Source organism: Micropterus dolomieu, linkage group LG23 (assembly GCF_021292245.1).
Source record: "Micropterus dolomieu isolate WLL.071019.BEF.003 ecotype Adirondacks linkage group LG23, ASM2129224v1, whole genome shotgun sequence".
Lineage (NCBI taxonomy): Eukaryota > Metazoa > Chordata > Actinopteri > Centrarchiformes > Centrarchidae > Micropterus > Micropterus dolomieu.
Window position 1 is genome coordinate 17,624,113 of NC_060172.1, and position 70,366 is coordinate 17,694,478.

General features: G+C 41.5%; 6 protein-coding genes across 7 annotated transcripts in view; 2 read left to right on the forward strand and 4 right to left on the reverse strand.

The window, feature by feature from the left end:
• fam89b (family with sequence similarity 89 member B) overlaps window positions 1–2,034 on the reverse strand; it is a 3,671-nt gene extending 1,637 nt beyond the window's left edge. Inside the window, exons 1-3 of the mRNA XM_046040575.1 lie at window positions 1,718–2,034; window positions 1,281–1,608; window positions 1–1,139 (exon numbers count right to left, since the gene is read on the reverse strand). The exon at window positions 1–1,139 is cut by the window's left edge and continues 1,637 nt beyond it. Coding sequence (XP_045896531.1) covers window positions 885–1,139; window positions 1,281–1,535 — 510 coding nt within the window. The 5' untranslated portion in view covers window positions 1,536–1,608; window positions 1,718–2,034 and the 3' untranslated portion in view covers window positions 1–884. The remainder of the gene's footprint in view (window positions 1,140–1,280; window positions 1,609–1,717) is intronic.
• A 70-nt stretch (window positions 2,035–2,104) lies between these two features.
• On the reverse strand, window positions 2,105–5,117 carry znrd2 (zinc ribbon domain containing 2). 2 transcript variants are annotated; one of them, XM_046040573.1, is made up of 4 exons: window positions 5,007–5,117; window positions 4,077–4,228; window positions 3,871–3,955; window positions 2,105–3,673 (listed from the first exon to the last, which is right to left on the reverse strand). In XM_046040573.1, the coding sequence occupies exons 1-4, from the start codon at window positions 5,020–5,022 to the stop codon at window positions 3,243–3,245; spliced, it is 684 nt and encodes a 227-aa protein (XP_045896529.1). In that variant the 5' UTR covers window positions 5,023–5,117; the 3' UTR covers window positions 2,105–3,242. The 2 variants fall into 2 exon arrangements, with proteins under 2 accessions (XP_045896529.1, XP_045896530.1); XM_046040574.1 differs by having other exon boundaries at window positions 4,913–5,017.
• A 7,354-nt stretch (window positions 5,118–12,471) lies between these two features.
• Window positions 12,472–17,502, reverse strand: arr3a (arrestin 3a, retinal (X-arrestin)). The gene is made up of 16 exons (XM_046039609.1): window positions 17,498–17,502; window positions 16,754–16,784; window positions 16,562–16,622; window positions 16,414–16,458; window positions 15,761–15,951; window positions 15,175–15,234; window positions 14,989–15,065; window positions 14,752–14,887; window positions 14,525–14,609; window positions 14,344–14,416; window positions 14,103–14,240; window positions 13,730–13,810; window positions 13,595–13,618; window positions 13,444–13,493; window positions 13,261–13,280; window positions 12,472–12,876 (listed from the first exon to the last, which is right to left on the reverse strand). The coding sequence occupies exons 1-15, from the start codon at window positions 17,500–17,502 to the stop codon at window positions 13,276–13,278; spliced, it is 1,062 nt and encodes a 353-aa protein (XP_045895565.1). The 3' UTR covers window positions 12,472–12,876; window positions 13,261–13,275.
• A 6,206-nt stretch (window positions 17,503–23,708) lies between these two features.
• LOC123963868 (proto-oncogene DBL) lies at window positions 23,709–41,335 on the forward strand. The gene is made up of 26 exons (XM_046040949.1): window positions 23,709–24,276; window positions 25,979–26,113; window positions 26,382–26,498; window positions 26,809–26,958; window positions 27,053–27,177; window positions 27,368–27,482; window positions 27,603–27,722; window positions 28,429–28,620; window positions 29,028–29,219; window positions 29,301–29,481; window positions 29,692–29,780; window positions 30,573–30,673; window positions 30,854–30,920; window positions 31,157–31,272; window positions 31,385–31,454; window positions 31,576–31,668; window positions 31,821–31,913; window positions 32,994–33,119; window positions 33,322–33,537; window positions 33,828–33,920; window positions 34,088–34,166; window positions 34,453–34,498; window positions 36,610–36,782; window positions 37,854–37,969; window positions 38,360–38,472; window positions 38,617–41,335. The coding sequence occupies exons 1-26, from the start codon at window positions 23,974–23,976 to the stop codon at window positions 38,696–38,698; spliced, it is 3,303 nt and encodes a 1,100-aa protein (XP_045896905.1). The 5' UTR covers window positions 23,709–23,973; the 3' UTR covers window positions 38,699–41,335.
• A 352-nt stretch (window positions 41,336–41,687) lies between these two features.
• Window positions 41,688–50,657, reverse strand: f9b (coagulation factor IXb). Its single transcript, XM_046039610.1, has 8 exons — window positions 50,570–50,657; window positions 47,609–47,778; window positions 47,491–47,515; window positions 47,287–47,400; window positions 47,037–47,168; window positions 45,426–45,859; window positions 43,143–43,287; window positions 41,688–42,485 (listed from the first exon to the last, which is right to left on the reverse strand). Exons 1-8 carry the CDS (start codon window positions 50,655–50,657, stop codon window positions 41,926–41,928), a joined length of 1,668 nt encoding a protein of 555 aa, XP_045895566.1. The 3' UTR covers window positions 41,688–41,925.
• Window positions 50,658–60,542: 9,885 nt separating this feature from the next.
• Window positions 60,543–70,366, forward strand: part of fgf13b (fibroblast growth factor 13b) — a 22,177-nt gene continuing 12,353 nt past the window's right edge. Inside the window, exon 1 of the mRNA XM_046039834.1 lies at window positions 60,543–60,703. Within this exon, the coding sequence (XP_045895790.1) occupies window positions 60,655–60,703 (49 nt within the window). The 5' untranslated portion in view covers window positions 60,543–60,654. The remainder of the gene's footprint in view (window positions 60,704–70,366) is intronic.

Sequence of the window (70,366 nt, forward strand, 5' to 3'; positions counted from 1 at the left end):
TGTCAAGTAAATACTATGTAACAGGAAAGATTATCCCTCTCGATTTACACAACAGGGACTGTGAAGTCTGGGATTATCAGGAAACCACAATCAAACATTTCATCCCACAACTGCATTCGCAGACGTCACACTATTTCACCCAGCTCAATTTCACTGCCAAGCAAGCAGCATGTAGTAGCATGCAGATTATGCAATGAAGAGCAAAAAGATGATAACATCTGGTCTAGTCTCATCTTGATTTTTTCCTCTTTTAGTTGGCTTTATTTCCACTGCAACATACAACAGATGGCAAAGTCAACACCAAGGTAGTGCATGTTTAAATGCAAATAAGCGGCCAGTTAACAGAGCCACTGGTTTGCTTTCATTTGACTGGCCCACAGCCAGATTTTTTTTTAATGAACCCACCAGTGTTTGGACGCAGTTTAAAAATGTACATTACCCACCAATCCTGATATGCAGCGTACGTGCAAACAAGTGGAGGAACGAAAAGTAAAAAGTAGGTGCAGCTATGAATCCAAACACTATAGACTGTTAGGGCCACTATTGGCCCCTTAATGCTTCTTGAACTTGCAAGTGTAACCAAGACATGCTAAAGCTGACTAACAAACCTGATTTTTAAGATGCAGTGGAGTGTAAATGCATCTGCAAAGGCCACGTATGTCATGTGCTTCTCCCAAAACCCTTCCAACCACATCAATGGGATGTCTAATAAAGTCACTCCTGGTTGAAAAGGTGTCAGATAAATGCAAACAGATTTATCAAACAGGCACTGATTTCAGAAAGTGTAAAAGCACAAGACTACATACTGGACATATTCTCTGAACAAAAGCTAGTGTAAATGGGGCCTGAAGGTAGAGTAAGGAACTTGTGTGTCTGTATCTTCATTAGGGAATATGAAAGGAGTCCTTGATCCACTGGTCCCTGGTGTTGCTCCTGGGTGGGGGCAGAGACAAGGACAAAGAAGATGAAGGCTGTGAGAGAACTCCAGTCTCCTCCTCATCTTCATACTCCTCCGAGCATCCATTATCAGCACTGAACGAGGCCTCAGACATAAGCGAGGACGCCTTGTGCTCCTGGATAGCCTCGTGGAGGGACCACAGCTGGCACAGCAATGACACGTCGAGTTGACGCAGACCGACCTGTTGCACAAAAACACAAAACATCTGTTCTGGCCATCATCGATTAGGTTAAACAACGGATGAGGAAAGTAGTAAAGGGCAATCCACGGGGGTGCTATTTAGACACACAGATGCAGGCAGGATATTCGGAGAACACCTTACCATCTCTTTCCGCAGCAGAGCCAGAGCAGCGTCCAGTCCGCCCGGCTTGCTGTGACCGCGTGGCGCATCCCCGCCACCCCGGCTGATGTCGGCCTGGATGCGCGCTCTCCTGCTGTGCAACTTCTCGATGTCCCGCCAGGACCCGGCGCTGGAGTTCAGGATGCCGCTCAGGCCCCTGGGCAGCGGCGGCAACCCCTCCACAGAGGTGACACCGCCCACCGGACAGTCCGCCGCGCTGCCCCGACTCCCTTTCATCACGACGTTGCGCAAAGGGGACACAACGCCACAGTTTCTGCACGGATCTCTCAAGAAAGCAGGACAAGGATCACTGTCAAAGGCAAACACAGAATGCGTTATGATGTCTCGCCGTCACCCACGGGTAGCCTACTATTTCCCCCTCTCTCCCGCTGTTCAAAGACAAAAGTAGGTCAAAGCACCCCTGTTTTGTGGATGTGAGTGGGATACAGCAGTGAACTCCGGCTTCCTGTCTTTGTTTTGTTTCCTTTCCTTTGTGTCGGAGAGTTCGCTGACAGCTCCCGGCTCCGCCCGGCCGTGACCCCGTCCCGCCCCACTACAGTCTGTGTCTGGGGTTTGTTTGATTGAACGGGATTACTATTGAGATACACTTTAGACACGACATAAAGAAAGAAAGTCAGGCTTTTCCATCACTGGTCATCATTTGGTAGACTGATAAATTAACCACATTAAAGAAACTAGTAGGCCTAAATAAATAAATGCGTCAGTAGGCCCTAATTTAATGTGAATTGTGTTGACAAGTATGGCTGCAGTGGTAACTCATTCACATGACACATTTTAAACAGAAATACAATTTACTTGTTTATTGATGTTTAATAATGGTACTTATTTAAATACAGCGTTTTCTAATTAACAACCTTAATGGCACTGTGTTTTGCATTCGGCGCCCTCTTGTGGATAGAAACAAACTGCAGAACTCCTGAACAGGTAAAGCTTCAGTTACATAATTACAAAACTCATAACTGCCTTGAAAAATACTGAAGCTGGCTTTTATCTAAGGTGAAGTGCTGTCTATCGATGAACAGTGCAGTTTATTTGCTCCAGATGTCTTTAGTGAATAAAGAATCACGAGCCTGACTCCTGAATATTGCCCTGTCTCTTCTGAGCATCACTCAAATCACATGACCATCATCATGTATCAAATATATTTACAATAAAAACCTCAGAACTGCCAGCACACAATGACAATCTCTGAATCAGCAGAGGGTAAGATACAACAAATCTATCCGAGCATCAGACTCAACAGTAAATCGAAAAATGCACCGAGGGTCCCATCAGAGGACTGGTGTTTAACAATATACCAACAGATCATACATTTGAACCGCTTACATTGTAGTGCTTACAGCACTGGCATTTAAGCAATGGAGTTTTAGTTTTTGTTTGAATTTTGTGATTTGCAGCATGTTTTGGATACTATGTAACAACCAATCAGAAAACAGATGTCATTTCCCCAGATGTGAATTTGGTGATCATTTTAGATTAACCAAAGGCAATCATCTATGTAAATACATTACCAGTCCCTTACTGTATAATACAGATTAGGATTTGTTTAATGGTCAGATGGTTTTAATTGAATAGCAATAATGTATTTATGTGTATTTAGAAATGTTCAGTTCTTATCATTATAAGATAACTTACAAAAAAAGTCAACTGTTCAAACATTTGTAACATATTTTGAAACCATGTAACACGATATTTCTGCCAGCCATATAGGTATGTTAACTGAAGAGCAACTTATGCACTTTGACATTTTAATCCTTTAATCGTATTTGAAGTGCATTTCACAACCAATTTTGAATTCAGCTCTATGCATCGATTCAGTCATAGAGAGATACTGCAAAGCAGTGAACCAGAGTCAGTATTCCAGGAGAGGCAAGTAGAAAGAGCGTTCCCGTTAATCCATGGTTTCAACCTTTTCCATGGTGGTTACTGGCTGAGGTCTTTGAGGCTGCGCAGTGAGCTGGCACAGCTGGCGATGAGGCTGCAGAGCTGGATACTTGACTCCAGGGAGACTGAACTATCTAGCTGTGTAGTGGCCCAGCGAAGTTTGGTTAGAACAGCTTCCTCAGCTTCTTGCAACACAGGTCGGATGGCAGCGTCCTGTGGACAAACTGGGGGGCGAGGTGGGGCCACGGCTGGGGTGGAGGCAGGAGTTGAAGGAGAAGGGACAGCAGGTAGAGGCAGGGCAGCTCTTCCCCCTGCGGCAGCCCCCTCACAGTGCTCTGGTCTGGGAACTGACACACTTGCCTGACTGTTGCTGGCGCTTTCACTGAGTTCAGGGGCCTGGGACAGCGCAGGGGACTGGGCTGCAAGCTGTCTCTCCCTCACTTGGGACAATGCTGCCTGAGCATTCAGAGCTGAGAGGAGTAAAGAACAAAGAAGACAGGGAGACATGGGAACAAGCCCAAATACAATTTAGAAAAGGCTCAAACAAGAACAGAATTGATGGAGCAAATGAGACAGAAAATTTAATAACATATGTGATGGTGGATCAGAAAACACAAGGAACAACACGAGATATAACTCATGCGCATTAAATTTGAGTTGTGTATACCAGGGTTGTCCTTATCAACATCAGAGTCCAGCTCCTGACATGAGACACAGTAGTTTTTCTGCTGTTTGTCCTGCAAAAGAATTGTCTGAAAACAGAAAACACACTTATTTTAACACAAACATTACACCACTCCACCTTTTCTACATTATTAAATGTAACAGCACTATCATCATCAAAAATGGATCATAAAAATCAACTTCACTCACCCCGCACACATCACAGCACTCTCCCAGCATCCTGTATCCTTTGAGCAGGTAGTCTCCCATCAGCTTGCTGATTTTGTCTTGTCGCTCCCTGCGAGCCTGGATCACCTTCATTTCTGCCTCTGTTGGAGGCTCCCACTCAAAGTCATTGTCATCTGGGGTCAGTAACAAAGTGCTGATTTAATTTAATTGTATTGCACCTACACAGACAGTGTAAGTTAAGCTAAGTTTTTATATCTGGAGTTACGTCTTTCTGACTACTTAAAACTTAATTTAAGATATCAAATAAAGGACCATGTCGATATTTGAAACTGGAATTACAACTAATCATGAATCAATGTCTGCAACTGAACTGTAGATATCTGTAATTAGAAACCCCATACACGTGAATGCAAAAGTAGTTTGAATCTAACTAGTTGAAATTACAGATATATTGAATTAGAGCTTTCACAAGGCAAAATATTCAGTTATGAATATCCAGTTTAGCTAATAAATGTTAAAACGTCTTTTCATACTGCACTGCACCATTGTCCCCACAAAATGCAGAGCTGTTTCTGTGATAAACAGTCCCTAGCACTGTTGAAACGTGTGTTTTCTATCTCTGTTAGCACTTTGCCGATTTTAATAATTCGATTTTACAAGACTTGTGACCTACCTCGAACATTTACATACAACACTTTGATCTACGTTATGTTGTTTTTAAACGTGATTAGCATTGCCACACTGCTCTGCTAGGAAGTGATAAGCTAGCTAGCTAGCAAATCCACCGGGCTAACGGTTATCTGTATTTTGGGGACGACACATCTTAGAAACATTAAATTACACACGAGAATCATTACCTATACGTGCGTCAAAATGTTTCTTTATCAACAGTACAGGTGATTGGTAGAAATGTCAAAGTCAGCTTGCTTACAAGCTCTTAAGTTCACAAACCTCCATTCAGAGCCATGTTGCTTCTGTGCCACACGTTGTACGTGATGACGTCACAACAGTCAAGTGCAGTATTCTTCTTCGTTGAGGTTTTTACGGTAGTTGGTATCCTTGCTTCCCCTTTTGGATAATATCCTTCAATGTCAAAGGCTTTCATCAGTCTATTTTTATTTTATTTATTGAAAATGAAGAAAATATACGTACAAGTTAAGGAATGTGTACACATACATTAAGAAAATGAAATAATTTACAATGGTGGAAATTAAACTAGAGCACACTCAAACATAGCAGCAGGCACACTCACAATGAAAAACAAGAGAGATCAAGAAAAAATAAATGAGTAAATAAATAAAATAAGATACAATAAAACATAAATATAAATAAAATCAAAGAAATTAACAAATAATTGAATGCAAAAAGACAAGGAACACAAAAGAGCAAGACAGGACACATTAATAAATGTGTGCATTTAAATTATCCATATAATAAATTATATCATTGCCTGTAATCAGTCTAGTAACACTCATAAAACAAAGTAGCCATTTTCTTCCCTCCACACTCTAAAATACTTTTTACACTCGTGTAAAATTGTGTAATCATCACTTGTCTTCCCTTTGTATTTTTTTCTGCATGTTACTATAATGGGCTCTACTTTCTCTTTTTCATCATGACCTGCTGGATGTTTTCCTATAGTCAAGATGTGTATTGTTATTATTTCAGCAGAGTCGTTGACTCCTCAATCATTCATAAATGCCATGGCTTAAATTCCTTCTTAATCCATTACTATGTATTCACGGTATACTATTGACTGAAGGGAACACTTACATCCTTCCAAATGTATCAGGCTACATCATGAACATTTTCCCCGTGACTTAAAAAAAAGAAGATAATTCACTTCTTCCTTTTCCATCCAGAAATGGTAGTATTATTTTAAGTTACTACTCTACTTCTGCTAAGGATTAATATTATGATGGTAGTCAATGAAATTGATAATTATGCAGAAAATATATAACCAAAGCATTCTGAAATTGATTAAATAAAATATTTCAAATGAACAAATTATTATTATTATTGTTGTTGTTGTTGTTGTTGTTATTTCTGAATAACTCCTGGCTCATTTTTACAAATCAGCTGAAAACTCAGTCTGGGTTCATTAATGGAATATCAGTCATGACTGCATGTGTCTCAATATGGATATTCTTATTGATAAAGAATTGATAGAAGACATTTTTTGAATAAATATTCTTCCTTGACTTAAAGGTACATTGTGTAATACATGGCCAGAATTTTAGTTTAAAACATTAAAAAATCAACAAACATTATCAAAAGAATGTGAAGAAGCAACAGTTCGGACGTTATGTCAAAAAAGTCTATGTATTATGTTGCAGAGATATCTACTGAAGTTACAGTGCTAACAAGCTACCCTGTGCTAATCCTGTATTGTAATACAACTCTATACCTCTAAAGGCTTAACTTGAACAAAGTTAGAATTTAAAATTGTACAGTGAGTCATGATTTGCTCATGTAGAAACTCACATGAATTGATTTTGAATCAGACAAATCTGCAAGCTCATGTTTTTTTTGCTTTGGCATATCTGGTGGTGTCATCTGGCCCATTCCCCTTCAGGCAGATTTCAACCATACTAGATCCGGTTGGACCAATCCCAACCATTTGTGGAACCATTTCAGTTGAATAAACTATCACGTTAGTATTAAAGGACTTGTAGACTAGGCTATGTTTTCACTAAAAGAAGAACAAACAACTGCACTTAAAGATGTTATTGATAAGAACAATGTGTTTTCTGCATTTCCAACAGGATATGGTAAGTTTAATTGACCAACTATGTTGGTAAATTTTAGTTGTAGTTTTATCCAATTGTGTCCATAGGCATCTCTGTCTGCACCTGTTGATAACGCCCCTTGGAAATCTAAAATGAACTAGAACTGCAAGTAGTTATAAGCGGGCTCCAAGCCTCCCAGCACAAGCCCCCCCCCCCCCCCCCCCCCCCCCCCCCCCCCCCCGCGAGTCGGCCCGGGCGCCCCGCCGTCGTGCCGCATAAGGTCCCCACATTTGGTGTTGATGGGCCATTCCAAACAGAGGCAGAACGTCCTGCCTTTGAAAATGCCATAGGAATGAAAGGGATTTAGTGAGAGATTTCAGCTTCACTTTTAGTGCCACCTCTTGGCCAAATTGCACCAAAATTGTCATGTGTGATCAGGGCCCCATGGGAACAATTGCCCCAAATTTGGTATCAATCGGAGTTGTGGTTGTGGAGATCTAAAATGCATGTAAGTCAATGGGATTTTGCTTTGACGTCTTTAATCTGCAATAACAGTGCCACCTATGGGCATATTTGGGTGAAGATTGGTGCCTGTAGTAAGGGGACCATGCTGAACAATTCGGCACTGGTTTCATGTCAGTGTGACTTGTGGTTATAGATGTTATAAATTTGTTGGATGAAATAGTGCCCCCTAGTGGCGAGTTGCACCAAAGTTTGCACAGGCCCTCAGGGGGGCGTCCCACATTAACGCTCCAAACATGGTGTCGATTGACCATTCCAAAGTGAAGATATGACATCACTTCCTGTTAGTGGCGTTTTTCGCAAACGTTTTCTAGCACATATTTGCGACATTTTTTGTCGGATCAAAATTTCCTCTACAAAGTTTCATCAGCTTGGTCCAGAGATTATCCGTGCTAAGTTTTTTGTTGATCGAACTTGCGGCTTAATTAATAAAATAGGTTTTTCAGTTTTCGCAATGTAGTGAAAAAAGTTTAGGTAAAAATGGGCGTGGCCCATACCAAGAGATTCAGCTCGATCCCCCGAATGTGTGGATATAAGGTTTTTGATATACGCCTTCGTAGGCGGGAGTTCCAAGCCCAAATGCGTTGACCTTGCTTATAGCGCCCCATAGAGGTAGAAGTGTGCGGATTTTTGCGCCTGAGTTACATTCAGTGAACTGGACTTACCCTGTGAGTTCCCCTTCGAGGGAACTCGAACTGCGTCAGTGACAACACTATGGGAACGCCTCTAGGCGTGGCAGGGCTGAATTATGAATGTAACTACTTCAATCCTATTGGCGTTGCTCGAACGATAGCATGGGACGGCGTAACTGGAGGCGTATAAAGCACGCCGGCCCAGCTATGACGAACTCTTGGAGGTGGTGACGCGGGCGGTGGCCAAGCTCCATATCGATTGGCCGCAGGCTGTGCAGGACACACATGCTGGGAGTAAGCTGGATGAGCGTTTTCTGAAGCACCGCGCGCCGGTCTCTGCCATTCTTGTCACTGTATATTTACAGTATACAGTCTTTCTTCTCGGATTTACACAATGAGTTGTGAAAATCCTGGAGCAAGCCCTTCACAGCACGCCTGACTACTCCCCTGCTCCTGGATTACAGCAACGTTGCAGGGGTTAAGGGATTCAGCTATGGGATGATACCCTGGGTTGAAGATGCTTTGGCCAGCTATCTCTCACCCGACCTTGCGCCGGCGCTGCCCACCAAGCCATGTCGCATTACATCTGCTTTGGTGGGCAAGGCTTATATGGCGGCAGGCAGGGCTGGTGCGAGCCTGCACACGATGGCGGTTCTGCAGGCGTACCAGGCCGACCTGTTGAGGGACATGGACCAAGGAGGGGGCCCCTCTGAGGAGGATGTCACCGAGCTCCGCAGAGCTATGGATCTGTCGCTCCGGGTCACCAAGGAGACGGCCCGCGCCATTGGCCGCTCCATGTCAACGCTGGTGTCCACGGAGCGGCACCTGTGGCTCAACCTTTCGGGCATCCAGGAGAGGGAGAAGACCTTCCTGCTTGATGCACCGGTCGCGACCTCTGGCCTGTTCGGCGAGGCGGTGGACACCGTCGTCAGCAGGTTCCAGCATGCCAGGACGCAAGGAGAGGCGTTCCGGGAGTATCTCCAGGACGGCGACGGCTGCAGAGAGACCGTCCCAGCCATCGTCCAGCTCCTACCAACAGAGCCGGATGCAGAGTGTCGCTTCTCTTGGTCCCCCTCAGCACACCCGGGACTCGAGGCGGCACTCTCGCCCACAGCCCCCCGAGAAAATGGATCTGAGGACTGTTCTTCAGTCTCGCCGGCGTCGGGGGACGAGGTCCTGAGGCTTCTAGCGGGGGGGGGGCCCCCAAGAAGTTTGCTCGCTGCTGGAGAAGGGGGCCGTGGAGCTTGTTCCCCCGCCAGCCAGGGAGTCCGGGTTTTACAGCCGGTACTTCTTAGTTCCCAAGAAGGACGGAGGGTTGCGTCCGATTTTGGATCTTGCCTGAACCAGGCTCTGAGGAGGTTCAGGTTCAAGATGCTCACCATCCCCGCCATCGTGTGTCACATCCAATCCGAGGATTAGTTTGTCACGATAGATCTTCGAGACGCATATTTCCATATCTCCATCCGTCCCTCTCACAGGAGGTTCCTGAGGTTCGCCTTTGGGGGCATGGTGTACCAGTATCGGGTTCTTCCGTTCGGCCTAGCACTCTCCCCTCGCACGTTCACCTAGTGTATGGAAAGCTGCATCCAGCGTCATACCTTCTGGCCTGCTACATATGAGAGCCCTGCAGTGGTGGTTGAAGACCAAGGGGTTCTCCCCGAGGGGGAACCCGTTCCGTCTGATACGGGTTACGAGCAGGTGCCTTCGTTCCCTGTCTGTATGGAAGAAACCTTGGTTTTTGTCCCAGGGTCCCAAGTTGGGGGTGCCATGTCACCGGACAATTATTTCGACAGACGCCTCCCTCACGGGGTGGGGCGCGGTCATGGACAGCCACTTTTCGAGAGGATCCTGGCAGGAGCATCATTTCTCGTGGCACATAAATTGCTTGGAAATGTTGGCGGTGTTCCGCACTCTGCAGAGCTTTCTTCCCGACCTCAGAGGTTGCCACGTCCTTGTCAGGACCGACAATACGGCAATGGTGGCCTATTTGAATCACCAGTGGGGTCTGCGCTCGCGCCCATTGTGCAGACTGGCGCATCAGATACTCCCGTGGTCCCAGCAGAGACTGTTGTCTCTTACGCCGATGTATATCCCTGGGGCCCAGAACCAGGGACCGGACCTGCTGTCGAGACAGGGGCTGAGGCCCGGGGAATGGAGACTCCACCCTGAGGTGGTGGAGTTATTGTGCGAAAGGTTCGGCCCAATAGATGTGGACCTGTTTGCGTCTCGAGAGACTACGCACTGTCCACTGTGGTTCTCCCTCTCGCCCCCAGCCCTGCTGGGGCTGGATGCCATGGTGCAGACGTGGCTGAGGCTGCATCTGTATGCGTTTCCCCCAGTCACTCTTCTCCCGGGGGTTCTGGAGCGGGTCCATCAGGACGGTGTCAGCCTACTGTTAGTAGCCCTGTTTTGGCCGGCCCGAGTGTGTTTTTCGGACATAATCTCGCTCCTGGAGGGCCCGCCATGGCAGGTTCCTCTGAGGAGGGACCTGCTGTCTCAGGCAGAGGGCCGGGTCTTTCACCCTTGCCCCACCCTGTGGAGGCTGTGGGTCTGGCCCCTGAGGGGGCGCAGTTCCTTGAGGCGGGCCTGACGGCGGGAGCAGTCGAGACTCTGCTCAGCTCCAGAGCTCCATTCACAAGGAGGACGTACGCACCGTTTCTCTGCTGGCCTTTCCCCATCCACGCTCAAGGTGTACGTGGCTGCCATTACGGCGTTCCACGCTCCTCTGAGGGAGGGGCCTTTGGGGAGGCTCCTGCTGGTCGTGCGCTTCTTCTGTGGAGCCCAGAGGATGAGACCTGTGATTCTCAGGATTACCATCTGGGACCTGGCAGTGGCTCTCGAAGGCTCTCTGAGGCCAAGCACCTGACCCTTAAGATGGCCTTTCTCCTAGCTATCACCTCAGGTCAAGGCTGTCCTGCACCCCTGTCCAGGCTACATCTCTAAGGTGCCGTCCCGTATGGCAGGGTCTACGGTGCTGCAGGTGTTTCATCCCCCACCTCATGTGACGGCGGAGGACGGGAGACTTCATCTGCTCTGCCCTGTCAGAGCATTGAGTATTTACACTCTGAGGTCCTCCCGGTGGAGGAAAGCAGACCAGTTGCTGGTGCGTTTTGGGTCCCCCAAGGCTGGGCTCCCCGCTTCTAAACACACGATCAGCAACTTTATCGTTCAGACTATTTCCCTGGCCTATCAGGTTACCTTCACCTATGGGCGTAAGGGCGCACTCTACTCGAGGCATGGCGGCCTCTAGGGCCCTCCTCTCAGGGGCTTCTCTTCGGGATGTGTGTGAGGCAGCTGGCTGGGCCACTCCTCACACTTTCATCCGGTTTTACAGTCTGGACCTTCCTTCTGCGCCCGGCACCTGAGCGCTGTCCTCTAAGTCGTGCCTACAGGTTACTGCACGCTGGGGCAGGTGGAGGCTTTCGGTGTGGGATAGTGGGTATCTCGTTCCCATAGTGTCGTCACCGACGCAGTTCGAGTTCCCTCGAAGGGGAACGTCTCGGGTTACGTATGTAACCCTTGTTCCCCGAGAAGGGGAACGAGACACTGCGTTGGTCCGCCACGCCTCGCCCCGCCTGGAGCACCTTGCTTCATGGCAAAGAGCTGGTTTGTCCTGTGTGCCGGCATGCTTTATACGCCTCCAGTTACGCCGTCCCACGCTATCGTTAGAGAAACGCCAATAGGATTGGAGTAGTTTCATTCATAATTCACCCCTGCCATGCCTAGAGGCGTTCCCATAGTGTCGTCATCGACGCAGTGTCTCGTTCCCCTTCTCGGGGAACAAGGGTTACATATGTAACCCGAGACTTTTCGCGTCACTAGCAGTTACCATCAAGGCTGCAGTAGTGGAATTAGCGGCGGAAGAATAATAATAATAAAAATCCGAGCGATTACAATAGGGTTCCCAGCTCCGCTCGGGCTTGGACCCCTAACTAAGAGGTTCCAGGCTATTTTGCATTAGTCTGATGATGAACACATAGACAGACTGGGTTAAATTGTTTCAGCACAGCAGAGCGCATTTGTAAATATACAGTGACAACTTAGAAAACATAATGTGGAAAACTAAATATGCTGTATGAAGTAGTGCGTGCGTGAATTACTGTGCCATATGCACTACATTTCCCTGTGCCACTGTGCCAATTTGAATTTCCCCTACGGGGATCAATAAAGCAACATCTTATCTCTTATGTACAAGTTCCTCAAATTGTCTCACTATCAGCAGGCTTTATCATAACATATAATAATGTTACACTGTAGTTGGGCTGTGAAAGAGAGCAAGCTGACAGTTGACTTTCAGTACAATGTGCTGGTCCATTAATGAAATCACACACACACACACACACACACACACACACACACACACACACACACGTACACATATATATGAAACAAATACAAACAAAACCCACACCACAATAATTCTGTTTTTACAGTAATTTTATTGGGGTTATCTGACTTGATGTCAAAATCAAAATCTGATCCATTTCACAAAAGAAAAAATATTCAAAATAATAGATGAATGCATCACTGTAATCCAAAGCACCATGGTTTTTATGGGCTTCAAGCTGATTTTTCTTTCCCGACTCATACTCTGAAGGGTGGCGAAGGTGACTTTTATTTTCTGCATGTAGGCCTATGTGTGTGGTTTGACATAAGTTTGGTTTCTAAATGTTGGATTCTATTTTGCAATCCAAATGCTCTATTCTACAGCTAAATTACATTCATCAAACAACAAAACCATGAACAACAAGACCTGTGAGGGGACTGGTGTTACATCTACACGTATATCCTTTGTGTGTTGAAAAGGTCATTCTCTTCAGTTGCTCGGTTATTGTTATTTGGTTTCATTACATCAGTCCCATCCTTCTTCTTTGTTTTGTGTCTATTCCCATCGTTGTCTTCCTGTCTTTCCTCTCAACCTCCAGGGAAATATCCTCTCTGGAAAAAAGTAAACACAAAGAAAACTTTACAATCCATACAGAATGGGTATTGGCAACATTCTTCTATTTCCCACGCCAAAAAGCCCCATTCAATTCAATTCATTAAATTGAACATAAGTGAATCAATAACAATCACCTGAAACTGTCAACATTATACTATGTAGCACATCCACTGATATGCAACATTATGCATTAAATGAAATAATGGATGACCACTGAGCTGCATTTATTAATTTGAAGACCCTGGGAGTTTTAATTAATTTGAGCTTTTTATCAGGATTTTTATGGACATACAATGAGCAATGATAAAGACTATGTATTGCTTAGCCTAACACAGAAAACAAAGCATGGCATGGAAAAATAAAAGTTAGGTGGTACTTACGCTGATGTGCAGTCTTTACTCTGCTCAATTTGGAAGGGAGGTTGATGTGAAAGGAAGAAAATTGTTACGTGGAAAAGAAAAAGATGAGAGAGTAAATCATTTGAAAAGGCAACTTATAAACTGTGAGGCGCACTGGTAGATGCACTACACAGTACAAGGCTTGAGTGTGTTATTAAAAAATACCTGCTGGCTTGGGGTGCATGAGCATCAATGGCAGTTCCACTGTGACATCACTGCAGAGAAAACAAACCAGTCAGAATAATACAGGTGACTGGTGATCACTGCTAACTGGCTGTGTGGGCTATGATATTTATTGTAAATAAACCCCCCTCACCTGGCAGTGAGACCACCCAGCAGGCTACATGAAGACAAGAACAACATCACAAGTTTGTTTTAGGTCATTTAAATCTTTTTTAAACAATTCTGATTAAGTTTTCTTCTGCCAAAAAATGCTTAAACAGACACTTACCCTCCTCCGGCCACCATGAGGTTAATTATAATTTTGTAAGAAACCAGGATTCCCAATACCTCCTTATCTATACCCCGCAGCCTGTGGAGAAGAAGAATAACAAGGATTTGAGGATTAGAAGGTTTAATTGGAAGTGTCCTTCTATTATTAACTATAAAATTATGAAATTATGAAACTATTATTATATAAGACATGGACACATGTCAGAAAAGCTACTGTAAATGTAAAACTACCAAGTGGCTATGCAATATTGGCAGTCACAGAAACAAGAACTACTTTGGATAATTCTCCTGATTCTTTGAACATTCTAGCAATGATCAGATGAATTACTTGTAAATCCTTCTTTAGTCCTGTTTGCTGTTTGTGCACTTACATAGTGGTGGAGGCCAAGTTGGTATCCTCGTCCTTCAGACGTCCGTCCAACGCAAGACCCCTTTTCTCCTTGTTGTCAGCCAACAGTGGTGTGATGCTCAGCGTATTCTCGTAGGTGTTGCTAGGCTCCACTGTCTCTCTGTGGAGAATAAAACACAAACACAAACATTAACGTATCAAACTGCAGACTTGATACTTGATATTTGTTGTGGTTCTCTACTTTCAGTTCTCTGTCCACGTACCCAAACTCTTGGTTAAAAACCCCCTTAGTGTATTTGTCTGCTGAGTAGAGGACAATGTCTGTGGTTTGGTCCACTGTGAGAAGAGGGAAAGAAAGACACAAAGAAAAACAGCTCTTAGTAACACTCATATTAACTCATATTAACTATATTTAAAAGCATTTCTATTATCAGAGGTACCCACCAGTGATTTTGATTTTCTTTACGGTTTTGTTGCTCTCATTGTTGATTTTGATTTTGATTGGGATTTGTTCGCCGTGGAAGTAGAGCTGTGATCAAAACCAGGAAACAACCAGTTAATGGTGGGAAATGGTGGGAAAGTTGGGAAAACAGTCTTAGTCTGCATTAGCAAACATTTAGGATAGCAGAGAAATAAAAATCATTGTAAATAATAAAGTTTTGCTACTGTACATCTTTCTCCATGGACGCTTCTAGATGAACAGGCTTGTCGGACATCATGAAGCTTTTGCAGATGTCAGCCTTGGGTCCGGCACCGACCTGAGTGGGGGCGTACTGGATTTTACGGATGACAAGGCGAGCAGTGTCCCTGTTGGGCACAATGGGACAGAGGAAGGAAGAAGAGATGGATGAGGAAGGCAAACAGGCAGAATAGGAAGGCAAACAGATGAAAGATGAAAACACACTCACTTCTTTTCAATCTTCTCATCAGGGTCGCACTTTTCCTTGGCAAGGTAAGTTTTGACTTCAAAGTCGACACCACAAGCCTGCAAAGCAAAAAATAAAACGTTGGCAGCTATAACAACAAACAGTTAACATACTTGCTTACACACTAAGGAATATGGAGAGGTGTTGGCAGAATAGCATTAGGTTTACCTTCCCCTTGTCATCTGGTCCAGGCTGCAGAGAGACTGAGCATGGCAGGTTGTTGGGAATCTAGAGAGACAAATGACAGCATTTACAATTAAACAGAGGAGTTATTTTTATTTGTTTATTCGCAACAAAAAACATATTTTCAGAGATTGGATTCAAAACACTAAATATGAATCAATTATGGGAGTTCAGACTCGTTCATCAACCTTTTATGGCTAAAGGCCACAAAAATTGTCAAGTTGTCATGTGAATTTGAGGATGGCATACTGTTATTTTATTTTGTCTGCTCTGAGTGGATTATATGGAAACGGGGACCTGTTTCAAACCAATTGAATACCGTTTTAAATGAATAATACATCAAAATAGCAGTTCAGGTAATCTGCAGTGACCCTCTCTGCATATCAAGCCACTTTATAAGTTTGGGCATTTTAATAGTTTGTATGTGGGTACAGTATAATATACCGTTAATGTGTCCATTAACCATTTTGTAAAATAAACCTTTCAATTCAACCTGAAAGGTAGAACATGCGGTTGAACAGGCTAAACATGTGAAACTGTTAAAGCTTTGTATCCGGACATGTTGTCATACTTCAAAAGTGAAAGGGTATGAGTTGTCTCCAGCCTTCTTCAGCAGGGTATCATGCATAGCGCTCAAGGTGGGCTTGTGGTCCGCGGGGTAGATCTGGACCTGCTGGAGCCAGATGTCCTTCCTGAAGCACAGGCCCATCACATCCAGGTCGTCGCTACCATAACGAAAGGCACATGCCAGCTGCACGAACACTGTCAAATTCAAATTCAAATTAGCTTTATTGGCATGAATGTATAGCAACAATATTGCCAAAGCTATATATAAAGTACATAAGGACAATTAATTTCATACATTTCATTAGATAAGGAAATAAAGCAGCAAAAGTTGTGTTTGTGTGTGTTAATACAAAATAAAATAATAATAATAAAAATATATAAATATATATAAATAAATATATCTATAAAATAAAATTTACGTAAAAATAAATAAAGTAAGTAAAACAATAAGCGTGTGTGTGTTAGTATGTTAGAAAATTAAAATAATATATTAAATTAAAATAAATAAATAAAACAGTAAGTGTGTGTGTGTGTGTGTGAAAAAAAAAATTAAAATACATTCTGTAAACACATAATAGTAGATTTGTTTCTTCATCATGCTCTCTTAGGTCTTCACATGACTTGACTCAGGAAGCTTTTAGGGGATTGAAACCTTACCTTTTCTGTCTCCAAAATCACTTGTGTCCAGCTTGACAACGCCATCTGTGAAGGTAAGAGTGCAGACAATAAATCTTTATCATTCTCACTATAGGCAGCTGCACACATACACACAAACACATACACACACATTGAAGAAGGAACATACCAACTTTGTCCACCTGGGACACGTGGTCCACATAGTCTCTCTTCCCCAGGTAGAGGGTCAGCTGTCAGACGAAAGGACACAGAAAAAGTTGAGTCCTTCAGACCCTGATGACAGTAACTCTATTGCTAAGTATGTTTCACTCATTTCTAACAGACACTACCTATCACCACATATCAAAAAATGTAGAATTACCCCTCCATTTCCACTGGTCTTCTTGAAAACCCTGTAAAAAGGAAGTTTAACAACAGTTTAAGAATATTTGTGTCTGATTAATCTTCAGTTAGCCCTGTTTTACATTATGCCAAACTGACCCAAGAGATGTGCTTGTGTAGCTCTGGTGAACTCCATGCCCAAGAGGGTTAAGGCAGTGCTTGAAAATAATGGTGGCCTCACAAAATATTGACACTGTGTGTCACATTGTGTGATGTGTTATTTTGAGGGGACAGCAAATTTACACTGTTATACAAGCTGTAAACACATTACTTTGTGGAGTGTCTTTGTGAAGTGTCATTTCTTCAGTGTTGTCACATGAAAAGATATAATCAGATATTTACAAAAATGTGAGGGGTGTACTCATGTTTGAGAGATACTGTATATAAGGAAATCCATTCACTTTACTGGGTTTTCTTCCTAAATGTATCCAATTTGACCATCCTTCATTCCTTTTTCCACCCTTTGCTTTTGTCCTTCTCTATAACATAAATCACTTTCCTAACAATCAGAGGTAATGAAAAAAAGTTTTATGTATAAAAAGTTGTATATACAGTAGTTGCGGAACTAGTGATTTGTAATAGTATATCAAACATTAAACGGCTTAACATAGTAAGTCATTACATTCTGAAGGTAAACTAGGTTCCCTTGCAAGCAGCAGAAGGGCCAGTAATCCCTTACTCCCTTTTATCCGGTTAGGAACAGCTAAGTGTGGAGCCGCTTTACCTCATCGTACCGGATTAAGAGGCAGGCCCAGGTGAATGAGCCACAAATGGTGTGGTAGGGTTCCCAAATAGCTAATTACCTGTGTTACTGTCTGAGACCACATTTGAACCGATGCAACAGCCGACTAAGCCTTTACAAACCTTAAATAAATACTTTAAAACTATTTGTGACTTTTAGGAGTTGGCTGACTGCAACTGCAAGGTAGTACGGTTCTAATTAATGTCAGAGTTTCAGCTCATTTAGTTCTTATTAGAAAAATGGACCAATCTTTTCAATAATGATAACTTTTGATTATTATCTTTGGGAAGTTGCAGTGTAAGTAACTGCACAATTGCAGTAATAATAGAATATACAATCACAGAAAAAAACCTTTATCTTTGCATGAGTTTCTTAAGTTTCTGACCAGTACTCTTGTTGAAGTAAGAACTTTTGGGGGAGTGAAAGACAATAAAAAAAGGTGGACAACACTTACTTTGCCATCTCTGGAAGATCAGAAGGAGTTTTCTGTTGGAAGAAAAGAAAACAGAAGTGACTTTTGGTTATGAGGTGTCACAATATCAGTCAGATGTTAGGATTAAGACACTCAGCCTTCACCAACTGTCAGCTCAGCCAGAACGTTGTGTTGTTTCGAAGGCACTGAAGGTTAATCCTTGGCAATAAGATTACACCACCAGTGTAGGGCTCCTGAGCCAAAGCTGTTATCTGTTATTCTGTATCTGCTGGTCCCCATCTGACAGATACAGGCCTCGCATGAAACACTGGGCCAGATTTACATAGTACACACATGATTAGTTCACAATGTGTTCCCCTCACATGTAACAGCAGTACCAAAGCTGTTGCTTGTGTGGGCTATTCAAGGACAGTTAAATGGATAGAGCCCATTCAGTAACTTGTTGTAGTATTCCTGGCCTACTAAGTCCTAACAGTAGCCCTCCATTGCTCTGTAATAAGGATTATTATTGAAAGGTTAAGTGAGCTGTAAGCATTCATTTAAATGTTCATTAAATATTTGAAGATCAGAGAGGTTTGATAATTTCCTAATTTACTTGACTAAGTGTCATATGCTCTTCTTGCTCCTGTTTGGTCTTGGACTTGGTAGCTAATTAAGTAAATGCTTAATTGTTCATTTTCCATCACATGCAGTTGTCCTCAGCTTGAAGTCTAATGGACCTGTGTACCATTGGGAACAAAAAACCAACCTCTGTGTAAATGTAAATGGATTAAGTATACATATGTACTGAAAAAATTCATGTAACACTGAACATGTTAGGTTACTTATCCTAGTGTTGCGGCTCACTTATTGAAACAGTTACTCACATTTTATCAGTTACTCACATTTTATATTAACTGTCAAAGTCAAAGGAGAGTGTACATAGTATAGCAAAAAGATATGCCCTGTGTTTTCCTCATCTTTCCCCTGGATTGACCTGCTTTAAAGCTTGCAAACATCTCAGTATGCAAGCACCACGTCCAGCTCAGCATCTTGGCTGAGATGATCAAGTACTAAAATAATTAACATTTAATATTTCCTATTTACTTGTTTTACTCTACATAGTGATGGATTAGTGTTCTATCTGTGTTTCACATCATGAAAACCAGATAATTGTTTTGAATGATTGTTTATTACTGAAAATAATACCTGTCTGCACTTGTAACTTAGCATCAGGGTTACAATTCTGTTCTGTCTAACAAAAGGGATTTTTGGGAGATAAGCACATTTACATGCAAACCCACTATCAGTAATTTAGCCTGCTATAATTTACAACCGCGATACTTTGACCCCTTATGGGCAGCCTGGTACATTGCCACAAGCATCAAAAAAAGTACACATCTTTCTCACATACATGTATCTGTGGAAGAAATGCTATACAACACCCATTTGTAGGCTGTAAAATTACCTGTAAAAGGCTGCACATTATAATAGAATTAGTGTGTATAAGTGTAATATAACTATGTAATATTATTATGTAATAATAAAGTAGGAAAAGTTTCTCGCACAAACATTGCCATCTCAACTTTCAAGTAGCAGCCCATGTAAATTTTCCCCACATCAGTGTATTCAGTTCAAAAAGTGACATCATGCATCTTTTCCATCTATCCATGAAGCAGAAGAAGTCTTACCTCTTCTCAGTTGTCTGGGAGCTCTTTAGAGTGTGTCCGGATAAGTGGAGAGTGTGACCCTCAACACTCCCCAGTCCCTTTTTATACACACTGCCTCTCTCTGTGCATCGTTTGGGCTTAACCGGTTCATTATTGTTGTCGTTGCCTGCTTCATAATCCAGTTAAGCAATCAGTGAATAGCTTTTTTTGGACTACAAAGGGTTTAATAATACCAGCCACTTAAATCACAGGGACGAAAATCCAACCACGGCTGTGGTAGTAGTAGGCTGATAATCCCCTCTGCACCTCCACAAACCAAGCAATCCAGTCTGCTTAACATATACATTCAGGGTCACAAAGTTTTAGGCCTTTTAAAATCAGGGTTAATTTCTTTGAGAGGGATCATTGTGAATTTCTTTGTCAAAAAGGCCCTGGATGTGTCAAGACATGAGGTTTGGTGCTAGACATCTTGGTTGACTTGTGTTTAAATTTAGTCCTTTAGTCCTGCTATTATTAGCCTGATCTGGGAGCTGCACATGTTTTAAACACGGAGTCATGCTGTGTTGTTAATTGAGAATAATCTGAAGACTCTTTCCTTATTTTTTTACAATACATTTTGTCAGTGTTGCTCATGAAGGCTCAGGTAGACAAAGGTTTATGAGTCAAAGTAACAACAGTAAACAGAAGCTTTTAAACTTTATCTCCCTTCAGCTACAGTTTGCAGCATATTTCATTGTACCTGTGTATAATATTTTTCTCAAGGAACAAACTCATCTGATAGACAATTTAAAATAAACTGTTTTATAATATACAATGAAGGGCAAACCAGTAAAAATAAAGGGTTTATTTTTATTTTTATTTTATTCTTTGTGTAGCAGTGTGGAGATTCTTAGTATTTCAGTCTGTCTGATCTCAGAAGATTAAGGACTCCTAGTCCCATTTTAGCGTGGGTGATGGGAGCATCGACGGCAACGTCAAAGTAAGCTGACTTATCCAACAGTGTCTCAGTAACGTGCCAGAGATTAGGCAGGATCACCAGAACGATTCCCTTTTGGCCTCAAACGCCACAAATCCTTCAACAGGTTCATTATAATAAGCTCATGTTAAAAGTTCAAGTGGGCAGAACTTTTAAATCCAAGTCAAGATATCAACGTTTACTAAGATAACAAACCTCCCAGGCTGTTTTCATACTGATACATTGGTACAATCATATAAATGGAGTCTTGTCTTGTGAAGTGCTGAAGCAAACACATATCGAATATTGTATTTAACTATGAAAATGCTGGACATAAGGGCCAGTTTAATGAGGCTGATGACAATATAATGATTATAATGGTACTGTTTTTTACTATTCCACAAGGATGAATGACAGGTAAGCACATCATTACTACAATTATTTGTAGGTTTGAGGGCTTAATTGACCAACAAGGAGGACATTAAAAAAACACAATTGAATTGTTGTATTCATTTTTAAAATGGGGGTAAAGGGAGGAGAGTGTCACAAAATGAATTAGTTGGAATAAAGCCAGCAGTGTGACCTCCAGGCCATCACCACGCCCCACAAGGCAAGGGTCACTGTGTTGTAATGACCATGGCTTAGCTGAGGCATGAGTTCACTCAAAGAAGCAAAATATAGAGGCTGTGCAGGTGATGTGTTATGTGAAACCTTTATCAGCTTCGTCGTTGCTCAGGTTGTTTTAATTTGACTGATGCAATGGGAAAATAAAGCTTCAGTGGAAGAAGTTATTTAACACACCAGATAAACATTTCCAAACTTTCTTTCCTTTGCGACATTGTGCTTATCCATTCTGTGAAAGTTAAAATAAAACATATGTAGTAGGTTCAGGTCTTATCAAAACAGGTCACATTGTCGTTTCGTCTGCCATGCAATTCGCTTCCTGGAAAAGTGTGGCCTCCCTGGCTCTCAGCCATTTGATCACCAGCATAAACACAATGTGACAGTGTGACTCCCTCTGACGGAGATCTCCTAATTGAACGCATGACTGAATGGTGATCACACTCATTTATATACAAATAAAAAGAAAGGAAGAGAGAAAAAGATTTTGGAATGACTGATATAGAAGAAATCAAGCATTATCTGAACATACTGTTGTGGTATGTAAATTTTATTCATATAACTTCTTGATAAAACTCTGTTATACTAGGTGTATGACACCGACGGGTTACTTATAACCTGCAGGCCAATTTAAATCCAGTGTGAAAAAAACCATTATTTTTATATATTATATTTAAACATTAACATCATTTTACGATGATCAGAAAACACACGTCTCTGGTTTGGAAAAAAAACAAGCAATATATAGAGAGTGAAAGAAATGTCACGTTAGCACAACAAAAAGCCCAAGTTGGCACTGTTACCATCTACTGAGAGGTTTTATTTAGGACCAGCTGAGTGAACACACTGTGGGTGGCTCAGCCTTTTAAAGACCAAACACTCGAGGCCAAACCTGGGCCAAACGCATTAATAATGATGTGGAGTGTCTCATGAGAAGTGTCAGCCAAAAGGCACAAGCAGCATAATCAATTATCTATGGGTTAGAACAAAATGAGATGAAATGATGATGAGGTATAGATATATGTTAACAAGATAACATTAGATGAAATGGGATGAGACAGTAAAGTACAGGTGAAATCACCCCAAAAGTACCTGATGTCTACAGCCATGCCAGTGGCTCTGTGTACTTAGCATATTGGTGCTTTGAGCTAAATACTTAGTCTTACTGTGTTAACATTTGATAGTCAGCACTAAACACAGGGTAGCCTATGAATGTGGCTGATGGGAATGGCTCTAATTTAGCAGTTTTTTTGTTATGAACCAAATGGTCACGCAGTGGGCTAAAGATATATAGATATATATATACTCTGGGGACCATGAACGTCAGTGCAAAATTTTTATCAAACTTAAATTCAAAGAAAACCTATCAATACAACTCAACTTGTTGTTGGGGTAGGTTGTAACATTTCCATTGTTGTTACAACTAACCCAGACTCTTGTAGACATGATCTAGCTTACCTTACAGCTTACAGCTAAAACATAAGACAAAAATGAGTTTTACTACAAAGCAGACAATGACACAAATAAATAAAGTGTTTAATTAGTGTCTGTGCTTGCCACAGTGTGCTACTTTTACTTGTATAAGGACTAAACTGAGCATGTGCAGAGTGAATCAGGTGATTAGTAGTTTGTTCCTGATTGGCGAAAAATGTTAAAACTCATCTTTGTTACAGCCATCCCCGGTCTCCCTAGTGCCTAAAGCACAGAAACCAAAGTGCTGGTTTCCCAACGTTAACGACAAAAGCTTTATTCTGAAAATCTAACCAGCCTCATTAGTAGATTAGTCAAGTTTTTAACTATTAAACACTATTTATGATTTTTTTCAAACTTTAAATTTTATTGTTGCTTATATATTCATGTCTATTTACTGTTATAGAAGGACCCAAACCAAGTCTTTAGGGTATTTAATCAAGTTACCCAAAGCTAGTTAACACACAGAAAACCTGTATCGGTGCCTCCTGGTCTCTAAGCATAATAATGAAGCTGTTTTATATTTATGGGAACGTGGTTACAGAGTGGGAGTTGGGTTAAGGTTTTTCAATAGGGACCCAAGAGCAACTTCTGTGCTCAGGTTAATTGGACCTTGCCTACTGTTTATAGGTGCGTTCGAGATGACTGCGGCTGACTTTCGCCGACTTGATGGTCTAACGTGAGCTGCAGGGTATAAAAACGGCGCCGTCAAGTCGGACATATTCTACCTGCATCAGCTTGCTGTGAGCTGTGGTCAATGACTGATCCCGTATTTGCAAAATGCAAAAGAAAGATGCAAAGAAAAATGCCGCGAGAACAGGCTATAGTGTGGTTCCAACTTTGCGCAGCAAGAGAAGAGCAACTGCGGCCGCTTTAAGGTTTAAATGTCATGTGACATGGTGACGTTTTGCAGCGCACGTCGAAAGTCGGATACAATTTCTAACCAGCATGCCTCATTTTAAGTCCGGCATGCATCACGTTAAGTCGGGGCTGCGCAGCGCCGCATGAAGTCAAACGCACCTTGTGTCACAAGGTGATCCAGAGGTTTACAATTTCCTGAGTTTCAAGCGCCATCTTGCGGACCAAGTGGAAATAACTCTCTCTCTCACCTTTTTGTTTCCTACCACTGCTGCAGATCGTGAATGCTTCTCTGTCAAGTAAATACACTGAAAGGGCAAAAAAAGTCATCTTCAAGTTCAGAAACGTAATGGGAACTTATTTTCAGCGGGATGAGTCAGTGAAGTCATTCTCATAAATTCTTGCTTGGTAACAAAAGACTAAATATTTAAATGTTCGTTTAGAGTTTGCACTAATAATAAGATGGGCATTTATGCGGCGGAGCACTGGTGCGTGCAAACTTATTTTGGCTTTGACGTCAGGTAAGCGAAACACACATCACATCATCCTGCTCCAGAGAGGGAGTGCGTCTGCTGAGGTGCGCACTCGGCGCGCCGCTCGGCCCGCCCGGACACTGCAGTGTAGGTTACCGTGCCATCGCTGCGGCTGCTCGCTCCCGACACCACGTCCTGCTGCAGACTTCCCGGGCCCAGGGAAAACAGGGCAGAGGGGAGCGCTGAAAGCCATGGCGGACTCCAACCCGCTGCGGGGGTTCCCCCGTCTGCGCCGGGCCGCGGTAAGCTCAGCCGGGAGGTGGGAGGCTTCAAACGGGGCGGCGAGGATACTGCAGCAGAGAGAGTGACGAGATGTTCTTAAGACAGTTCAGTAGCCTACTGCGACACAGTCTTGGGATGTGCTCTTAATACTATGCAAACTACATTAGATATTTAAATGCTTCTCGGTTAAGAGCCTGGTCAGATTCAGGTGGTAGTTCATTGTTAAGACTCTGTGTAGAGGACCAGGACAGGCCAATGACAAACGCGTTTTGTGTGTGTGCGCGTCTGCGTTTCTGTGTGTGTGTGTTTGTTTGGACTGCAACTGCAGGTGCAGAACAACAAGAGGCTGTATCAGCTTTGGCACCGCAGTCTGTAACTGTGGAGTGTCTTCAACTTAAGCAGCTTTATGTAACACATTTGGGAATATGTGCCAATTGATGCCCACACATGCAGCTGTGGAATGTAGATGTATGCAATCATCCAGTAACAGCCATCATGGCTGCTGTGAGTGAATATCCAGGTTCATATTGACTAGAAATGCAGGTCAATGGGGGAGAAAGCTTCCTGTATTTGGTGGAAAGGTCTAGTTGTGATGATTACCACACACCTGAACACAGGAAGCTGTTGCCTTTACCACTATCAGAGAAAAAGTCCGTCTTTGGTATAACACCTGTAGCCTTGTTTCTGCGAGTGGATTAACTTACTGAGCCTTTTATTTGGTTTATCCGATGAAATTATAAGAGCTACTGTGAAAACAGTGTACCAAAAGGTGCAGTACATTTTACAGTAGTGCAGTGCAAACAATGTTGAGAAAATGTGGGGTGTACAGAAGGTATTCTGGTGGAGAGGAGACAAGGATAAAACACAATTCACTTGATTAGTGGTTACTGGTCATTAATCTTGTGGTAGTCGCTTGTTCAAACTGGAAGTAATAAACACCACTGGCTTTTAATCTCTTTGCCATTATGCTCAAACAGTTGATTTGAATCTTAAGCAAACACAGCATTGTACTCCAGTTGGAAATATGCTAATTATCTGAAATGATCTGATGAAGGGAAAAGATATAGAGACACACACAAACAAAGAAAAACAAAGAAAAGAAGATCGTAACAAGAAGGAGAAATACTGGAACCACAGCCACACAGGAAATGAACCAGAAATAGATTTTGACCAGTTCAAGCTTGTGCTGATGACTCTGTAGCATCCTGATGTATTAACAGAAATAATGGCTGCTGGTGACAGTTTTTCAGAGAAGGTGAGGACATGGGAGGCAGCTGATCATGAAGAAGAGTGATAGCCAGAGGAGCTGCTGCTGAAGTGGTGTGGGCCAACAAACTCCCCAGACTGACAGTGAGAGATGCTGATGCTGTGTTGAGCTTTGCTCTGCTGCATGACTAACAACATGCAGCTGTCAACAACTCTGACTGACTGTCCAACTCCACTCATTCTGTACTCCTCTGCCCTGATCCAGGGATGTGGTGGAGGATAAATCCTCAAAACCCCTTCACCACATTGTTAGGCGTACAGAAATAACTTCCCTTAAATCAAATCAGCCCTAAATCCTCAGCAGGCAGAGCAGAGTTTGTTTAAATAGCTGTCCAAGATTGATTTACAGTTGTGACTTGTTAACTCTCCTCTCGTTCTTTGTCCTCTGTTCCAGTCAACGATTTACTTGTGTCCAAGCTGAGTAAACAAATATGAATAGACTTCTTCCTCTTTCAGACCTCATTTCCAGGCAACTTGCATTTGGTCTTGGTTCTTCGCCCCACCGGCCTGTTAAGCACAACCCCCAGTCCATCTTCAAGCACTGACCTGGGCTTTCGCTTTAGCCAGGATGACTTCCTGTTAAAGATGCCGGTGAGAAAAATTTGCTTACAGAGTGTAAAATGTATATAAATGTATTTTACCAATCTGATGCGACACAGCCCTGTCCCTACACTACACACCATCCTGTCCATTTTGATAAACAGTAATATTCTTCTCTTATGTAAACAACTACCACATATTGCTAACTACATGCTGCCTTCATGCTGTTGTTTGATTGAAACAATTTTTTTCTTGTTAGCATGTCAGACACAGTACTGGCCAGGTGGCTGCTAGATACCTTGTGGCTCTGTGTTTGTAGGTGGTGATGCTGCGTTCGGTCGGTGACCTGCTGCGCTACATCGATGAAAACCACCTGACATCAGACTTTACTGCAAAAGTGGAGTACTGCCAAAGTGACTGGATCGTCCTCCGCACGGTATACTCTTCTGATGCTAGTCAGTCAAGCACAATATGGCGTGTTACTGTTGAATAAAAAGGAGCTTTGTTTGAACAAGATGCACTCTAATGGTCTTTGGTGGGATGCTTCTTACATAAAGATCTGTGATCCACCATATATTGTCTTGATGTAGTTATAAAGGGAGACCATTACCCAGTGCTTCTTACAGGACTTTATTTTTGTTCTTGTATTTAATATTGTGGTTAAAACAACTGAATTTGACAAACCCACATGAATTAGAGATGTTCATGTGATCTTTTCGTATGTGTGGAACTGTGTGTGTCTGCAGGCCATCGAGACATTTGCGGTGACAGTGAAGGAGATCGCCCAGCTGCTGCAGGGCTTTGGATCAGAGCTGTCTGAGACCGAACTTCCAGATGAAGCTAGTGCCATCGAGTTCCTGCTGCACTCACACACACACCGATACCGACAGATGAAGGTAGCCCCCTAAAAAGATTTTTCCTTTTGCAGTTGCACTGGTTTTGGGTGGTTTAATGATTTCATCTGCCTTGTTGTTTTTCACGTTGTTTCAGGATGATATCCGGAATGTGCTGAAAGAAGGACGCCTGCTTCTGTCGAACCTGGAAACTGTCAAGGCCTCTAAGAGAGATGTAGAGGAGGAGAGGGACATAAGAGCAGACATGGACACTGTTCAGAGGTGCCGAGTTCAGACACCTTCTGTAGAGAAATTAAATGAGAACAAGACAGTGTATTTAAAATAATCGTATTGAGAGAAGGGTGGAGAGAGGCTTTACCAGACATGTTCTCAGTTTGACACTAACTTCTTATATAACTTTTTTTTTTACCAGGCAGCTTGTGTGAACAGATGTGTGCCATGTGTGTTTTAGGCTCCTGGCCCAGCTCAGAGACATGGAGGAGGCATTTGATGGCTTCTTTGAGAAACATCACCTGAAGATGCAGCAGTACCTCCAGCTGCTGCACTATGAAATGAGTTTCCAGCAGGTGTGATGACTGGTGCCTGTCTGCGCCTTTCCCTATGTCATATTAGTCCTGAGTCTGTGTTACACTGCTGTGATGATTAACTGTGTGTGTGTGTGTGTGTGTGTGTGTGTGTGTGTGTAGATGGATGAGGTGCTGGAGAGACTTACTGACCAGGAGAAGGACATTGCCTTTGTGGGAACCACGGTGGTTCAGACAGAACAACTACTGAGAGACCTGGAGACGCTGGACAAAAGCGCTCAGGTCACAAAAAAAGTCACACAACATGCACGCAATTACAGTTTGAGATGTGGTTTGAAAGAAGTGACCAAGCAGAACCAAATGACAATAATGTGGCGTGACGTTTTGTGTCAGATGAAGATCAGAGGTCAGACTGTCTGATGATGGTCAGTGTAACCGTGACAGAGACATTTAAATTAATTAGGTATTACAGCATTTTAAACATCAGTATATCATGATGCCAATGTAACTGTGATGCCATGATATAATATAACATAGTTTAAATAACTCAGTCTTGTGCTATTGGTCCTGTTACCGGTTCTCAAAATTAAGACCAGGTTTTATAAAACTTGTTGCTCCCTGGCTTTGCTGCTTGTCTCTCCTGTTTCTTATTTTTTTAAAAAGTAATATAGGGAATATAGGGAATTTTCATGGTGACAGGGATGTTTTTACTTAGGCATGGTCCTTATTCCACCCTCTGTCATTGCTAGTTACTCTGCAAGGAATAGGTTTGTTTGCGGCGGAAGAACAGATTTTATATGACACAGTTATTTAGCTGCTTCTTTATGAAGTCCAGTGGTCGAAAACACTGTGCGTTTTCGACCACTGGACTTCCATAACTGTATTCTTGCACCAGGAAACAACATCAATCTAATTAATGTATAATTAATAGAAATGGTGTCCAACTCATTTTGGAAGCAAAACCTTTATGTGTGTGTTTGTGGATCAGGAGGAGATGGCTCGAGCCCAGGTGGTGATCCTGCATGGTCACCAGTTGGCCGCCAACCACCACTACGCCCTGGCGCTCATCGTCCAGCGCTGCAACGAGCTGCGACATCACTGTGATGTCATTACTACTGCCATACGCAACAAGCGGGCCTCGCTCACTCGAGCGCGAGACCTGCTGCTCCGCCTTGAAGAGGTGACAATGCTGACACGACACACACTCAGACTCAGAAATTATTGCAGCGAAAAACTAAAAAATCAATAATTGTTGCGTGTTTGTGTTTCACTGCCCTTTATTTTCATGCAGTCTTCTGCACAAAAAACGTGTAGAGTTAGCTGTATATTTGTTTTGAAGTCAAAATGCTATATATGTTATCAAAAAATTGTCCTTTTAACAAATGCAGGTGTGCAATGCCCCCAAACTTGATCTGTCTGGTCCTAATCATACATCTGTGCTCCTCAAAGACAGCTGTTGTTTTGTTTGTGTTACATGTGCAAGAAGAGGGGCAAACAAAAGGACAATTAAGTTAAACTGAATCTTTTTTTTGTTCTTTGTTTTTAATCAAATTTAAAATGTGTCGTGTCCTATGTTTGTGTCTGCAGGCCCTCCGATGGTGTGACGAGGGCGCCTATCTTCTGGCAAGTCAGATGGTGGACAAGTTCCAAACCAGAGAGGGAGCTCAGGAGGCACTGCAGTACCTAAGCTGTCACCAGGAGAGGGCGCCGTCCGCACTGAAGAACAGCCAGGATACTCTGAGCCTGGAGTTTGAAGCCATACTTACCCCACAGCTGCAGGTAACCCACCGCTACAGACGCAAACACACATATGACTCTACAGCACACCTCGACATTACACTATTCTTTCGTTCCTTGTAGTCCCAAATTTTCATGGTGACAGAGAAGCTGAACTCGGTGCAGTCCATGATCAGAAACAGAGAGCAGTGTCTGAAAAAGCTGGCGGATGTACAGGTCAGACCAATTCAGCTGGTGGCCCCGAGGCCCGAACCTGACCAGACCTCACAGCGCTGCAAGTCACCACTCTTCTCCCCCAAACATGGTATGAAGTTATTTTATTATGACACAGTTACTTCTCACTTCTCTTACAAGCCCCACTCTCTTGTCTCCTCTTGCCTGTACTCCCCTCTCATGGCATTTGACATTTAGCACCATGTTTTGTTCCCTCTTGTATATCTCATAATGCACTTTTATGTGCTTCCTCTTTGTCATTACTACTCGTATTTGTGAATATGTGTGTTTCTGTCCACAGGTGTAGACTTTAACGTCCTAAACTCCAAGTTCTCCTTTGACCTGCTTCCTGGCAAGAGAGCTGCGAGGAAGAACAACAGCCAACGCAAGGTGTGTGTGTTCATAGCCACACTAGCTCTAGAGGTGGCAGTGTCAGTCGGTCCAGACTAAAATATCTCAAAAACTATTAGATTGATTTCCATGAAATTTTGTCCAGACGTTCATGGTCCCCCGAGGATAAATGCCAGTGACTTTAGTGATCTTTTGACTTTTCCTGTGCAGAGTGTAGCCTGACAGAGCTGCTAACATGGCTTACATTTCTTTATGTCTTTAGTGGGAATATTGTTTTAGCTAAAAATACATTTTAAATGGTGGTCAGTGTGGTGTCCGAACAATAATGCTGCGATGATGTGTTGAGAAGAAATCCGCTTGACACTGTTCTTGATTATAAAAGTTTATTACATCAAGGAGTTCAGCATCAATTACAAGCTCTGCAGCAGCTTGGAGAGTGACCCAGCCCGATGGCCACTCTGTCTCTCTGTACATCAAACATAGCTTATATAGGGCATGTTTAGGTATCTGCTAAATACCATATAAGGGTCAGAGTCTGCAATCTAAAGCTCCAATCCATATAAGAGCAAAGTTCTATAGGATAAGTGTAGACATCTTGTTGGACACCAGATAAGGGTCTGAGCCTCCACGTAACCACTGACCCCTGCTCTCCCCTTAAAGGTCACTAATCCTCTATCCAGCTGCTAGAGTATTATTTTAAACTGTAATGGTCAAATGCACATATGTAATACACCACTTCAGCTAATATATTTTTTTCATCCAGTTATTCATATATGCCAGTCTTACAAATTTATCTGAGCTGAGATACTTGTTTCATGTGTGTTTTGTCAGATTGAGGTAATGCATGATTTCCAAGGCAACCGCAGCTGTCTGTATGGCCCCACCCTTGAAACAGATTCAGAGGCAGAAGACAATCCAGAGCAGGTCACACGGTATGCAGTCTTTCACCTGTCACACGTGATCCTTTACCTTGCAGTCTTTGTGTATTAGTCTGTAGCTGTAGGTGTGTGACACAAATAGGAGCTAAGGTCATAGTGTGCACAAGGCCGTTAAGTCTTTTCTTTTGCTTTGCATTCAGTTTTTGTCTATTCTCTCATTCTCACTCTTTCAAGCCATATTATGAAGGAACTGATAGCTACAGAGAGGATCTATGTGGACGAGCTGCTCTCTGTCCTTCTGGTGAGTTTATTTGAAATGTATTTTATAAAAGATTTATAAGAATTAGAAATATGGCAAAGGTCCCAACTGAATTTGAGTCTACAATGTAATTTTTTATTTTCCATTTTCTCCAATCAAGTTTTCCTGTCCTGTTTTTTTAATTTCCTCTCCTTTCTCCTTCCTCCTCCTGTCATTTTTCTTCTCCTTTCTCTCCTCTCATTTCTCATCTCCTCTCCTCTCCGGTCTGCACTTATCAGGGCTACAGAGCAGAAATGGAGGACCCGTCCATGTCTAATCTTCTTCCTTCAGCTCTACGCACCCAGAAGGACGTTCTGTTTGGCAACATGCCAGAGATTTACCAGTTTCACAGCAGGCAAGACAAACACATACACACACACACTGAGCTCACAAGCTGTCTCAGAGTAGTCCGTGTGTCCCCCCCCAATTCAATTTCTTTTCATTTTCCACTTGGATTCTCTACTTAGGATCTTCCTCCAAGATCTGCAGGGTTGCCTGGAGACACCAGAGAGGGTGGGGTCTTGCTTCCTGCAGCGGGTGAGGAAACATCAGGAGAAACATAGGATCACTAAGTGAAGTGATATGACATAACATATCTAAGTGAACGTGTGAGTGTGTGTTTGTGTGTGTGTGTGTGTGTGTGTGTGTGTGAGAACAGAAAGAGAAGTTCCAGGTGTATGAGCGTTACTGCCAAAACAAGCCTCGCTCTGAGTTGCTATGGAGACAGTGCTCTGATTCGCCCTTCTTTCAGGTAGCTACATACTGTATATTTAACATGATCCACTCATTATCTAATATTGATGGTATGAAAGGAATTTGGATTAGTTTTGATAGCAGACATACATTTTGTCTTGTGCATTACAAGCAGCAAAATCTGTCTCTCTGTTCTCTCTCCCTCTCCAGGAATGCCAGAAGAAGCTGGATCACAAGCTGGGTCTGGACTCTTACCTCCTGAAACCAGTCCAGCGCCTGACCAAGTACCAGCTGCTGCTCAAGGTTCTCTACATCTGAGCCAGTCAGGGATATAGTCCTATAGAAATGCAGATGATGTGCATGCAAGATTTAGATTTTAGGCACCATCATAAAGGGCAAATTGTTTTGAGATTGTCCAAAATTTCAGAAATCAGAAATCTTTTTAAAGATCCGTAGCAAAACATGAGAAAAAAAAGTAATAGTAGTAAAAGGTTTGTGGCCTTGATGAAAAAGTGTATCAAGCATCGAGTAACTCATTACGATGACACAAGGTAAAGAAGCACTTACTCTCCATCTTTGCTGTGAAATTCGGTCAAAATTCTGATAATTAGCTTTAATAAAGGCAATAGAAAGATGCTGGTTGAAATCATATCAGCTACAAGATGAGTCTGCAGTCAAAGTAGCTGCTCTGTGAGACTGTCCTTTGAGCTAAATGCCAATGACAGCATGCTAACAGTGAAAATGCTAACATGTTAACCATGTTCACCATCTTAGTTCAGTGTGTTAGCATGCGAACGTTTGCCAATTAGTGCTAAACACAAAATACAGCTGAGGCTGATGGGAATGTCATTAGTTTTGCAGGTATTTGGTGATAAACCAAAGTATACAAATAAAAAATTTGACCTGATGATGCAAGTGGAAAAGTCAGCCAATCACCAAAGTAAGTAAGATTCATCTTCAGGAGAAAGTGACTGTACAAAACGTATTGGAGTCTATATAATATATTAGAGATATTTCAGTCTGGATTAAATTGGTGGACGGACCAGCCAACATTGCCATCCATAAAAATATGTGATCAGGACAGTCTGCACTGTAATGGGTTTTGTTAAAAATAATTTCATTCAGATTGATGAATGGACAAAGAGATGATGGCACACAGAGCACAGCGATAAAGACAGTTACACCAACAGCCGGCCATACACATTGACATACAGGCAAGAACACGCGTGTGGACACAGATAGACATCTTAAACAGGCACAGAGACAAATTGACAACCTAGACACCACTTATCCGGACATTCTTGCAGGCAGACATCACAGCAGACTAAATTAGACAGAGTGAAAAATCCTGACCTGTCAGCCCGTGTCTCTGTCTTTGTTCAGGAGCTGTTGAAGCACTGTACGGAGGAGCAATACCGCTGTGAACTCCAGGACGCTCTGGACTCCATGCTGGAGCTGCTGAAGTCTGTCAATGACTCAATGCATCAGATAGCCATCACTGGATATCAGGTACCAACCAGTCAAGTCAATAACTATGATAGAGTGGACAGTCATGACACTGGATGCCAGATTTATGACAAATCATTAGGCTTTACTATAAAATGGTCCATTCGAAGCTTTCATCACTTTGAGTATCTTAAACATTTCTATAAAGTGATGAATGCCTCACTTGCTGCTGCAGTTAATCTATGTTATGTCTTCTTCGTCCCAGGGAAACCTCAGCCAGCTGGGCCGAGTGGTGATGCAGGGCGGCTTCAGCGTGTGGATCAGCCATAAGAGGGCAGCAGTGCGAATGAAGGAGCTGGCCAGGTTCAAACCCATGCAGAGACATCTCTTCCTCTATGACCACGCCCTGCTCTTCTGCAAGCGCAGAGACGAGGACAATCACGACAGGACGCCCTTCTACAGCTTCAAATCCTGCCTCAGAGTAACAACATATAACAAACTTGCTTTATCAGCTACAGCTGGCTGCATCCAATGCGATCCAATTCAATAGCCATGCAATAAACCTTCCTTTATGAAGCTTATCATGTGATGTTTTGACACTGTTGATACAACTCAGATTGTACTGGTCATTGTGAAGACAGCAGTTTGGGGTTCTATTGAATTGTACTTCATATTATTGGTGGACACACTGTAGTCCTTAGTTGCAATTTATAATGAAAATAAATAGCCAAGGTCACAGTGAAATGTAATGACTTTTCTTTCTTACTGTAGATGAGTGCAGTGGGAATCACGGAAAATGTGAAAGGAGATGTGAAGAAATTTGAAATCTGGTACAGTGGCAGAGAAGTGGTGTACATAGTTCAGGTATTTGATCTTTTGCTTTCAATTTTCACACAATCAATCAGAGTTTCAGTGTCTGCACAGTTTACTGACTCACACACTTCCCTTGTGTAACGGTCCATGCTGTGCTGTGTTTGTGTGTGTGTGTGTGTGTGTGTGTGTGTGTGTGTGTGTGGGCTTGTCTTGTCTAGGCTCCCACACTGGACATCAAAGTTGCCTGGCTGACAGAGATTCGAAAAATTCTTACCAACCAGCAGAGACTGTGTCAAGGTTTCTTTTACTGCAATAATTCCTTTGCTGTCTCTGTGTTTACTGATTTTATTTTGTTTTACCTTGATTTGTTTATATAAAGAGGCAATATAGAAATTTACATATGTTATTTCATTGTCAGAGTTGCTTTTTTGCTTTGTTTTTTAAAGGGTTCTTGTCATAGAAATGTCAGATGTTTGAGTGTTCTTATGTCTTGGGGTAGAATTCAGTTTGTCATTTGTTTAAGTTGATTTCCCTAAATGTAAGCCATATGTCAGTGTCCTCTATCTTTTCACCTTTTTCTCAGACGAGGCTCCTTCTCTTCCACTTTCAGACAACCCCCTCTCTGACAGGTGATTGTCTCTGCATGACCTCGCTATCATCCTCTGTGTCTGTTTATTAATTCAGAAATTAATTTAATATTATAACTATATTAATTAAAAGGTTTCTCTCAGCTATACTGTTAATGATAAAGATGGAGATCCTTTTTAAAATAACCCTTCAGTTTCACCCACATTCTGCCCTGTCTTGATATTCTTTTATTAACAAAGCATCACAATTATCCGTATGAGTTATTGAAGGAGTTTGAATGTGTACAGCGTGTGTATATATGTCACGTATTAGTATCTTTGTCATTTCCCTTGAGAACTAGTATTCATGCCTACATGTCCTGCAGACAGCCTCCACATAGTCTGTGGTGCAGAAACTCCATGCGGCTGAATTTCAGAACCATGGAGAGCAATACACATAGCATCTACTTAACTTCTGCACCACCTGCTAGTTATCTAAATTCACCGGGTTGCTGCTGTGTATAACAGTCCTTAATTAGATGCTTTAAAGAGATGTTGACCATGGTTGAGAACCACTACATCAACATCTTGTCAGGCTGCTTAAACAGTCCTTAAGTGTGTTTGACAGTTATTGATCCTGGGGATTAAGCAAGAATTTAAACAGCACAGGGTGAGTAAATGAGCAAAGATGTGAGGTGAGAGTGTACATGTTAGGTGTTTCATAAGATGTGTAAGTCGGTAAAAAATGTTGGAACACTATTAGAGGTTTTCCAAAATCGTGCACTTGCTGCTCTGATGTCTGTTGTTAGTAATAAGTGCTGGTTAGTGCTAAGATAGTGTCAATAATGGACATTTACTGGGTGTTTGTGTGTTTTTATATGAGATACCGCTGTTCTGTTTACTGATAGCATGCTTGCATGTAATGAATTTGATGAATGACTGAGTCTTCAGAGTTTCACAATATACAGCTTGTTGTTGACTCATTATGTAGGGAAATTATCAACATTGGCTGATAGTTTTTTGAATAAATATTTGATTTTAAGAACTTAAAAGCATAATGCTGGCAATATTCTATATTTTTCTTTTTCAACAAATTAAATAAAAATCAAAACCAACAATGAATTAATTCTACTACTACAAGTACTGTCTGTGTAGCCCCCGCCTGATATAGTTTATTCCATTACTCCGTTGTCGAAACACAATTAAAAACATTTCAGCAAGCCACACTGTTGCACTGGGAGAACATGGGTACTGTTTCTAATTTTTAGTCAATCCTACATACGCTGTGCTGCTACTGTAAATACTATTATACCAAATGTGCATTAATCCAGGGCTGACAATAGTCCCCAACAAATGCACTGCTTCTTCCTGTTTGAGAAACATTTACCAAAAACTGAAGTGGCCAGCTGTTATATGAAATTACAGAGCCTTTTTGAAAACTTAAACTCTACATTTGTGACCCATTTTTAAAGACTGACATCTTCAGTAGGGACCAGTGGGCTCAAGGGTAGGGAAGTCAGACGGACTAACACATTGCTGGTTTTGGTCTTTTCGTGGAGTTTGTTGACAATCTAAAATAATTCCAGACTTATGATTTAAGTAGATGCATTCACAAAGACAGTACAAATGTCAAAGTATCTCAGGATGGAATAATCAGGATCAGAGATTGTCTTGCGGGATTTTTGATTTCTACTTACAGATGGAGGATGAGATACTGTGAATTGTCAGTTTTTAATATAGGCATAGGTAACACTACGTTTGTAGGTAGTTGAAGTGTAACTTCAACTTTATTTAGCAGATGGGTAGGCTTTGATGCATTCAGATGAAGTGTCTTTCAATTTTTTTCCTGTGATTGTTAAAATTTTCTTTCTATACATTGGACTTTTTGAGTCAAACTCCACCCATCTACTACTTAAAGAAGTTTAAACCACACTGTGTGAATACTGTGTAATATTTCCATATATTGCAGCGATCTCTGATATAATTGATATTTGTGTCACAAACTCAAACATCCTTTTAAATCAGACGCTGAAATATATGTGACTGTGAACTTAATGGAATGCTGTATTCATTTACAGAATGTGGATGAGGTACGAGCTTGTTTTGTGACACCTTGAATGTTGTTGTTGTTTTGTTGTGGTCGTGTGTCTTGTTCCCGTGGTGATACGGTTTAGTGCATCAGAGATGTGTGTGTCGTGGGGCGGAGCGTCGGTGAGAGGCTGCTCAGCGTGTCTCCCTGTTCCTCACAGCTCCTCGACAAGAAGCCACTCCCACAGGTTCAGAGGGGAGGAGTCAATACACACTAGCCCGGCCCACTCCGACCCCGTGGTTCACTCACCTCGACGCAGTGAGTCGCTGAGATCACAACAAAGTAGAACACGCAAAAACAAATTCACACATCAATTAATTTTTTGACTTAAACATGTTTTTGTTTCTACAATCATTATTTTCCACATTTTCTTTTGATTTACTGCATGAGAATTTCATGAAATCCTTTTACTTAGTTTTCTAAACAGTTGGTTTCTGGTCAGTCTTTCTTTGGCCAGATCTTAAGTGATGCCTCTCAACTTTAAATTGTTCTTGAGGGGAAATATGCCTTGCAACGGGGGAAATGTAAACAATATAATAGAAATATGTCCTCAGAAATATGACCTATGCCGTTTGAGCCCTTAATGACTAACTCTACCATGGATATGTAGAAGACTGTCATGAGATTTTAAGAAGCATAAGGCTGGCAAATTAAACAAAAAGATCAAAACCAACCATCAATTGATGCTACTAACACATATTGTCTGTGTAGCCACAGCCTGTAATAGCTTATTCTGACCTCCATTGTGGAAATTAAAATTAAATTAAAACAATTAAAAACATTTCAGTAAGCCACACAGTTGCACTGGGAGAACATGTTCCTTCATTACCATGAACATGGGTACTGTTTCTTATTTTTAGTCAATCCCACATACACTGTGCTGCCACTGTAAATACTATTGCACCAAATGTGCATTTATCCATGGCTGAAAATAGTCCCCAACAAATGCACTGCTTCTTCCTGTTGAGAAACATTTACCTAAAACTACAGTACCAAGCAGTTTTGAGAAATTTCAGAGCCTTTTTGAAAACTTAAACTATGCATTTGTGACCCCTACTTAAAGATTAACAGCTTCAGTAGGGACCAAGGGGCTTGAGGCTAGGGAAGTCAAATGGACCAACACATATTTTTGAAACAGAAATAGCAGTTTGTTTGTAATAAACTAAAAGAAGAATTCAGTAGTTTTCATGAGCACCCTGGATGAATTAAATAGCATCTTTGTCATGCGTCTTTTTACACGGTGGATACACATATATCATGTGATATATCAGTGATTAAAAAGTGTAGGGCTGCAGGTTTCAGTTGTCTCAGCTGTCTTGTCACCTGCAGCTTGGCCTGTCCCTGCTCACTCATTGGCGATCTGTGAGGGCCTGGAGGACTGGGGTGTAGCTACAGACCTCTCCAACTTATCAGACTCAGACGAGGAGGATCAACCTGCTCCCCTGGTGAGATTTTGTCACTGTCATGTCACAGGTAGGGCAGCAGAAATTGTTTGTTGTTATGTCTCAGGGGATTTATGAACATCAAGCATTGCAGCTATACCAGCTAACATACCACAACAAGGGTCGACAAAGTTGCCGACACCTAGGATGCATGTTCTGCCTGAAACTCGGGTGGGCTCGACTTCAACAACAACAACATTCAAGGTGTCACATCTCCTGATGTGTCTCCTCTCTCAACTGGGTATTGGGATTGCTTTTCAGCTTTTAGTGAATGCTAAATTGGTAAAATAAATGAACCTGCACCCTGTTTACATATCTGTTTATCTTTCTATCTATGGATATAGATTTAAGACTGCACTGTTCTGCGTTTTACTTCTCTTTCTTTTGTTCCAGGTGGCGGGCAGATACAGGGTCATGGTAGAGAGCAGCATGGCAAGCACTGATGACATTATCTTTAACTCTGGTGATGTCATCCAGCTGCTACATGAGGATATGTCAGGAATGTGGTAAAATAGGCTACGTGGTTCAGAAATTGTGATTACAGACAATTTTAAAATTGAGATGCAAACAAAACTGGAGATGAAAATACTGAATTAATGTTAAAATTGTTACATTTTATGCGTTTGCGTTTTGTTTGTGTGTCATCACAGGATGGTGCGGAATATAAGTCGTGGTGAAGAAGGGCGTGTTCTACCTGAGGACCTGCACAGGATTCTGGGAGAGACCTGCTAAGAGCCAGTCAGAACAGAGGATAGATGACGCATGTGTCCATTCTCCTCCTGTTTTAGTCACGTCTTTGGCTCGCCTGTTCCCACAGACTTATATACTCCATCAACTTCCTGGCCGAAAGGCATCTGACTCTGTCGAGATGTTCATCAAACCTTCAGATTGAAGCACATCAACTGCATATTTTACTCCTCAAACTACTGTGGCACATTCACCTCAGAAGGCTGTAAACTACAGAATGAACCTCAGAGGACTGTAACAATCAGCTCACATATGTGGGACCTCACAGAACCTGGGCCTTCTCTTTATTTATGTATCTTTTCCAGCGTAATACAGAAAATTACTGAGGACATTCAACAGGGGCTTTTATTTCTAGTTAGAGGATGGACTTTTGTTTAAGACTATATTTATCGTTTCTATTTTCTTATAAAATATAAGAGAAATCATTCATACACTTACTAACATATCATGACGGTTCATGTGCCAAATTATTATGGATTCTTTTTGCATAAGAGAATTGCTTTATCTCATGGTCTCATTGTTTTCAATGAATTTACACCCTCTTTCTTTCCTACAGCCAGCTCTGTCATTAGAGGGTATGCATGTGATGTTACTGTATGACCGAAAGCGCCATTGGTTGCAAAAGTAAATGTTTAGCATCTGCTGGGTGCATTCACTTGACAAAAAAAAACAAGGCAAGAAAAGAAATTAGCAAATACTGAGTCCCCATGCATAGCAACCTGGTTAGAGATATATATGTGAAAATGTCATTGCAAAGTCTCTAGACCATTGACATATCATAGCAGGAAAAGTACATGTGTAATTAATAACAGTAATGAAGGCTGCATTCTATTTAGACTTGGTCTTGTGCATGGTGCCCCAGTGGGAAATAACAATGGAGCAGATCCATTGAAATTCAGTTCCCAGTGTGCTTCTCCTGCTATGACACGTGATAAAAGTGATCTACTGATGCAGCCATGGTAGAAGTTCCTACACAAGTGGCAGCACTGTTGGTCAGGCCTCATAATGAACTATATGGTACTGGGTACTGGTACTGAAAGCACTGCAGTACTCTGTGTAGGGATACTATACACTGGCTGTCATTGTAGCTGGTGGTTGTAATTCAGTTGTTTTCAGGCAGTGTGGTGAGCTCTGATACACAAATATTTTAAAAGTGAGTTAACTTGCCTATGTATTCTTTACTTTTGCTGCTGTTTATGGTGATGATGTGTTACTATATTTGTCAACTTTTTTTCCTTTAGAATTTTTTTATTTTTTATTGGAGGTAATTGTGCGACTCTTCCAACACATGAATGCCGTGCAGCTGTTATTACCACTGTTCCCACTGAGATGATAGAAGCTCTTTGTTTCTGTTTGTTTGCTGCTCTGCATGGACAAATCACTGCACATGCCTATTGCTTTATTTCTGCCTGTGCTGCTATTTTACACCAACAGGGAAACTGTGCTTAGTGTTGGGTAGTAACTTTAAATATTGTAGAATTATAATTGCCAACTGAACTACTGTAGTTGCATTGTGCATTCATGAAATATTGAATTAATATTGAATGAAATTTTGGGAGCTGATAAAATATCATGAGGCAATTTTAATATCTTTAAAACTGCCTGGTTTTAAAAATGCCCATGCTGATTTTAACAGTTAAGCAGCTTCCAAACAAAGTGTGAAAAGTGGATTTTTTAAACACTGCCACTTTATCCCCCTATTTACTAAGGGTTTATCACTGAGGATATAGTATAATTACATATGTTGTGGAGTCAACTACAGTTAACTGTGAATATGTAAATGGTATATAACAACATTTCAGAAATATTAAACACAACTTTGGACAACAGTCTAAATGGTAACACTTGTTTAGACAGTCAGATGTTGGCACTCAGCTATCAAGTGACAAAATGTACATGATTCCTACAGTATTTGCTGTATCTCTGGACTATAAATCGGATCCTGCTTTAACACTAAACCTTAGATTGACTTCAATACTGAATTAACATTTATTTTCATGGTTTTTAACACCCACAGTGGGAATATTATAGTCACTTGATTATGAGTGCTGGGCTGTTTAAATAAGGTGTGTCTACTAAAACTCATTAATGAGTAACATTTCATCATGTTAAATTTATTTGAAGTCCACCCACCACCAGCTATACTGTAACATCAGAAGTGATTAATGGATTTGTTCAGTCAGGCTATAATATGCCTTTCCCACAGTACCTTAAAGTGGTGTCTGCTACTGTTGCTCATTTTGCACTTTTTTGATATTTTGAATCATTGTGAAAGCTTGTATTATAATGCATACTGTATATGATTATTTTCCAAAATATAAGCACAGGGTTATTTAGTTTTATTCAGCCTGACTAATGTGATTTGTTCCTTTTATAACATAGTTAACAAATCCTAGTAGGCTTTCTGGCAGAGCTTTATAAAGTAAAAGCCCTGAATACACAGAGGTGTCATCTTAGACCTCCTCTCTGGACTGTATGTTGGCATCAACAGTCTGTGGTTGATTTAAATGGGTGAGATTAATCTATTATTTAGGATGCACTGATTAACAGTATCTTATTGTTCATAGAACGTGGTGAAATAATGCAAGGAGCAGAAGAACAGGAGCGATGCTATGGTGTTGCAGTGAGTGCAAAATCAATAGAATCAAGTGTTTGATTAAAAAACATATTTCGAAATGTGTGCATTGCTGTTGTTGCCGCTATCCATGAATCTTATTATTACATTCCTAATATTTTTCCTGGTCCAGTGGAATTTCCCCATAGAATACAGGTAAATTTCTCCTTCTGCTTCAGGTCTAAATGCAGCTTTATGGAGTTTGTTGACATCACATTATTGTCAGCATAGCTCTGCGGTGGTGGTAGCAGGGCCTTTAAGATTCAGGAACATAAAATGAAAGTTTACATTTCCTTAAGCATCTGATAAAGCTTAATCACTCAAGATTTAATTATATTTCTTCTTGCATACAATCTCAATTCAAACATGGATGAATAGCTACAAGGTTATATCTTCCAATATTTCAACAGAAACATAAAATACTCAGATATTTGACATTACATTTTATTGTAGCATCAGAATTAACGAGTGATTTCTCACTTGATTCAGTAGAACAAAAACTTTCGCTTCCTCAGTTGTCAAACTAGACAAATGCTACTGTATGTTTTGCTGGCTGACGGCTGTGTTATCCTCATACACAAGTACATGACTCCATTTGTCAGTTGTTAATTCGGATCCCTGTTTTCTGACTGATCCACGCATAGTACCGTGAGACTCGAGTGTAGATTCCATACTTCCCGTCCTTGGCACAATCCTCCCCCCAGCTGACGATACCTGTCAGGAACCAAGTGCCTTTGTACTTGGAGGCATGTGGCCCTCCGCTGTCCCCCTGGCATGAATCCATCTGTTCATCTTTGAAGCCAGCACAGAACATAAAGCGTGTGATGTGGTCCCGGCTGCTCTGTTTACACTTGGTGCGATCCACATAGGGTACCTCCAACTTCTGAAGCTTGGTAGCCTCAGGGCCCAGGAACTTTAGCCGTCCCCAGCCACTCACCAGAGAGTTGCTGGACTCCCTCAGTAGGGTCTCTATAAAGTCTTTGGGGCCCAGGCAGATGGGACGCCGCTGGTCGGAAAGTTCCACTGGATTGGCAAGCTTCAATAGTGCAATATCATGGTTATATGGCGACTTCTGGTAATTGTACATGTGATGGATATGCTGCTCTGCCACCATATGGTCACGCTCTGGTTCCTCATTCTGGTTCACATCATGTTCACCTAGAAGCATAGATTCGTTTATATATACTGTAATAACAAAATTATATAATTTTATGCACAACGTAATGTGTGTGATTGGTCTAACAGTTTCTGAAGTAATATATTACTTGCTCAAAATTACAGCAAGCAACATAACATAAAAAAAACATCCTGCGAATCAGTTTATATAAGCAAATGTACACTGATGCTCTCACTAACACCAACAACTTTGGAGGGGACCTTGGCTTGGTCTTCAGTTTCAGGGCCACCTCTTTTTGAATAGTTCACAAAACAGCCTTTATGTGTTCATCAACACTCATATATAATATGTTAGTGACACCCAAAGTCACAGAACTATTAAAACATCACCCAGGTTAGCTGATCGTTTGTCTCCTTGAATCTGTTTCACAACAACATAGCTGATGAATAAAATAGCTTTGGGGAGCTGGCTCTGAAATGTCAAAATGTCAGAGCTTCCTTGAATGCACAAACACCAAAAAGAAGAATAAAACCTTACTGCTGATAAGAGGCTTTGATAAAAGTAGAGCAGATGTTACTCATTCGAGTGTCTATCTCAAGCATGTGTCAATTATAAATTATTTATTCATACATGAACTGCAACCAATGGCGAATGGATGGACGATAGAAATGTTTTGATCACAGATTTTTTTTAAATACCTAGTCTGACAAAGAAACCTTTTTCAGCGATCTTAGCCTCACTCAGACAATGGGCAGCGGTGATGACCCATAATTCACTGAGCAGCGATCCTCCACAGAAAGGCAGCGCTCTTTGAGGAGTGGCTAAGGGAGACATTAGGGCCACCTGTAAACACACACAAACACAAATACTTCGGAAAGCACAAAATGGCAGTGCGGTGTCACAGTTAGGTGTTATTCTGTCTTCTTTTCTCCTTCTCAACTCCTGAATGCTCCCATTTTCTCACCTGTTCTCGTATACATTCTCTATCCTGTCCTGAGTTGTTCTGTGTTTGTATTATATTGGCCTTGTCTTCTTTGTGTTCTGTGTTTTGATTCTTGGTTTTGGTCTTTTTTCTGAAGTTTTGGTTTTGTATCAGTGTTTTAGTCCTGTCCTCTGTTCAGCCTTGTTTATTCTTATGTTTATTTGGATATCAGCTTAGTTCAGTTACTACCGGTTCTCTCGTTCCTCCTTTTCTGTCTTGGTTCTTAGTCCTGTGTCTTAGTTCATGGCTTAGTTTGTAATCCTGGTTCTGTGTTTAAGTTCTTAATTCTGAGTCTTAGTTCTTAGATCTGTTCTCTAGTTCATTGTTTCCCGTTTAGATCAATCCTGTGTTCTGTGTCAATCATTCTGATCTGTTCAGTCTTATTTTGACATGGTCTGTGTTTGGTAACTTGTGTTCAGTCTTGATTGCTTGTTTTCTGTTTGCCTTATTATGTTCAGTTTGTATTCTGTCTGTTTCACCTGCTCTCTCCCCGCGTGCCGGTGTGCTTGATTAGTCCCTCATGTCTCTAACCTGTGTATCCCCTCCCAGCTCGTTAACCCTGTGTATATTGCCTGCGTTTCCCTCAGTCTTTGTTCCTGTCCCTGTCCCGTGAAGTATTCTGCCTGTTCGTTTGCCCCGCTTTTTTCTGGTGATTTTGGATTTCTGTAGGATTACCTGTTCTGTTGGATCGCCTCTTTTTGTTTATTTTTGGAAACCCTCAACTTAGCCACTCTGCCTGTAAGTGAGCTCGCCTCTTGTTTGTTTAATAAATCATTGAACTGTACCAGTCAGCCTGCGTGTCTTGCATTTGGGTCCACCAGCCTTTCAACCTTTTGTGACAACCACTGCATTTGAGTATTTTTCCCACTGTTGTGATCTCTGTGCCTCTTAAAGGGAAAATCCACCAGTTTTTTTATAAAGCCTGCATAAATATGGAGGACATTCAAGAAACCCTGTTTTTTTAAAAGGCTGAAGCAGCTGAAGCAGCAGAGGCTGAGATGTGAACTTTTAGTACCTATCAAGGGTCAGGCCTCAAACCCTTGCATTGTACACGTCCCATAATGCAACTCAGTGGGATTTTTGTTAGATCCTTTCTGCTTTCTGTAATGCCCACATCTTTCAAATTCCTCATGCCTAATTTCTAAAGCAGACTTTTTGTTAAACATGTATCGCCTTCAAGCAAAAACATTACTCAAGTGATGTAACTTGAATAACTGTCCCTTCATAGTCTGTGGAGTCTGTGGAGCGTTACTTTAACATGCCCTTTTTTCAGGTCTATATTCATACAAATGAAATCCAATATCATACTTGACCTCTATCTTATCAAGCTCATATCTGGAGTAAATCTAGACATCAGAAATCCAGAATTGGCTAACAGCTACTCTGGCTTATTTTTCTGTTAAAGTATAAAAGGTTCTGTCTAAATTGTATCAATTTAAGGTATCAAAACAGCCCACTATGTCTCCTTTCTTAATTTTAACGTTTGTTCCCTTTTTGACATCTGCCGACCTTGTGAGGTCTGATTATGCAAGATCATATGGAGAAGCAAGATACAAGCTAAAGCAAATTAGTCACACCAACCCATCATATTGTTGACCATTGGCGAGTAATCCCATATTGGGACTCAATAAACAAGAATGTGTAAAACTCGTGAGTAATTTGGCCAACAGTGACCCAGTCAATTGAACACAAGTGCATGTGTCTTTATTTTGATCCTTTTTTTTCCTCCTCTGCCCATTCAATCTCCCATGCTATTATTTCCTGCCCCAGTGACCTGGAAATGTTGGAGTGGAGAGGTATTGTTAGGTTTATGGACAAGCATCTTCACTGCTGTAGTGAGCACGGGCAAGAAAAAATTACCCTTGGGGTTGTTGTTTTTTTTTATTTTTTACCTCCCCCGAAGAAAGAAAGTGAAAACCACCCAACTGCATCCCATTTGTGAATATCATGCACTTGCCTTCAACTCATCCTCCCCATTCTGCATGGCACACTACAGTACCTGCCAAGGTATCTCTCCAGGAATGGCCTCGTTGCCTCCGACAATCCTCTGGTCAGTGTTTACTTGTTCTGTGATGGTGGGGAGTGTGGGGAAGAAAGCCGAGAAAGGCTGCTCTTTCTCTGTGGGCTTTGTACTGACATTTTTCGTCTCCCCACTGTTCATGACAACAGAGGAGATGGAATCCGGCTTCATTGAACGCACGTCTACTGCAGAGCCAGCAGAGATCTTGAACTGGTCTGAATCATTCGCAGGGAAGTCGTAGTAATCATATAGCTGTGTTACATTGTCGTCATCGTAGTAGTCATCCTGCAGGGTGTCGCTTGAATTGTGTTTTCTTTCAGAGCTGTGTGTCGTGCTTGATGACCGTGGGTTCATGATGGACCTGGTGCCCGAGGTGGAGGAGACCTTGTTCACAAGACCACAGCTGAATTGTTCTGAGTGGGGAATGAAGGCAAAACGGGAGATATCAGAACAATGAAAAAAGGTAATGACTGCCCACTTACTCCATGCCACAAAGGTTTAACAATGACCTTCTTGGATCTTCATCAGTTCAAAATGTTTATTAGATCAGACATAATTATATACTATTATAATGTTACTGTCAGATTTTTTCTGGAATGGTTTTCCTTCAGCACTTGTTATATTTGTCTGACTGAGGTTGCAGCAAAATAAATTTACACAGGCAGATCATAAGGCACAGACATAAATCATTACAGTTGTTCATTTGAATACACTGGATCCTGAGCAAATACAGTACCAAGATGCACAGTTGTCATTCCACAAAGTGCATGTGGGATATTACAGAAGACATTGGTGAAAATGAATCCATCTCAAAAATCCAAAGGAGTAAGCTAGTGATCAGAGTGGGCCCTAGAGTAGGTCACTAGCTAACTATTTGAATTAAGTATTTAGGAAATGGTTAGGTTTTAGGTAAGAATTTGGTACATTTAAGCAGTAGGTTAGAGATGGACATGTTTACTGTAGATATGTTTTATTGTGGTTAAGGCAGTGTAATCAGAAGTCGGTTACGTCCGTTTATATTCAAGAAGTTGCTCAATTATCATTTATTATTTATAACTATCATGAATGCTGGTTGTCTGTGTGGTTCTCTACCAAAAGTGTCAACAATACCCATAAATTATGCACTTTATTTGACAGCTAAACAATCAGTCTGGGAGCCCTTAATGGATGAGAAATGTAACACGATGAGTGCAGTCTTATTCCTGTTTAAAAGACAGCAGATTTCATTTGGGCCAAAACAACAAATGACCTGGGTTTTAAATGTGGGTGCAGAAGAGGAGGCAGGTAATCTTTGTGTCAATATTTTACAGTGGGGATGAATGTAGAACGAATGTTCTAGGATTGTTTCCATTTGTGTAGATGTCATATAGACTGTGGTTACTTTTTGTTTAGGCATTATAATTCCTAAAATATGTGCTCTCTTTGTTTGCTCTGCATTCAACTTAATGCATGTAGGGTAATGTTTAGAGTGTAAAACAGAGCACAGCAATTAGAACTGTGGGAGTTACTAATTGACTTTTGAATATGTACCCAAAACACCTGAACAAGCACTTTGCTGAATGACGTGTATGGTTTATCATTGTATTTTACCTATTGGTTCACAGCTCCTCTTGTCTGTCCCAAGTTTGTAACCTGCAGCACACTGACACATGGCTTGCTCCTGCTGCATCGCACAGAAATGGGAACATTCACCGTTGTTGACTGAACACTGCTTGGCCACTTCTGGAAAGACACAGGACAGCAGAATGGAAATCTTTTGTGTGTTGTTCTTAATCACGAATCATCAAAAAAATATATATACGTGTGTGTGTACTTGTTTGAGTTTTTCACATACACTAACCGATCTCACAGTTCTTGCCGCTGAAGTTTGGTTTGCACCAGCAAATATATGAACCGATTCCATCTTCACACACGCCTCCATTTTGGCATGGGGGTGGCTTACACTGGTCACCATCTACACACACAAGTATACATATAGACACAAAGGTTAAGAGGTGACATTGTGCTTTAACTTCAGAGTAAATGTCTCACCAATGTGTCTCACCAATGTAGCTGGCCCAGAATTCCATCTGAAATAGAACCATGGATGTTAGTGAGAAACCTCAGACTTCAGCCATTATACACACACAAGAATGGAATATTTATGTGTGTGCACAACCTACAGTTTTCTCATCATTCTCAAACACCTCCCTGGCTTCCTCTATTGAACAGACTTCCTCTTTACACTCCCGCTCCAGGTTGTCTTTTTGAAATTCTTCAAGATGACCACTGTTGTACCTGCGCTGGCGACGCAGCACTGTGTGTGCCGCCTGCGGAGACACAAACACAACTCCTAAAACGGTAACAGAAGACAAAGAGAAAATTATTGAAACAACTATGACATTATTCTCCAGCACCAGTAGTACCCCCAAAAACACTATATGAGGAGTTTTCAAAGTCTTACACTACCTTAGACAAAATTGAGACAAATATTTGTTTACATTTTGGTAGATTGACACCACTAAACATCTGTTGAATTAGCTATTGGCTGCACCTGTTTGCAATGTACCCATGGATGTACAGGCAATTATCAACTATCAATTACTTGAAAAGGAGAATACTTCAAAAACCTGATGGCTTTTAGAGAAGTTCTGGAGTTACATCAAGCAAATTTTCTGATTTCCAAGTAGATCTAGGGATGTTTATTTACAATGGACATCAGAGATAGACATCATCAGATAGTGTAAGTCACACTGAATCTAAAAATATGAGTATCATGTCTGTCTTCATATCTGACAGAAATCTGATTTAATCTGATTGTATATATACAGAATACAGAACAAATGACTGGGACAAACTACAATACTTGGGGAGGTATGTCTCACAGTTTGAGTTTTCAAGTTTAAAACCTCTGATCTATATCAATGATAAATATTTTATTTTAAGCATAAGTTAACAATACGCACAGTTAAATGCAACAAAGTTTGGGCGAGAATTCCTCCCGCGCCCAGATGTTTTGACCAATCATTCATGAGAAATGAACTGAAACTACCCTCTAGCCCTGATCAAACATAATTTTAAGGTGTCTTTAAGTTCTGTTCTCACCCAAGCAAAGAGCTGATAAGGCAATTTAACATGATCTTATTTCTACATTGTATCTACTTAGGCAAACCTACATTGGCTGCCCCCACTGGCAGTGACTGATAGGCAGTATACCACGGCCCGCTCAGTAACCCAGCCTCATTCCAGCCTGTCTAACTTCAGTAGTCTTGCAAAAAGCAAATAGTTGTATAAGAAACCTTTCTACGCCGTCCCACACAACGTTTCAATCTACTTTATTTGTTCAGGGACAACACACATTTATCATCATCAATAGGATGTAAATGTGTCCGATTTAGCCAGAAGGCTTATTTTCATCTGGCCTGTTTGATGTTCTATTAAAAGAAACAAGACATACAGTTTGAAAGACAGACAAGACAACATCAAAGCACATAAACATAATACAAATGAAATATGTCTATAAAGCAACAGTAAATCACCTCTATAAAGTAACTATCAATTGTCTCATTTTCTGTTGTTACCTTGTTATGCCATTTGTCAAATGGAACCTTATACCTACTTTACCTATGAATCATTGAGCTACGTTTAAATGATTAAATATCATAGGCAATAAATACATCGGCGGCACGGCTCTTCTAATTTAATTTAATCCCTGCTGAGTCTACATACATGCAGGCATGACTGAAGTAGCCTAAAGTCTTTTTAAATGTCCATGTGCCACCTTTTCACCTCGATGATAAATTACCGTAATTCATTTGAAACTCCTGGATTACTGTGTTTCAGCAGGTTTTCTGCTCATGTACAGTACAAAACTTTCTGAACATTTAGAATCTCTCCCACATATGTGTCTTCTCTGACATTTGCAGAATAATATTTATAATATAATAATAATATTTTGGACAAAAGTCATAATATTACAAGAGTAAAATCGTTATCTGATGAGAATGATATAAATATATTATGATAGTCATAATATTTTAACAAAATCTACCTGCCCCTCTGCTGTGCATTACCCTGTGTTATTGCTCTGCTAATATGGTAGCAGTCTTCAGACCGTCTGACAGACACAGAACCGTCTGGGACTGTACAGGATGAGAAGAGCGCACTGCTCTACATCAGGGGTAGAAAACAGAAACTGAAAACACTTGTGATCAGACAGAAATGTCACCACAATTCCACACAAAGGTTAATGTCTGCTCCTCTGATAAAGTGCAGCTCACAGCCACTTCAGAGGGAAACATCCTGGAGCAGAGAGACAGTCCAAACAGAGCAAAGGTGTCTCTGAGCGAGGAGGACAGAGACAGCAGAGAGAGCGACAGGTGTGTCAAACTGAGCATTTATAATTAAATGTTTTTATTACAATTTTGCTAGGGACAATTCAGTAGACGCTGACAAACCCGGAAGCTGTGAGAAATGCTCATTCTCTCAGGCAGGCTGAGTAACAGCAGGGGTCACTTTAGGTGAACTTCAAACAAAATGTAGCAATATTATTGCCAGTAGCCTCTGTTCTTTGAAGACCTGCGAGACAGGCTGCATCATGAAGATTATTGCATATTAATATGGAAAATATTTTTGATGTTGTTGTTGAGTTACATCCCGGGCTACAGTCAAAAGATTCGGAGCTAAAGCCCCGGAAAACGGACCTGACTGGATGGTACTGACGCTACTTTTATAATCTTTTGTTGAGTATCAAACACTCTTGTAAGGTCCTTGTAAGGTATGCCTGTAAATGTCTTTCATTTTATTTATCATGGAGAACAGCAGCTGGAGTCTTTTTAAACTCACAATGGATCCACTGGATGTCAATGGTGGAAAGTTCGCCAGTTTTTAAAGTTGCAAATAAAAGCATCAAAAAGTCCTTAGAAACTTCTCAAACCAGTTTTACCAAACGCACCACTTCTGTCACTCTGTTCTCTTCCACTAAACTCTAAAGCTCTGCCGGAAATAACACACTTTAAGACTTACGGGTCAGAGATCAGGCGTTTTAAAATGACCACCTGACCACCAGCCTCTTCTTATATTTTAATATCTCTGACCTTTGGCTGCCTCCTCAATCTATACCTGGCTGCTCCTCTGTCATTTACCTGTGTTTTTCTCTCTGATTTCAGCCTGTAGTCCGTACCCCTCCAGCAGTAAACCAGCAATGAAAGCCAGTAAACAAATTCCGGCCATTTTGTCGTTGTCAGTTGTCTGTCTGCTTTTGCCGAAGCCTGAACTCAGTGCAGGAAACACAGATACACCACTCCAAAGTACAGCAACACAGTGTTTACTCACCTGGGAGGCTGAAGAGTATATGTGTGTGTGTATGTTCACATTTGTGTATGTGTGTGAGTGAAAGAGATAGACTAACTGCCCTCTCTCAGACATACTATGACCAGTTTCACAACAACACTCCTTTCCAGACACCAATCAGAATAAACCAAATTATAATGCAATGTACAGAAACCTATTTGGAACTGGAAAGATTATTGGCAAATTGGCAGAATATCTCTCTGCTGTCAAGAGGTAGACAGCAGAGACAGATCCTAACCAAGTACAGGCTCAATGATCACAAACTGGCCATCGATAAAGGAAAACACAAAAAATCATGGCGACCAAAAGAAAAGAGAATACAAGGTCACTGTTGGACAAGTGAGGCTGAGATGCACTTCGTCCCACAAGGTAAAACATTCAATGGAATAAGGAACACTTCCTTTAAATGAGCTCTCAAAATTATAAATACTCCTAGAAGAAGTCAAATGTGACCTAGACACACACACACACACACACACACACACACACACACACACACATCTACAAAATGTTGCAGCGTTTATATAGCTATTTATTATTATTATTATTATTGTTCTATGTTATTTAGGGGTATAAAAGTGTAGGAGAGATGTTGAATGTTTGTGTACAAGAAAAAGAGAGAGAGCTATAAAGTGACAAAGTTCAACATGTCAGATTAAAATGGAGCAACAGCAAATATTGACTTAATGGGAAAGAATGACAGTTCCCCTTAGAGGGAACTCGAACTGTGTCGGTGACGACACTATGGGAACGCCTCTGGGCGTGGCAGGGCTGAAATCATAAATGAAACTACTCCAATCCTATTGGCGTTGCTAGAAAGGTAACGTGTGACGGCGTAACTGGTGGTGTATATAAGCACTCCGGCACACAGGACACAGTAGCTTTTTTCTATTCAGCAGGCACTCTGGCATGTTCGACACTACTCAGAAGAAAAGCAACCACGAGAGGAAGTTTTCTAGATACCTGGAAGGAGAAGCAGAGGAGATGGCTGGTCAGCAGTTCAGGCAGTGTGTTTTTCCATGCCTGCGCTACTTCACGGCTGGGGAACTCATGCCCTGTGTGTTTCCTGTCTGGGGATACCGCATGCCCAGGCAGCTCTCGAGGGGGCTGCTTGCTGCCATTGCGAGGCCCTGCCCCTGAGGGTACTGAGGTCCCGTGCGGCTCTCTTTTCCAAAGACGGCTGGATGCACTCTCCCCGTGGCTCGGTCACAGGACTCCCAGCGCGACATCTCCGAGGGCATCGGGACTGCCGAGGCTTTTTCCCGTTCCTCGTCTGCTGGCTCCGACTCCCCTCTTCCCCGTTCAGGAGCCCGCTTTTGGCTTCTCCTGCTTGAGGTGTGAGCCCGGAGAGGCTGCGGCTGTCCGGTTCTGAGGAGCTGGATGTGCTCAGCATTATGGAGGAGGAAGACTTCCGGGAGCCGGATCAACGTCATCAGTCAGCGCCCAGCTATGACGACCTCTTGGAGGTGGTGACACGGGCAGTGGGCAAGCTCCAGCTCGATTGGCCGCAAGCTGTGCCAGACACACAGGCTGCCAGTAAGCTGGATGAGCGCTTCCTGCGGCTACTACTCCCCCGCTCCGGGTTTACAGCGACGTCGCGGGGGTTAAGGGTTTCGGCTATGGGACGATGCCCCGGGTTGAGGATGCTTTGGCCAGCTATCTCTCGCCCGGTCTTACGTCGTCCCTTAAAGAGCCGACGCTGCCTACCAAGCCATGTCGCGTGACATCTGCTCTGGTGGGCAAGGCGTACATGGCGGCGGGCCGGGCTGGTGTGAGCCTGCACACAATGGCGGTTTTGCAGGCATACCAGGCCGACTTGCTGAAGGACATGGACTCCGGAGGGGGCCCCTCTGAGGAGGACATCGCTGAGCTCCGCAGAGCTACGGATTTGTCACTCCGAGTCACCAAGGAGACGGCCCGCGCCATTGGCCGCTCCATGTCGGCGCTGGTGATCACGGAGCGGCACCTGTGGCTAAATCTGTTGGGCATCCAGGAGAGGGAGAAGACCTTCCTGCTCGACGCACCAGTCGCGACCTCTGGCCTATTTGGCGAGGCGGTGGACGCCGTCGTCAGCAGGTTTCAGCATGCCAGGATGCAAGGGGAGGCGTTCCAGCAGTATCTCCCGCGCCGGTCTGGGTCCAGGATGGCGACGGCTGCAGAGAGACGGTCCCAGCCGTTGTCCAGCTCCTACCGCCAGAGCCAGAGGCAGAGTGTCGATTCTCGTGGTCCCCCTCAGCGCACCCGGGACTCGAGGCGGCGCTCTCTCCCACAGCCCCCCGAGACAACGGATCTGAGGACCGTTCTTCAGTCTCGCCGGGGTCGGGGGAAGAGGTCCTGAGCCGCCCTCAGTGTCCTCAGTGACCAGAGTGAAGCTAGGCCGCACCATCACTGTGAAACACTTTCAGAGGGTGTTGGGTCTCATGGCGGCAGCGTCCAGCGTAATCCCGTCTGGCCTGCTGCACATGAGAGCCCTGCAGTGGTGGCTAAAATCCAAGGGATTCTCCCCGTTCCGTCTGATACGGGTTACGAGCAGGTGCCTTCCTTCCCTGACAGTATGGAGGAAACCTTGGTTCCTGTCCCAGGGTCCCGTGTTGGGAGCGTCATGTCGCCGGACAATTATTTCGACAGATGCCTCACTCGCGGGGTGGGATTGCGAGAGGCTCCTGGCAGGAGCATCATTTCTCTTGGCACATAAATTACCTGGAAATGCTGGCGGTTTTCAGAGCTTTGAGGTGTTTTCTGCCCACTCTCCGCTGTCGCCACGTCCTTGTCAGGACCGACAACACGGCAGTGGTGGCCTATTTGAATCACCAGTGGGGTCTGCGCTCGCGCCCATTATGCAAGCTGGCACATCAGATCCTCCTGTGGTCCCAGCAGAGACTGCTGTCTCTCAGAGCGACGTATATCCCGGGGACCCAGAATCAGGGACCGGACCTGCTGTCGAGACAGGGGCTGAGGCCCGGGGAATGGAGACTCCACCCTGAGGTGGTGGAGTTATTGTGCGAAAGGTTCAGCCCTATAGACGTGGACCTGTTTGCGTCTCAAGAGACTACGCACTGTCCACTGTGGTTCGCCCTCTCGCCCCCAGCCCCGCTAGGGCTGGATGCCATGGTGCAGATGTGGCCGAAGCAGCAGCTGTATGCTTTTCCCCCAGTCGTTCTGCTCCCGGGGGTTCTGGAGCGGGTCCGTCAGGACAGTGTCAGCCTACTGCTATTAACCCCGTTTTGGCTGGCCCGAGTGTGGTTCTCGGACATAACTTCATCTGCTCTGCCCGGTTAGAGCGCTGAGCATTCATGCGCTCTCCTCTTAGTCGTGCCTACGGGTTACTGCACGCTGGGGGGGCAGGCGGAGGCTTCGGCGTGGCATAGTGGGTATTCTGCATCACCGACGCAGTTTGAGTTCCCTCGAAGGGGAATGTCTCGGGTTACGTATGTAACCTTTGTTCCCCGAGAAGGGGAACGAGACACTGCGTCGGTCCGCCACACCTCACCCCGCCTGGAGTGCCTTGCTTCATAGCAAAGAGCTGTGTCCGGTGTGCCAGAGTGCTTATATACGCCTCCAGTTACGCCGTCACACGCTACCATTCTAGCAACGCCAATAGGATTGGAGTAGTTTCATTCATGATTTCAGCCCTGCCACGCCCAGAGGCGTTCCCATAGTGTCGTCACTGACGCAGTGTTACATACGTAACCCGAGACGTTCCTGACATTGTTGTGTTTGTGTTGTGTGCGTGTTTGTGTGTGTGTGTGTGTGTGTGTGTGTTTGTTGACATTACCAGCTGTTAATCATGTTGTTTATCATGATGAGTCTGATAAGCAGCTTTTGCAGTGTGGCTTACATTGTTTTTTTTGGTTTGAAATGGGCTAAATGCTCACACACATGTTTGTACTTCTATATTTGTGAGGACCATAGACTTCCTTGCCCCTGACCCGTACCATAAACAGTACAACTACATGGGTGGCCCAAAATGTACCCTACATAACCTTATCATAAATCTAATTCTTACCTTGAAGAGAGACAATGTTACTAAGAGGAAACACATTATTCCTTTTTTTACAAACAAAAAGCTGAATTTATCAGCAATAATGTTAGAAAAACTGGCTCATGTTAGAAAAACTAGATATGTATTGCTGTTTAACTGACATTACAGAGTCAGACTTTTTGACTAATCTCCCTATTGTGCTGCTGTTAGATCATAGGTATTTTATAAAATTATAAATTACCAAATTTACAAAGTCTCGCCTTAGAACAAGTCTTAATCCTCACACAGGTTTAAAGAAGTAAGGAATTTTTGGAGATGAAAATTCCTCGTCACAAAGACAAGACACACACACACACACACACACACACACACACACACACACACACACACACACACACACACATATAAAGACTAATGTGTCCAGATTTTAATCTGTATCACCATTTGAGTGGACAAAATGTCACTGTAAATCCAGGCAGGCAAATCAGCTTAAAGCCATTTAGACACAGCAGAATTGACTGAAAATATAATTAAAACTCCTGAACTGGTGCTGCAATTTGCACACTCGAAGCAAAGAACACACAAACTCCAGGCTTCACTTTGAGTATTGAAGGCTCTTTGATTAGATTGTGAGTTACACAGGGTGTGGCTGTGTTCAAATCACTGTGACTGACAGCCCGGTCAGCTGGCCTTGATCCAGCAGCTCCTTGGCAACAGTGGTCTTGGGTTGACTTATTGGCTTAGGTTGATCTAAATGGGGTAAGGGAGGGCTGCATCCCTCTTTTTAGTGCAAATTGTGCAAGCCATTAAATCCATCCCCTTTGCATTGATTTGACAGCAGAGACAATTGCAGAGAATATAACCATGAGCAAGTTCATCTGTAAAAAATTATGATTAAAATCACTCCCTGCTGATCAGTGTACTGGGACCAGATCTGTCAGTGATGTGAACAGTAGCTCAGCCGTGGAGGAGGGTGTCACTGACGTCAAGCATCTCAGATGTAAAAGCACACAGACTATGGCAGGGCAAAGTGGGTTAACACTGGGAAAAGCATGACGGTCAACACGTCCTAAACAACAAAATAGGTTGATTGTCAAGTGTCCCAAAATGGCATATATGACTGTTCATTACCCAAAACAACATAGATGACCATTGGAAAGTACCAGTCCAGCAACAGACTATCTACTAGAGGTACGTGAACTCATGTGACGTTAAACACATGGTTAATGTTGTGAAACCATAGCAGTTTGTTTAGGTTAAGACAACAGAATTACCTGGTTAGGTTCAGACAACATAACTACGTGGTTAGGTTTAGGAAAAGATCATGGTTTGGGTTAAAACTTAGGTAGGTAGGTAGGAGGTAACTCACAACTTTAAGTAACTCAATGTTTCCATGGTTTCACACGGAACTGAAACTCCAGACTCCTTGAATATTAAAGTCTTGAATTTGTGTGAGCCATTCATCCAACCCAACTGCTGCCTCAGGTAGATTTTGTCGCTCTTAATATGCTGCATTACCTGAGTTTCTCCTGTGCTCCCATCACACGACAACTAGATGTCACATTCTAACAAAAACTTAAAAACGGGTTGTAATAACCTGCTGCACAATCGATCTATACTGCCATGTTTCTGGTGTGGATGGACTGTCTGAGAATCTTGTCCAGACATTGTATCGTTACATGCAAGTGTATTATTATCAGCATTTCTATAATTGGATTGTCTTTATTGTGAACAGACTGTAAAAAACAAAAGTAAAAACGGGCACAAAAACACTTGCAATATTAGTGACTTAATTTTCTACAAACAGTAAGTGAAATCATGGCTTAAATCATAGCCTACAATTAAGTATGGAAAGTTTTGTGACTCACAATTAATTACATGAGGATTTAAATATCTTTTCGATCATTGTGTATGATGTGTCCCATTGCTGCAAGCAACATTTGACGTCAGTATTTGTTGTGTTTTGTTTTTATTGTGTTTACATGCCTGTTGAGGTATGCTTTCTTTCTATCTTTTGCGTAACTCTTGTGGAGTATCTTCTTGGAGGTTTGCTTATGTACTTGTCAGTGAGTCAGTAGGATTAACGCAGTGTTACCTTTGGTCATCCATGATAAAGACAGTGATGAAGGCTCTGCATTCAGGCCTATGGATCAAGTCAATACCCTCACTTTTTCATGTCACCCTGTCATCAATCAATGCAGAAATCTCCTCTGTCCTAGCCAGTATAATCATACAGCTGTTTTGCCGCCAGTGCATGACTCATGAGGTCAATGTCTCTGTCATTCCTGTCTCCTCAATAACACTGAGTGGTGACCTGACTACAGCTGACCTGAGAGCAGTTCACAGTGCAGAGAAATTAGTATGACTGGCAAGTTACAGGGCAAAATATGACATATACCTAAGGATTTGTCAGGTTTTTCAAAATTAGCTCCACAAGCTGTTTAATTAAACACCTCTCCCATGCTTGACACTCCTTTTCTCATTATCTGACTTGGTGTGATTTAATTAACCCTAACAAACCTGTTACATAAGGGAAGATCAAAAAAAGCTGATAGTTAACCACTGGTATTTAACTACAACTGAATACGAATTGTATGTTAAGTATATTATTCTTTTTACAAGTATGTTGCCAATGAGGGCCCTGTCTCTCTGCATGAATTCTACTTTTCCGGAAGCATTTTGTCAATGTGGGTTCTGCTGATGGGAACAGGAACAGTCATATGTGGCACTTTTTGTTCTAATAGAGCAGCTGGTCCCAGAACAGTAATCCTCCAGGGGAGACTCTGGCAGTGGGCCGGCTGTGCTGTTGGCTCATTTAGTAGCCGGAGTCAAAACGCCACTACAACTTGACGTCACAGACCTGTTATACAAGATTCAGAATCACTTGTCATAGGAGTTAGACTTCACTTCTTTTGTATAGACCAGAGGTTAATTTGTTTTCAGTTTTACATTTAATATCATATATATATTTAGTTCTATTGTACAATTGTGTTTGTTACTCTTTTGCATTATAAAAATAATATAATGTCACAGGTTTGTAGGAAAGAGCAGGTAGAAGGACCCAGATACTGAGCAGGTGAAGTTCAAAAAGGGGTTATTTGACCAACAGAAGGCGAGCACACTTACTTCAGAGTGGCTGAGTCCAAAATCCAAAATAAAGCAATCCACAAGAAAAATACAAAATCACCAAAACACAGGGAAACAGGAAGATGCAACAGAGCTAAGCAGGCTACACACTACAAAACACTACAATGACCAGACAGAGACTGAACAGAAACAGCAGGCGGGAGAAACACAGGTGCGAGACAGGCAGGCAGAGAGACAGAGGGGGAAATCAAAGAGACAGGTAGGCAGATTACTAGGGGAATAGACAGAACATATGTTACAAAATACCAAACAAGAATCTAACTTCAGACAATAACAGAAACCCATGTAAACAGACAAACACCGACCAATTATAACGCAGGGATCGTAACAGACAAAACCTAAATGAGAACACAGAACTAGAACACAGAGCAGACTAAACTAAAATAATGCAGACAAAGAACTTGAAGTAAATAATAACACATGAACTAAGGCACAGGACTAGGAACAAAGACATGGAACCAAAACACAGACTAAATAACAGATACTGAACTGACCAAACAATAAACTCAGAGAACTAAACTCAACAGAACAGATGACAGGACTATAATGCAGATACAAAACCAACCTAGAATCAAAAACCAAAACCCAGAAACAGAGAAACAAGAATCAAAATACAGCACACAAGGAACTCAGGACAGGATCGTGACATTTTAAAAAGAAAAATAGGGCAAATGTGAACTTCAGAAGACTACGTGTGAACCAGCTAAGCTCCAATTGGTTGAAGTCTACAGACCTCCTTGCTTGCTTGTTGGGTACACTAGAAGATGTGATGGCTAAACATTGCTTACATATTAAAACTTTTAGAAACACTACATTAACTCAAGAGACGCCATCAATTTGTTTCTTACAGTCAAACATTAATTTTATTTGCAGGAATTCAACAGGAGCTATCCAGTTTGTTAAGCTGGATGTTAAGAAACTCTTCGAAATCAACATCTCTTTTGCTAGAGACTTGAAATCTAGGCAAGACAGTTCAGCCACACACTCCAGAGAGTAAACATCAGGACACACAGAACCTGTGGAACATTTTCTGACCTTCTGCTTGCAGAAATACTAGACTTATTTACAGTATCTTAAACGTCCATTTCTAAAATGATAGCATAAACTAGTTCTCTTATAATGAATTCTTGACCGTCGGAGATAGAAACAAACAAAGTGGGGCTTCTTCTAACAAGCCAATGCTGTTTTGCCATATTGCTGCTTGATTTAGGTTAACAGAAGAAACTAAATTCCTCTCTGACCCAACTTCTTCACATTGAGTGCTAACACACTGAAGTTTTTAGGACTGTGTTGTCAAATGGACTTGAACCGAACGGCGATGCAACCAGAAGTGCGAAGTGGGGAAAGAATATCCTGTCACTTAACATTTTACTGTCAATATGTTGATCTCAGAAACAGAGTTGTAGGAAATGATTGTCGTTCCTGCAGGATACTTGCAGGTTTGAGTTGCCATTGTCAATTTAGACAGTCACTGTATATCTTAAGTGAATGATGGTGACTCAGTCAATAAAGAAAGAGATTTGTAGGACAACGACAGTATAATTCCCTTTATAGCTTAAAAAAATGCATTGCACCCAATAATAAGCATGACTTCAAGTAATCTGAAGCACACTAGAAAATCCTCATTTTGCAGGCAGACTTTCACAGGGTAAAATGTAAGTGTAAGTGTATCCCACTGCTGTCTCGGTAAAAAAGCCATTTTCCAGCACAAATTGATTAAATAATCAATAAATTGACTCATTTGCATAGTGTTAGACCGCTGAGTTTGCAGGTGGCTCTACATTTATTGGATTAAAGACAACCTTGTAAATATGATGGCCTTCTTTAAGTCAGTAAGAGCTCAAATGTGCATATTGTACCCCACCAAGACAATCTATGTTTATTTTTACTAAGGGACCTTCAGTGTGTCTGTAATTGTATGAGTTACAACATTAATAAGACAAACGTATGCTGCCATTTGTAATTGCAGGTGACTGAAAGTGTGAAACCTGCAAGCCTTTATTACTGACTTTATTTGTATTTGTAACTGGACAATTTAAGCTATTGGCGAGACATAGCCATTTCGACTAATAATCTATTAATAAAGAGGCATTAGTGTCATTTTCCAACAAGCCATCATAGAACTGTTAATAAAGTCATCAATAAATAGTGGTCATTCGTTTCCCTTTGTAATGAGCCACCAGAAAGCAATGCCACTTAAAACAATAAATGTTATAACAACAATAGCCTACATTAAGTCTGCAGTTGTAAATGTTAATATGTTGTTTAAAAGGATGTTGGAGAAAGTTAGCTAAAAAGACAAAACAAGTGTCATGCTGGAGGAGGATTTCCCACAGACTTGCAATAAAAATATTACTAAATTAGGTTCTAAAGCCCTTCTTCGAAAGTGGTATCTTTAATTCTTCACAAAATTCGTATAGGGTGTCTGATTGGAAAGACTTTAGAGTTTATTGTCTTGCATGTACACATATTTGAGTCATCTTTCTTTGTCTCTCAGTGTGCAGTTTTTTGCGCGCGCACGTTTGGAAGCGCTCGTGCTGGTATTTGGTGACACATAGAAGCCAGGGCTGTGGAGGGAGAGAGAGAGGGCAGAGAGGGACAGAAGGAGGGACGGCGAGAAACAGTGCGAGAGTTGGACTGCTGCTGCGCCTGTGGACAAACATCTGACGATGATGAAAAAGTAAAACCGCAATCCTGCATCTCTCACCTGAAGTTTGATTCAACAACCAGAAGAAGCGGCAGAGCTCCATGAGCGGAAAAACGAAAGGCAAAGAGGATAAGGAGCATGCCGCCAAAGGTGAGTGATGATGACCCGAGTCAGATACAATGATGTAATTACGCGTTTTATTTTTCTTTATTGTGAGCACAAAAGAGGAAATATCTGGCAAAGCTTTTGTGATGAGATCAGCATGCTGGCTACTTATTCCCTTATTGTCCACACAATCCAGAATACAGGGCTCATAAACTGGACTTCTTAAAACACCGTTGGACGTATGTTAGAAACATACATACTTAAGGAAATGGAATTTATAGATTATGTTGATGTGCATGTTTTTTTTCTCTGCACGGGTCTTGCAAAATCAACAATAGGGGACCCATTAACCTTGCGTGGTGTTAATTACATTGTGCTGAAGATGAAAAATACAATCTAGCCTACGGTGTGTCGATCTTCTTCTAATAGGGGCTATTATTTCCCCCACAGGAGGGTTTCTGTCTCTTAGATCTCATTTCAGCGGCGCACACATACACATTCATTTTCTCCCCTCAGGACAGCAATAAAATTGACGCGATGCACCGCAATGGAAACTGGGAAACTATCATTGCCATGGAGACGAAAAGGGTGTTGCCTGCAAGCTGGTGGTGCACCATAATCTATGCATGAGACCTGTTTGACCTACTCATTCAGGAAAAAAAGAAGAGAGATGCAGAGTGCAGGGATTATTATGAAGTGAGATGAAAATGAAAATAAAATAAGCTCCAAACACATGTAATAAGCGTTTAGAGTGGAAGGTTAAAGACCTCCCAAACTGGGTTTAGCCAGCTAAGCACAATTGCTGCACAGCTGCATCATATATGCATCATTTGTTCTCATTACATCAACAATATATAGACTATACTGCATCCCCCCATAAAAACATTGTTATTGATGTTTTTTTAATTGGCTGTATTTCCAGTGATCTCAAAGATTTTAGTTTATTCAGCGATGAATTGAAATAACATATTATCCTCTGACAGTTAGGCTAGTATAATGCTAGCTGCAGTCCATAGAGAAGCTCAGCAAAGAGGCTGTGCGCTAATCTTTAATGGAGGTTTTCACACGTTTTTCATATATATTTTGGTGTTGAAATGACTACCACTACTAAATGACACAGAAGTTTCCCTCAAGGACTATTCTCTCTCTGAAATCTTGTGAGGTGAGTTGTTGCAGTTAACCCGCCTGGAAACGAGGGAGAGGAGTTGTGTAGGCTACATAGAGGAGCAGCTAACAAGACTTTTCCAAACAAACTCCTCTCTCCAACTCTAACTCACATTTCCACCGATGTATTCCTGCAACAACTTGCCTGTCACAAGATTTAAGAAGGGAATTGTCCCTAAGCGAGACCTCAGTTTCCTGTTAAAAACAAGGGGTGTCACTTGTAGGTATCCTTTCCATAATGTTGTCAGACTCCCTGTGTAACAGTCTGAGTCTGTCGGTGGTTAAAGAAGCACTTTTGTGGACGTAATTTTGAGGGGCGTAATTGCCCCGAAGGAATACATTGTAGCCACTGCAGCCAGTTAACAGTTGTCAGCTGAAGCCATCTACGGCACGGATTCCAAATCTTTTTGTACTTAGTCATTTTGACATCAAAATATCTGAAAATAGGGCACAGGTTTAAGAAATTACACACCAGCAATCACAAAACAGCAATAATTAAAAGAGTACCTACCATAACTCTTCAACAAGGGCATTTGAAGAGTGGATAAATAATTTGTCTTGTCACAGAGCTGACAAAAGGCTTGATGTAAAAATGTAACTTCCACTGCTATGTTATTGTGCCTGTAGGAGTTACTATATCAAGATGCAGTAATGTTCAACTGAAAGTAACTGCTGGTGGCAGAATAGTAATAAACATTATTGATGGTAACCTTTACTCATAAAGCACCTTTAAAGGATACAAAGCAAACATGTCAATATTATAAAGAAAACAAACCAGGTAATTATAAGATGATAAATCCTCTAACAGCACAGAACAATAATAACCACTAGGCCTATACATTGTAGACTGTTCAACAGTCCTGTAATAAATACTGCCTTTATAATACTTAACACTGGTCTGTCGTGTTTACAGTGTGTCCACCTTATAAATAATATGAGCCAAATATTAGACCTTTCAGCATAATGCAGCCTATAAAGCCTACAACACCACAAAGTAAAGCCTCAAAAGATAGTAGTCATAGCTAGGCAATTTTAGCAGTGCAAGTGAGTTGCATTACTTTGTACAGGTATCTCCACTGTGTATTTTGCCCATAGTGAGCTTAAACTAAAGGAGCATCACTTTCAAATGGCTGGAATAGATTATGACTTTGAATTGTTTTTTTTAAAAGATGAAAGTAACTTTAAACCACATGTACGTTATCACTTTCCAAAATGAAAATACTTAAAGCTACTTATACTTGCTGAGGTCCCATTCATTACATTAAATGGACTGATTGAAACAGTAACTTAAAACAACACAAATTAACACAGAGACAAAAGACACCAACCGATGTTTGGTCTTACAGTCACAGAAATATGTCACATTTGTCGTACCATTTGACTGAAATATCTTCAGTAATGACTCACTTTCTCTCGGTTAGACAAACATGCAGGGTTATATGCAACCTTTTACAGTTCTGTTTAAAATAATAATAATGGCGTTAAGGATTAAGTTTAGTTAGAACAAGAACTCATTAACATCATGTTCCTAAAGAGATTAGGCTTAGAAATGTGGTGTGTGAGTGTGAGTGTGAGTGTGTGTGTGTCGACTCACAAATAAGCAGCAGAAGATTTACCATAGAGACTGTATTGTTAATTAACCCCCATTGTGACAGCCATATGGGAGCAGAGATCAACATTGCACAGCAATTAAGGCCCATCCAATATATCGCTGTACCACGTCTAATGTGGTTTATATCAGCATATTGTCCAGGAATAATGCACTAACCACTACAAAACCAACAGATCTGATTTCCTACTTAAAAAAACCCAAAACATACAATATATTCAACATCTTTGAAAATATATAGAAGCCCATCTCCACCACTCAATGAAAATTCCCACTCAAGTTTCTTTTAGCTGTGCAAGCAGCTTGGCTCTAGATGTAGCAATGCTGGCCTGCTAGGTAGGTTCACCACTTTGATCCACTGTATTTTTATTGCACCATCATTAGTTTAAAGTTTAAATGTCTTTTTGTTACCTTTGTTTATGACTAAATACCTGCAAAACTATTTCCATTCATTCTGACCTTGTACTTTAAGTGCTGATTAGCAAATGTTAGCATGCTAACACAATAACTGGCTTTAGACTCTTAGTCTTGTTTTTCATTCAAACATGTTTTATCCCTCATAATAATGCTGGACAATTAAATGAAAATTAATCGAAACCGAAATTCAGAGCTTCTAACCGACGTAATTTTACCATGTCGGTTTTTTCGGGGTTTTTTTAAATGTTAGCTAGCCTAACCGCCTTCACTTTTAAGCAGTTGGGGAAACAATGAACAGACATTTGTTGACATCTGTTTTATTAAGGGACACACTGTGACTCAGTATATTTACTACCAGACTGACAACTTATTGGCTTCAGTGCTGTTCATACTGTTCATGTTGTATATGCTGTTTACCAAATCCACCTACCTCAAGTACATAACACCTGCATATTTATTCCAGCATCCTTTGCGCTATGCTCCATCACACTGTGTACATGTGCACATGTATGCATATATGTGTATGTGCACCTGTATATTACATCCACCTCCGACATGTACATAATATTAATAATAATAATAATGATAACTAGGGCGGCACGGTGGTGCGGTGGTTAGCACTGTTGCCTCACAGCAAGAAGGCTGTGTGGAGTTTGCATGTTCTCCCCGTGTCTGCGTGGGTTCTCTCCGGGTGCTCCGGCTTCCTCCCACCATCCAAAAACATGCAGGTTGATTGGTTGCCCTAAATTGTCCTTAGGTGTGAGCGTGAGTGGTTGTTCGTCTATGTGTGGCCCTGCGATGGACTGGCGACCTGTCCAGGGTGTACCCCGCCATGCGCCCAATGTCAGCTGGGATTGGCTCCAGCCTCCAGATGTAGTATGCCCAGATATAGGTCTACAGATGTATGCAGATGACACAGTGGTGTATGCATCTGGTAATACCTGTATTTCTGTGGCTGACAAACTAAATTCTAACTTAGAAAAAATATCATCTTGGCTGGCCTCATCTTGTTTAACTTTAAACACCAAAAAAACTAATTCTGTCTGCTTTTCCATTAAAAAACTACCTCTAACACAACTATTGAACGTAAAAATTAATGGGGAACTTATTGAACAAGTACCTGAAGTGAAGTATCTCAGAATAATTGTAGACTATCAGTTGAATTTCAAAAGTAATATCAAGAGAATCCGTAAAACCATTAAGGCCAACTTGAGCTGTTTTATGATGATAAGAAACTGCTTGACTCTTGACTGTGCTTTTATTTTTTTTAATTCTATGATCCTCTCACACATATCCTATGGCTTAACCACATGGTCCCAAGCTCATCAGTCATCAGTCAAAACCATAGAGTGTCTATATAACTGAGTCTTGAAAATTCTGGGGGAGAAGAGAATAAGGTATCATCACTGCCAAATTCAAAGTAAATATAAGATTTTTTGAAGTTTTGCTAATTTTATCTCCCTGCATCTGGTTAAACTGGTCTTCAAATGCTTAAATGACGCTGCTCCACCACCACTTTGCAAAACAATAACAAGACAGCAAAGTACCAGATCCATCACCCGATCAGCATCAAAAGGCAATTGTAGTATCCCTTTTCGAAGAACATCATTTGCCCAGGCTTCCATTTCGGTAAAAGGGGCAAAATTATGGAATTCTCTACCAGATCACTTGAAATGTATCCCAACTTTAGCCTCCTTCAAACAACAACACTAAATCGTGGTTAATTCAGGAACAATACTGCTCTCATATTTAGTCTTTACACATTGCCCAATCTGTATATATTTTATCCTTTTTTATTTTCTTCCATTGTACTTCATTGTTGTTTTTTGTTTTTGTTTTGTTAAACTGTATTTTTTTAATCAAAAAGCCCTACTAGGGACAAGTGTTGTGAATTAGCTTTAGCTAAAAACACTACATCAGATGTCTGTCAAAGTTCATCTATGTTTTTGTATCTGTCCCTATTTAAATAAATAAAAAAAAAAAAAAAAAATGACCTGACCAGCAGCAGCAGAAGGCATTTGTGAACGATGTGATATGTGTTTTGTGTGGATAAAGTAAAAAGAATTGAGCTCTTCAGTGAGTTAAAAAACTGGTATGTTCTGCTCTGCTCCAGAAATTTTGACAGAAATTTATAATGGCTTCCAATGGAGGACTTGGCTGTCTAAATCTATAAGTCTGAAGGATTTAAAAAGCCCACGTGAGGAACCACAACAAAATATAATTTTATCATTAATAGATTAACTTCTTGTGACCAATTTACAGTTTAAATCAAGTCTGTAGCTGAAAGTATGTGGTGAGCTTTCAAAGTGGAGTAGGTATGAGGAGGATTTCGACAGTCAGGATGCTGCAACCATTCACACCCAATAATAATTTACTCCTGTGTCCTTTGCACTGTACTCATTGGACTATTGTCTCAGTCTGTCTATATTGTTTTTGCTTTTGTTTATAATTTGTATATATGTGTTCTCTATACTGTCATAATGTGTCATAATAATCCAATTTTATTATTGTGTGAGAAAGCACATCGTGAGCAATGTACAATCCTGAGTCAAATTCCTCGTATGTGTACACATAATGGCAAATCAAGCTGATTCTGATTCTGATTCTTTCACCATCACCTTCTACCACTTCCTCTCTCATATTTGCTCGCCCACTCATTCGCTACCCAGACACATTGCACTGCCCTTAAAAGACCTAACTCCTCTGCTCTTATAACAGCACCTGTCATGTAAGATGTCCTTTGATGAATGCAAAGAGGAAGCTAGCAAAGTGTTGAGTGTTACCATGATCGCACAGTGTGCGGGTGAAAATTATTAGTACCGCATTGATATTAATAATTGTGCGAAATTTCAGTAGCAGGGTGATGCGCCGAATATAGGGGAACCATGTATCTGTTATGTGTAAGTCAATATTACCTTATCAATTAACATTTAGACAATCAATTTTTTGACATTTGAGAATCAAAGAAATTAACAGCTTTAATTGAGTATATTTTCAGCCAGTGAACTATGAGAAACCCCCCCCAAAACACTCAAAAACAAAATAATCGTTCATTAATCGTAATCGAGGTAAAATGTTCAATTAATCATGGTTGTGATTTTATGTCAAATCGTCCTGCCCTGCCCTACATCAAAATAATGATCTTATAATTATGTCTTAGTATGAAGTAAATAGAAGTATAATATTTAGATATAAACACTTAATATGGGAAAAATATATGGTGGATTCTTTAATATGAGATGGGCGTCCATAAAAAAAGCAGGTGCATAGTTTTGTTTATAAACTTCTAGTTAAATTCTGACAAGGCGAATATCATGGGGTTTTTTCACAACATGTATGGCACATCACTGACAGAGAAAACTTTCACGAATATTTACACTAACAAATTAATATTACTTCTGCCAGTCCAGCCCAAAGGGAGTTCCCATCTCCCACAGAAAGCACTGCTCTGAACCGCTTGAAAACAGCTCGTTTGTAGTCCAGCCCTTCACTTCCTTTACTTGTGACGTCACAATGAAAGCGTCATAAAGCTTGCCAAGCGGCTAGTGGGGGTCAGGCATGCCCTCAAACCAAGCTAGTCTGAGCGGAGGCCCTTTGGCACCACTAGCCTTTGTTTGGGTTGTTGGCTGAGGAATGTTGAAACGTTTTAACTTAAAAAAGAGAAAGCTGTGTGGATCGCTGCTGTGTGTCGCATTGAACATTACGTCACGGCAGTTGTGTGTGGCGTCGCTATGACGACAAGCTACGTACTATCTCTGGGTAATATCCGCAATGGAAAATGGAGCAGGGCCGAGTAGTCGAGTCTGTCGATTTGCGCTATGGTAGCATTTTTCGGCAAGGCAGCATAGATCGCCAGAACACCGGCAACAACTAAAGTTATAGCTATAATGCTAACATTACACCCGATGTGAAAGCTACTGAGCAAACGTTCAAATTGTTTGGCCAATTTTTATGTAAAATTGAGTTGAAATATGGTGATTTTTGTTGTGGTTTATGGTAAGATGTGGAACAATGATGTTGTGTGGTTGTGGACTTGTGAGTAACTTATAGCATCTGCTAGGTTACGGTCGCAGTCTGAAGCGGCTTTGATTTGGATCACACTACCTTGTTTCTTACGATCTTACTCTGCTTCTGAGTGGCTAGTAGTCCTTACCTGGGAACTGCACATGTGCAACTCCCAACAAAGATTTTGTACAAGTAAGATGCATCACTCTGTAGCTCAAGAGCGGAGCGTACAACACATAGGGTGAAAAGAGGAGCTGCAGCAATGTGCAGTTTGAGAGAAATATATTGTATTTTGAAAATTCAACCATGTAAACGTGTTCTGGTACAACCCCTAAATAAGATTTTGAACCTGAAAATGAGCATAATACCACCTCTTTAATGTTATTACCTCGAAAGCATAGTAGGTCTGTCATAAAACCCTGGATAAAAGTACAAATGTGAGAGAGAGAGTGAAGATATATAAATATATAAGTTTGGGATGCCTGCTGCAAGGTGAAACAGGATACACAGGCTACAAACTCTCAGGCTGAAGTTTAACAGGCAGCAGGGTGATGTTAATAGTTTGCAAGGCTGCTGCATGTTCATCTGATTTGTTTGTGTGTTTGGATATGGTTGTTAATGATTTGAGATGTGTCAGGCTGAGCCTCTGGTGACCTGGTAACAAGACACTTACAGAAACCAATTTTAGTCTGGGGCTGGACATTATCCATTACCCTTTTATGCACACAGACAGACACTCAGCATACCGATGGCCTCCCTTATTTGTTATCTAATAATATGGCGCCATCTAATGGCTGATAATTTCAATCCCTGGTAGTGAATGACAGCTGGTATTCTCCAAAATCTGAAAGCAAACACAAGAAAGTTGTTTTTAATAGACTACATTGACTGGATACTGGCTACCTGCCCAGGCTGTTGGCCTGGGAACCTTTGCCAAAACGTACCTGCTGGCATCTCTGAGGTTTGCTATTTCAAGCCAAAGCTTCAAAGCTATTTTGGGAGGTTTTATGTGTGAGTTCAAAGCTGACATGGTATTTCAGTTCAGTTGAGACAAATGGAGGAAAAAAAGGAAGAAGGAAATCACAGAGAAACACAGGGACACAGTAACCCAGTCAGTCCATCTGCTTGATCTAGTTATTTCTTGACCACAGGAAGCTGTAGCATAATGATACTAATTATGTGGGCAAAAACAACAATAAAATAGTTTCCCTGAAAGTTTGTTGTAGCCTCACAGAGGTTTTGGAAAATCTGACTGAGAAGTATGTTTATTTCGAATGATTGATGTTTCTTCTTCTATCAGCTTTACTTTTCAAAATGCTGAGTGTGCATGTTCAACAATTTCCTGCTTCACTGCTTTCAACGGCTTTTATAGGCTCCTGTCCTGCAGTATAAAGACACTACAATCTGTAATCATTTCTGTATCATCTCAATATGGACGCTGTTTTGTTTTAACAGGCTGCTTCACAGGAAGTACTGTAACAGCACAACAATGTAATGGGCTGATAATATAGAGCTGTGTAGAGTCTGTGTGTAATCCTGGACAGGCAGCATTGCTCTGAGTGTGGTTACTATACAATGTGCTATGATGGTAGTGTGCATTGAGGATACCCCACACACCCATTAGAGATGTAGTGCACAGCCATTAGGTGTGTGTGTTTTTGTGTATTTGTGTGCAAACTGTGTAAGTTTGTCTCTATTTTAAAAATCCATGCAATTAAGAACATGTTGCTTTTTCACTTTTTATGTTTTACAATTTTTGTATTTGTTTATGCTTTAACACATAGTTTGTCTCTGTTTGTGTCCTTTTAAGTAGCTCTAAGTTAAGGTTGTGTAAATTATATATCACCATATATGTACCATCTTGTTCCAGCATTTCATTGAAGCTATATGGTCTTCACACTGAGTGGAATATTAAAACTGTGTTTTTTTTATGGTTGAAATGTTCCATCAAATGAAAATAGTCTAGGTGTTATAGGCCTTATAGTCATCATTTTATTCACATTTTCCCAATGTTCAGCCTGACATTTTTGGACTCCTTGAAAATTTTGGGTTGTCTACTACAATTTAAGATAAAATTAAAAATGTTACTTAGTTTGTTATTTTGTTTGGCAAGTAACTTGATTTATTTCAGTCAGTGATGCTGAAGATTTACTATTTCCTCTAAGTTCATTCAGTTCACGTGTGTTTTTGCATGAATAATGTTCAATTGTTTTCGTAGTCCTGACCTCTTTCTGTTGCAGGAAATGGCAATCACAAAGGTTCACAGAAGAAAGTCATGTTTTTACTTATTTTATACTAATCCACAGCATGTTGCAGAGATCTGACTATCACTGTTTTTTAAATTGAGTTATAGCTGAGATGATGAGTCGATTAACTGATTAGTCAATCAACAGAATAATAATTGGCACCTTTTTTGACAACCTATTAATCATTGGAGTTATTTTTTCAGCAAAAATGCCAAACATTCCCCAGCTCTGCTTACTTAGTTGTGAAAATCTGAAACTATGGGAGGG

What these genes read in the sequence shown, in the direction of transcription:
- arr3a (XM_046039609.1), bottom strand. An exon ending in CATACCCTTTCACTTTTGAA is followed by an intron (nt 15,235 to 15,760) that starts GTATGACAACAT and finishes TTGTCTCTCTAG; the next exon opens with ATTCCCAACAACCTGCCATG. An exon ending in CTCATGGTGGCCGGAGGAGG is followed by an intron (nt 13,619 to 13,729) that starts GTAAGTGTCTGT and finishes GTCTTCATGTAG; the next exon opens with CCTGCTGGGTGGTCTCACTG.
- f9b (XM_046039610.1), bottom strand. Translation starts at nt 50,657, where the DNA reads ATGGCCGGAATTTGTTTACTGGCTTTCATTGCTGGTTTACTGCTGGAG. An exon ending in AATCAGAGAGAAAAACACAG is followed by an intron (nt 47,779 to 50,569) that starts GTAAATGACAGA and finishes TTACCGTTTTAG; the next exon opens with GAGTTGTGTTTGTGTCTCCG. An exon ending in CGGCAAGAACTGTGAGATCG is followed by an intron (nt 47,169 to 47,286) that starts GTTAGTGTATGT and finishes GTGTCTTTCCAG; the next exon opens with AAGTGGCCAAGCAGTGTTCA.
- znrd2 (XM_046040573.1), bottom strand. An exon ending in AGTGCTGTGATGTGTGCGGG is followed by an intron (nt 3,956 to 4,076) that starts GTGAGTGAAGTT and finishes TTCTGTTTTCAG; the next exon opens with ACAATTCTTTTGCAGGACAA. An exon ending in TGTTGATAAGGACAACCCTG is followed by an intron (nt 3,674 to 3,870) that starts GTATACACAACT and finishes TACTCCTCTCAG; the next exon opens with CTCTGAATGCTCAGGCAGCA.
- LOC123963868 (XM_046040949.1), top strand. Translation starts at nt 23,974, where the DNA reads ATGCGGCGGAGCACTGGTGCGTGCAAACTTATTTTGGCTTTGACGTCA. An exon ending in GCTTCAAATCCTGCCTCAGA is followed by an intron (nt 33,538 to 33,827) that starts GTAACAACATAT and finishes TTCTTACTGTAG; the next exon opens with ATGAGTGCAGTGGGAATCAC. An exon ending in AGGATCAACCTGCTCCCCTG is followed by an intron (nt 37,970 to 38,359) that starts GTGAGATTTTGT and finishes CTTTTGTTCCAG; the next exon opens with GTGGCGGGCAGATACAGGGT.